At 44.0% G+C, this 72,089-nt stretch overlaps 1 protein-coding gene and 1 long non-coding RNA gene across 2 annotated transcripts; one reads left to right on the top strand and one right to left on the bottom strand.

Annotated features, from left to right (window-relative positions):
* Positions 1-23,368: 23,368 nt before the first annotated feature.
* On the bottom strand, positions 23,369-60,510 carry LOC308578109 (uncharacterized protein; the record flags this gene model as incomplete). Its single annotated transcript, XM_081178378.1, has 9 exons — positions 23,369-23,571; positions 25,669-25,848; positions 34,692-34,793; positions 37,247-37,400; positions 41,897-41,997; positions 42,766-42,906; positions 45,708-45,903; positions 47,576-47,655; positions 60,373-60,510. Coding segments are annotated over 9 exons (1,284 nt in total), but the record flags the coding sequence as incomplete, so codon positions are not given.
* Positions 60,511-63,528: 3,018 nt separating this feature from the next.
* Positions 63,529-69,250, top strand: LOC308578036. Its single transcript, XR_014003827.1, has 4 exons — positions 63,529-63,610; positions 65,284-65,479; positions 68,256-68,396; positions 69,150-69,250. It is a non-coding gene; the product is annotated as an uncharacterized lncRNA (long non-coding RNA).
* The last annotated feature ends 2,839 nt before the right edge of the window (positions 69,251-72,089 follow it).

The following is a 72,089-nucleotide window of genomic DNA, read 5'->3' as shown; positions in this document are numbered from 1 at the left end:
GAGTCCGAGGACAGCGAGGAAGAGGAGGACGGTGGCCCGAGGGATTCCATGAGCCTTTCCAGCGAATCGGGGGATTCCCAGGAGGGGGCGCCTGTAGCCAAGACAAGAGGAGCCCCAGGGGGGACTCATCAGGGGGAAGGAGCAAATAGGGAATCCCGAAGCAGCAGCTGGAGATCGGGACCGGCTTCCCCTCCAGAGCGTAGCGAAGGGGGGGAGGTTCCAGTGTGTCAGGGGAAGCAGCTCCGTCGGCAGGAACAGAGGGGAGGTCAGAACAAGCTATCGTCCCGGAAGGGGAGGGGAGCAGTGAGAGGAGTGATGTAACGATCAGGAGAAAGGTTGGAAGCTGGGCGCGCGCGCCAAGTTCAAATGTGCAAGCGCGAGGGGAAACGGAGAGCCTGGGGGAGGAGCCAGGTCCCAAAGCCCGCAGGAGGGAGGGAGAGCCATCTGGGGATTCAGTGTCAGAGGAATCCAGGAGGGGCGAAACTCCAGCGGGCAGAAAGACCCTGCGGAAAAGGAAAGACAGGAGGAGGTGGAGCAAAGCAAGCATCTTAAACTGGTGCAGGGGAGGGACTGATTCAGAGGGGACTTCAGCGGTCTAGCGTTACGGACGTGGGGCTGCGCGCCTCGGCTGTGAAACGAAAAATGAACTGCAATAAACGTTTCTGTATATAAAGAGAGACTGGCGTTGGTCCTTTGTGAGCTGGGACCTGAGGCAGCCCTGACAGGCGCGAAAATGATCCCGCCCTCCAGGATTCAAACGCATTTATCGAGGCTATGGACGCTTGTTTTAAATCAACGGTAGATGTGGATGTGGCCAGGAGGGAAACGCACGGGCTGCAGCAGGGCAAAGCCATGGTGAGACAATATCACTCCCGCTTTTTTGCGTTGGTAAATGTGCTGGGCTGGGAGAAGGACTCTGATGCCGTGAGGGATCTGTTCTGGGAGGGGCTAAATGGACCCGTGAAAGATGAGCTGGCGAGGGGGGAGAGACCTACCACTACCACAGAAGTCGTCCAGAGAGCGCTGACGATAGGGGTACGCCTGGAAGAACGCCCTTGGGGCAGGGATGAGGGTCGTCTGGCACGCACACCGGCCAAAACACCTCCCTTCATACCCAGAGAAACAGGGCACGCGCACTCCACGCCTCCACTGGGGGAGGGAGAAGAGCCGATGGAGATCGGTGGTGCCAAGGCTCAGACAGCGACCAGAGCCCAAACACCAGGAGCAGTCAAGACGAAGGCTCCTAGAGGGAGCAGGAAGTGTTACATCTGCGACAGTGCACAGCACATGGCCAAAGAGTGTCCCCAGAGGATCCAGAAGCACACTGCAGCCTCAGCAACAGTAAGAGGAGCAGTTCAGCAGGGGGAACAGCTGCAGGGAAACGACGAAGCCTGGCTGGAGGCAGAGGCACTGGGGCCCAGCCAGGCGAGTCAGTGAAGCAGTCCCCAGAGATTTTGCAGCCCACAGACCCCCTCCCACCCAAACCAGTGGTGCAACTCACCGCATCACTTCAGCTGCCAAATGGATTCACCCTGGAAGTCCCTATTACCATTGACTCTGGTAGTAATGCAGACTTTGTGGGGGTGGACTTCATCAGGCGACATCGCATAGCGCTCCTACCAGCCGCGATGCCCCTAAACGTTGTCACGGTCGATGGCAGGGAGCTACTGGGTGGACAGGTGGTATAGCAAACGCCGCCTATGGTACTGCAAATTGGAAATCACTGCGAAGTCATCAGCTTCAATGTCACCCACCTGTCGGACACGCCCATAGTGTTGGGCATGAGTTGGCTGGATAGGCACAGCCCGGCATTAGCATGGTACCAGCGGCAATTGACCTTCTGCTCCTCCTACTGCGCAGAACACTGCATCCGAACCGGCCAGGAAGAGGAGGGACAGGAAGATGAACAGCAGCTACACCTAGGCATGGTGCAGGTGGTGCCCAACAAGTACAAGGCAATTTTGGAGGTCTTCTGCGAGAAGGAAGCGGACAAGATGCCTCCCCACCTGCCCTACGACTGCACGATTGACCTCCTACCGGGGGCGACACTGCCGACTGGAAAACTATATTCCATGTCTGAGGACGAACTGCAAGAACTCAGGGAGTTCATAGATCACAACTTGAATCCAAAGCAGTGGGGGGCAGTCCCCTGTTTTTCGTGAAGAAGAAAGACACGCCCCAACGGAGAATCGTAGTTGATTCCAGGATCATAAATTCCAGGACAAAGCCCACAGCATTCCCCATGCCCAAGATCTACGACCTGCTTGCGACGGTGAGGAAGGGACGGATCTTCACCAAGTTGGATCTACGAGGGGCGTACAACCTTATACGCATGCGGGAGGGCGATGAGTGGAAGACGGCCATGTTTACGCCTTTAGGCACCTATGAATATAGAGTTATGCCGTTTGGTCTGCAAAATGGCTCCCATTGTTTCCAAGCCTTCATGCACCACGTGTTAGTGGGCCTCCTCTACAAGAAGTGCGTATGCTTCCTAGACGACATCCTGATCTTCTCGGAATCGCAGGAGGCTCACGAGGGAGACGTCAAGGAGGTCCTGCAGAGACTACGGGAGCACAGACTTTACGCCAAACTGGAGAAGTGCCAGTTCGACGTGACGGAGGTGGATTTCCTGGGCTACAAGCTGTCCGACAAGGGACTCGCCATGGACAGCGCCAAGGTCCGCTCGGTGTTGGACTGGAAGAGCCCGCGCAATCGGAAGGAGGTCCAGAAGTTCGTCGGCTTCGCCAACTTTTACCGCAAGTTCATCAAGGGGTTCGCGAAGGAGACGGCGGCTATCACGGACACCCTCAGCTCCAAGAAGAAGAAGTTCACCTGGACGGACCAGGCGGAACAGTCTTTTCTGAGACTCAAGCATCTCTTCGCGTCCGAAGAACAGCTGCTACACGTAAACCCCGGCAAACCAATGAGGGTTGAGACTGACGCATCAGACAGAGCGGTGGGGGCGGTCCTGTTGCAGCAAGATCCGCAAGGGAACTGGAGGCCCTGCGCATTCTACTCCAGGAAACTCAGCAAGTCGGAACAGAACTACACCATCTGGGACAGGGAGTTGTTGGCCATTCATGCAGCCTTCAAGGCGTGGCGGCACTTCCTCATCGGAGCCAGACACACTGTGCAGGTCCGCACGGACCATAAGAACCTGGAGTACTGGCGCACGGCGCGGTTCCTGAACCAGAGACACATCCGCTGGGCGGAGTTCTTTGCGGATTTCGACTTCCGGATAGAATACATCCCGGGAGACAACAACGTCATGGCAGATGCACTATCCAGGAAACCGCAGTATCTCGAGGAAGCGGCACTGGTGGCGGCCAAACACATTTTCGCACCGAAAGCGTGGGCATGCGCTTCAGCCACCGTGGACCTGGATGCAGTGCGTCGCGCACTGCAGACGGATGCCTTCGCACAATCCAAGATGGAGGAGCTGCAAAGAGGCACAGCGAAGGACGATGAGTTCCAGATACGCGACGGACTGCTCACCCGCAAAGGAGCTCTCTACGTGCCTGGGGACGACCTCCGAGCTAAAGTCCTGCAGCAGTTACACGACGCGCCCAGTGCTGGGCACTTCGGCAAGGACAAGACGGCGGAATTGGTGGCCAGAGACTTTTGGTGGCCCCAGATGAGGGGAGAAGTCGCGGATTACGTCTCTAGCTGTGACACATGCCAAAGGGCCAAACCAGTGCACAAGAAGCTGGCGGGACTGCTGGAACCGCTACAGACGCCGCTCGAACCGTGGGAGAAAGTGGCCCTGGACTTTGTCACAGATCTGCCCAGCTCGCGAGGCAAAACAGCGGTACTCGTGATCGTAGACCTGTTCACCAAGATGGCGCACTTCATTCCTTGCGCGAAGGTGGCCACAGTGGAACAGACTGCCAAACTGTTCATAGACCACGTGTTCAAAGTTCACGGCTTACCACGGTCCATCCTGTCTGACCGGGGTCGCCAATTCGTCTCGAGCTTCTGGCAGAAGCTGCTGGGCATCCTGAACGTCAAGATCAACTTAGCGTCGGCACGACACCCGCAGACCAACGGACAAGCGGAGTGGGTCAACGCCATCATGCAGCAGTACCTGCGATGCTACGCGAATCAACAGCCCTCGACCTGGGTGGACTACCTACCGCTGGCCAAGTTTGCCTACAACAACACGTAGCACGGGTCTACAGGGGTGACACCGTTCTTCGCCAACAATGGGCGGCATCCCAGAACCTTCCCGGAGTTAGAGACGAAGGGGGAGGGGGAGCCACGGGGAGCAGAGCACTTGGCAGCAGAGTTACAGGAGGTCCACGAGCAACTCCGAAGGACCTTGGAACTAGCAAAACACGCCTACAAAGTGCAGGCAGACAGGCACAGGAGAGTCGGGGAAGACATCCAGGTGGGGGACTGGGTCTGGTTAGCGGCCCAGGCAGTGCCGGCCAGAACGTTAGCTAAGAAGAAGCTCAAACACAAGCAGTTAGGGCCTTACCAAGTCGAGGCACAAATCAACCCAGTGGCCTTCCGGTTGACACTCCCGGAGGGCTCCAGAATGCACCCGGTATTTCATAGGTCAGTCCTCACACCCTACAAGGAACCCCACAGGTTTCAGGCGCCAGGGACCGCACCTCGCCCACTTAGAAAGTCGCCAACGGGGGAGGGGTCACCGAGGGCGGCGCCACTCAATGAGGTCACGGAGATTTTAGACTCAAGATGGGGGAAAGAGGGAGTTGAATATCTCCTCGCCAGGGAAGGTACCCCGGCCAGCGCCAACAGGTGGGTGCCGGACTATGCCTTGGAGGAGCACTACCTCTTCCCGCACAGACAGCAGATTTTCACACCCACACTTTCAACCAGCACGTTCCAGGGGTTCTCATCTGCTGAGGAAACGGCGCCAGACACAAACTCCCCGGAGGGATCACTCTTGGGGTCTGCCACGGACCGCTCTTATTGGTGGGACACTCAACCGAAGGTGGGGTGGAGCAGGGAACTGCTAAGGGGGCCCTGGCACGCAGCATCACCCGAGGTAACAGGGGGAGAGACGGACATGGACGTGTTGGGGGAGGACCTTGGGTTCGAACACGAATGCAGAGAGATGGAAGCAGAGGAGATCGACGTCGGCGAGCCCATTACGGGCTGGCCGGATCCAACTGGTCGGCTGCACGCCAGGGGGAAAGAACTGTATCCCGCACTCACCCCCACAGCACTGGAGCACCCGGAACCCGCCCCAGAAGAGGGGAAGGGGGGAAGGGGGGCTTCGAGGGCGGGATGGATGTCAGGGGCTCAGGAGCAGAGGTACAGGGGAGAGAGGAGATGGAGAGCAAAGGGGAAGGATCTGAGGGCAGCGTAGGGGCAAGGGGGGTCCCAGGGGAGACACACCAGAAACAAGGGGCCAGCGGGGACTCCCAAAGCAGCAGCTGGAGATCAGGACCAGCTTCCCCACCAGAGCATAGTGGGGGGGAAGAGTCCCAGGTGTCAGGGGCAGCGTCTCCTCCAGCAGGGAGAGAAGAAGAGTCGGGACTGACCACGCCTCTGTCGGAGAGTGGGGGAACAGAGGGGATGTCAGGTCCAGCTGGCCTCCCCGAAGGGGGAAGCAGTGACAGGAGCAGTGTAACGGTCAGGAGGAGGGTTGCCGGCTGGGCGCGCACGCCAAGTTCGAATGTACAGGCGCGCGGGACAGCAGAAAACCCGGATGGGGAACCAGGTCCTAAAGCCCGCCGGAGGCAGGGGGAAGACTCAGGGGACTCAGCGTCAGAAGAGTCTAGGAAGGGCGAGACCCCAGCTGACAGGCGGACCCAGAGGAGGAAAGAGCAAAGGAAGAGGTGGAGCAAGGCTAGGGTCTTAAACTGGTGTCTGGAGGGAGGAGACTCAGACGGAGCTTCGGCGGTCTAGAGTCTCAGACGTAGAGCTGCACGCTCCTGATGTGAAAGACAAACTGAACTTCAATAAAGACTTTTGTATATAACAACGGACTGGCGTTGGTCCTTTGTGAGCTGGGACCCTGGGCAGCTCTGACAATAATGAACTAAAAAAGGTATTTAAATATACCTTCCCTAAGAAACCAGAGGCCTTCCTTTTGGGCATTGTTGGCCAGAGGGTGCTAAAGAAGGACAGAATTTTATTTATGTATGCGACAACAGCAGCAAGAATACTCATCGCAAAGTACTGGAAGACAGAAGATTTGCCCACTCTGGAAGAATGGCAGATGCAACTGATTGACTACGTGGAATTGGCAGAAATGACTGGCAGAATGCGAGACCTGGGAGAAGAGACAGTGGAAGAGGACTGGAAAAAATTTAAGGACTATTTGCAAAAGTACTGTAAAATGTATGAATGTTAGAATGATGCAGGATATAAAGACAACATGGCATTAGTAACCTAGTTGAACGAAATATGAAAATAACTGAACTATAAGAACAAAGATGAAATTTGAATAATATTATGTCAAGTTTAAATATCTAAATATTTGATAACAAAGGGTAAAATTGGAGACATAATAGCTGAAATGTTTAATTTAAAACAAATTGCTGAACATGATTTGGTAAATGGGAACACAGGAAAGGGAGAGGCGAGGGGGGTCAAGAAAGAGGGTTATGGAAGTTTGGTTTAACTATGTTGTATGTTTTATGTCTGTATTTTTGTATCGTATTGTTTTTTGTTTTGTGTGATTTCGTTTTTTTTTGTCTTTTACTGTGAAAATTTAATAAAATATCTTTTAAAAAAACATAAAAAACAAACAAAAACACCAATTTGAAATAAGCCCAATCAGAGCTTTATCATCTTCTTTTTATGTAGATGGAACCCAAAATACCTTTTTCCATTGGTTTGGGGTGATTCTGGCGCACACCCAAATAACACCATGCGAATTGAAAAAAGCCCAATCAAAGCTTATATGTCCTCTCTCTATGCATATGGAAGCGAAAAGATGGTGTTGTGTTATTTTGGTCTCATTACACACACTTTGCGATTTCTGTGTCAATGTGCATTAAAAGCAAAAAACACGAAATGAAGTAAACGCAATCCAAAATTCTTTTTTCTATGTAGTTGGAAAACAAAACAACCTGTTTGGCTTTGTTTAGGCTTATTGCACCGCTTTGCTATTTGTGGGTGAATGAACACCGAAAGAGCAATCGAAGCTTATTTGTCCTTTTACTATTGAGATGGAACCAAAACACCTATTCTTGATTTGGGCTGGTAACAAACATGTCACCTGCGATTTTTGGTTGAATGTGCATTCTAACCCCAAAAACACCAATTTGAAAAAAGCCCAATCAGAGCTTTATCATCTTTGAATCATAGAATCATAGAATCATAGAATAGACAACTCATGGTGGAATAGACAACTCATGCTGGTAGCTTCGAGAACACTGTCCCACCATCTCGTCCTCCGTTGTCCCCTTCTCCTTGTGCCCTCCATCTTTCCCAACACCAGGGTCTTTTCCAGGAAATCCAGGAAATGCTGGGTGAGATCCCATGGACAGTAATACTAAAAGGAAAGGGAGTTCATGATGGCTGGGAGTTTGTTAAGAGGGAGATAGTAAAAGCACAACGTCAGGCAATACCAATGAGATGGAAACATGGAAGGTGACCTAAAGAAGCCAGGGTGGCTATCTAAATAACTTTTAACTGAGTTAAGATTAAAAAAGGATGTGTACAAAAAATGGAAAAGGGGGGAAACCACCAAAGAGGAATTCAAACAAATAGCCAGCACGTGTAGACACAAAGTCAGAAAAGCTAAAGCACAGAATGAACTCAGGCTTGCTAGAGAGGTTAAAAGCAACAAAAAAGGCTTTTATGGGTATGTTCGTAGCAAAAGGAAGAACAAAGAAACAGTGGGGTCACTCAGAGGAGAAGATGGTGACACAGAAAGGGCTGAACTCCTCAATGCCTTCTTTGCCTCAGTCTTCTCCGATAAAGAAAACAATGCCCGACCTGAAGAATTTGGAGCAAATGATTCAGCAAAGGAAACACAGCCCAGAATAACTAAGGAGATAGTACAAGAATACTTGGCTAGTTTAGATGTATTCAAGTCTCCAGGGCCAGATGAACTTCATCCAAGAGTATTAAAAGAACTGGCAGATGCGATCTCAGAACCACTGGCAGTCATCTTTGAGAATTCCTGGAGAACAGGCGAAGTCCCGGCAGACTGGTGGAGGGCAAATGTTGTCCCTATTTTCAAAAAGGGGAAACGAGAGGATCCAAATAATTACAGCCCAGTCAGTCTGACATCAATACCAGGGAAGATTATGGAGCAGATCATTAAGCAAACAGTCTGTGAGCACCTAGAAAGGAAGGCTGTGATCACCAATAGTCAGCATGGATTTCTGAAAAATAAGTCATGTCAGACTAACCTGATCTCGTTTTTTGACAGAATTACAAACCTGGTAGATGAAGGGAACGCAGTGGATGTAGCCTACCTTGATTTCAGCAAGGCATTTGACAAGGTGCCCCATGATATTCTTATAAAGAAGCTGGTAAAATGCGGTCTTGACTATGCTACCACTCAGTGGATTTTTAACTGGCTGACTGACCGAACCCAAAGGGTGCTCATCAATGCTTCCTCTTCATCCTGGAGAAGAGTGACTAGTGGGGTGCCACAGGGTTCTGTCTTGGGCCCGGTCTTATTCAACATCTTTATCAACAACTTGGATGATGGATTCAAGGGCATCCTGATCAAATTTGCAGATGACACCAAACTGGGAGGGGTGGCTAACACCCCAGAGGACAGGATCACACTTCAAAACGACCTTGACAGATTAGAGAACTGGGCAAAAACAAACAAAATGAATTTTAACAGGGAGAAATGTAAAGTATTGCACTTGGGGGAAAAAAATGAGAGGCACAAATACAAGATGGGTGACACCTGGCTTGAGAGCAGTACATGTGAAAAGGATCTAGGAGTCTTGGTTGACCACAAACTTGACATGAGCCAACAGTGTGACGCGGCAGCTAAAAAAGCCAATGCAATTCTGGGCTTCATCAATAGGAGTATAGCATCTAGATCAAGGGAAGTAATAGTGCCACTGTATTCTGCTCTGGTCAGACCTCACCTGGAGTACTGTGTCCAGTTCTGGGCACCACAGTACAAGAAGGACACTGACAAACTGGAACGTGTCCAGAGGAGGGCAACCAAAATGGTCAAAGGCCTGGAAACGATGCCTTATGAGGAACGGCTAAGGGAGCTGGGCATGTTTAGCTTGGAGAAGAGGAGGTTAAGGGGTTATATGATAGCCATGTTCAAATATAGAAAAGGATGTCATATAGAGGAGAGAGAAAGGTTGTTTTCTGCTGCTCCAGAGAAGCGGACACGGAGCAATGGATCCAAACTACAAGAAAGAAGATTCCACCTAAACATTAGGAAGAACTTCCTGACAGTGAGAGCTGTTCGACAGTGGAATTTGCTGCCAGGGAGTGTGGTGGAGTCTCCTACTTTGGAGGTCTTTAAGCAGAGGCTTGACAACCATATGTCAGGAGTGCTCTGATGGTGTTTCCTGCTTGGCAGGGGGTTGGACTCGATGGCCCTTGTGGTCTCTTCCAACTCTATGATTCTATGATTCTCTTCTCATGAGGTGGCCAAAGTCTTGGAGCCTCAGCTTCAGGATGTGTCCTTCCAGTGAGCACTCTGGGCTGATTTCCTTCAGAATGGATAGGTTTGATCTTCTTGCAGTCCATGGGACTCTCAAGAGTCTCCTCCAGCATCATAATTCAAAAGCATCAATTCTTCGGCGATCAGCCTTCTTTATGGTCCAGCTCTCACTTCCATACATCACTACTGGGAAAACATAGCTTTTACTATACTGACCTTGCTGGCAAGGTGGTGTCTCTGCTTTTTAAGATGCTGTCTAGGTTTGTCGTGAGATGATTACCCCTCCTTTATTGCCTGTTCCGGGTTGCCCAACCACTACCCCAGAGTCCTCTCTTGGCAGATCAAGAGGAGCAGGTGACGGCAAAGGCGGCCGGGTTTTGAGCTGGGGCAGTCAGAATAAGGTCCACTCTCGATTCAAAACCCTCAAATGTATTTGATATCATTGATTTTTCATTTCTATTCCTTGCAGATCATCTCGTTGTTTTACTGCTACAACCAAGGGCTGATGCAAATTAAGAGGATAATGATGATGATGATAATAATAATAATAATAATAATAATAATAATAATAATAATAATTGTTAGGGTGTGAAACCTAAGACGCTGGCAAGTTAGCAATGTCATGTGACTTTAAGTAGTCAAGCTCGTTAAGTTGTTAAGTTGTTAAGTTGCTCAGTATATAAAGAGTGTTTGTTTTCTCTGTGTTTGGGGCGTGAAGCAAAAATGTCCGAAAGCTCCGGAGGTGTTTCTGTTATCTTTCTGCAATAAACCTGTCTTTGGAAAGACAGGCTTCCCTGTGTCGTTATTTCTTTGCTGCTGAGACTCTGAAGCCTGTACTGCAACAAGAATCTCTGCACTGGACTTAATTAATACTCTGCAAAAAGAGAGCTGTTGCTGGTGGCGCAGCGGAAGCGTTTACTGGACCAGTACAGAAACTCTCTTAGGTTATGGACTCCTTCTACGTTTCTACAGCTGTATTGTGTGCAGAGAAAGTGAAAGCAGCTTTTGGATGAGAGAAGACCGGCTTGGTCGTAAATCCAGCTCTTAAAGGAACTGAGAGGCTGGAGGCGTCTGAAAAGTGAGTAAGACAAATCCCAAGGGGAAAGAGAAACAAGGGCACACAGAGGGAGTAGCAGCAGATCCCAAGAATGGCAGCAGAAAATTTCCAGGTTCCCTTTACAAAGTTGAACTCTGCTAATTACGTGCAGTGGTCTAAGAGGGCTCAAGTCTGGTTGGAAGCCAAAGAAGTGTGGGCTGACTATGTCCAGAGGCGAAAGCCGTTTGTGGCTGTTGCAGCAGATGCCACAGCAGAGCAACAGGCTGCTGCACATGCTCAGAACAGGGAACATGATAAAATGGACACTAAAGCTAGATGCATGTTGATGGTATCGATAGACGATTCCCAATTACCTCATGTGGAAAATTTAAGGTCTGCATTTGAAATTTGGGAAGCTCTTAGGCGAATTCACCATAGAGCCACGCCCGGAGAGAAGGTGAACATTATACGTGCTTTGTATGAGTTGAAATTGAAGCCAGGGGATAGTGTGGTTGAACACACGTCACAGATGACTGAGTATTTCAACCAACTGTCATCTTTAGGTGTGAATTTTCCTGAAAATATTAAAGTTTATACTCTGCTTAGCAGCCTGCATGCAGGGTTTGAAAACTTAGTACTAACTTTACAAGTTTTGCCAGAGGACCAGCTGAATATGAATTATGTGACTGGTAGATTGTGTGAACAAGAATATCAACATCATCGAAAACGTATTGATAATTCAAATACCCCAAGGGTTGGATGTTCAGATAATTCCCAGCGTGGGGAAAATAGCAGGCAGAGCTGTAAGGAAGCCTCACAAGTGTCTGCTATGGCCAGCAAGTCATGTTTTCGATGTGGTAGCAGGTTTCATTTGATAGCAAAGTGTCCAGAAAAGCAACAGGAATTTCAACAGTCCAAGGCCAGTTTCCGGAGTTACAGAGGAAGACGACGTGAGAACTACAAGAATCAACGATCCAGAGGGGGAGCAGGTGTTGATAAGGGACTATCTGCAATGGCAGCACAACAGAGTCCTAAAAGGAGCCAACAAACCTTGAAGTGGATAATTGACAGTGGAGCAAGTCACAGTTTAGTTCCAGCGACATCTAGTGGCCGCTTGATGAACTGCAAGACATTGCCAGTTGCAAAAACCGTGACTATAGCAGACAATAGTAAACGAGAAATGAACCTTAAAGGCACAATTTATGTTAACTGTTTGCAAACTAACCTTCCTGTTTTTGTTCTTCCAGGAATGAAGAATGGACTTTTGAGTGTGTCATGCCTGGTAAAAAGTGGTTTTAAGGTTGAGTTTGAAAATGATGTGTGCATCATTACGAAACAGGGAAAGGAGCTAGTTAAAATTCCCTGTGAGGATGGGCTTTTTGTTTTGGATGAAGAGCAGTTAGCAGCAGGTAGATGTTCAACAGGTGAAGCGCAAGCTAAGTGTGTAAATAAGGCTCCTCATACAGGTTGTGCACATCTACTACACAGAAGGTTAGCTCATATATGCTTTAAGTATGTAAGCAAGATGCCAGATTTAGCTGAGGAGTGTAACATTAAACCCTGTCCAAATTTTCTGGATTGTTGTGCTTGTAAACATGCTAAGGTTAAGACATGTAACTATCCTAGATCTGATAGAGTAAGCAAGAAACCCTTTGAACTTGTGCACACAGACGTGTGTGGCCCTATGCCAGTCAAATCGCTTGGAGGTGCGAGATTTATGCAAATTTTGGTGGATGACTTTTCAAGGGCTAGTTGGGTTTTCTTTCTGAAAGAAAAATCACAAGCAGCTTCCATCCTGATGGATTGGATTGAAGAAGTTGAATGTAAATTTGACACCAGGGTACGTAAAATACAATCAGATCGTGGTGGGGAATTTGTGAACCACACGCTGGAGACGTGGTTAAAAAGGAAAGGTATAGTTCATAGACTTACCAATCCCTATTCACCACAGGAGAATGCAGTTGCCGAAAGAAAATTTCGAACATTACAGGAAGCCATTACTGCTTTGCTGTTTGATTCTGGACTTCCACAGCGTTTTTGGGCTGAGGCTGCACTGTATGCGAATTATACTTTTAACAGAGTGTACAATAGCACAGTAGGCAACACTCCTTACTTCATGCTATTTGGGAAAAAACCAAAAATTGATCATCTAAGAGTTTTTGGATGTCGTGCTTATGTGCTGGTGCCTAGGGCACAACGTAGGAAAGGCGATCCTAGGTCTAAAGAAATGATTTTCTGTGGTTATCAAGCAAACACAAAAGGTTGGAGATTTGTAAATGTAGAAGGCAATCAAACGAAAATCACAATCAGCAGAAGTGCAGAATTTTGTGAACAGGATGGTTGGAATAAAATTCATGGAAATCCTGACATACTATTTGATGTGGTGAACAGTAGCAATGAAACTCAGGCCCCAGGGCAGGTATTAGTTCCAGAACAGACTAAGGAATTTGAGTCTGAGGACAAGGGTGAGAAATCGCCTAGTTCACCCAAGTCTGTAAAGTCAGAATCTTCTAGCTCTAAAAGTTCACCTGTACAGCAAGAGAGACGTGTAAAGTCAGAATCAGAAAGTTCTTCAACTACTAGTGACAAACAGGTGACGACTAGTGATTCTGGGTCAGAGGGGGAAACTGAAGGAACATCGCAGGAACTGTTAAGGCGTTCTAAGCGTACCAACAAAGGTAAACCTCCTGAAAGGTACCAAGCTATTAGTGTTTGGGCTGGTTTGGCAAATTGCGAACCTGAAAGTTTTGAGGAGGTTGAGCAATTACCCCAGGAGGAGGCCAGTAGGTGGCGTGAGGCCATGCAAAAGGAGTTGAATTCTATGAAAGAACTGGGTGTGTTTTCCATCACCAAACTGCCAGAAGGTGCCAAGGCAGTAAGTTGTAGGTGGGTGTACAGGATAAAGACAACAGCGATGGGGAAACCAGAGTACAAAGCAAGACTTGTAGCTCGAGGCTTTACGCAAAGAAAGGGGTTACATTATTCCGAAGTCTATGCACCCACTTCAAGGAGTGAAACCCTACGGGCACTATTAGCAGTTGCTGCTCAGAAAGGGTTCAAAGTGAATCAATTTGATGTCTCTACAGCTTATCTTCATTCAGACTTGGCTGAAGAGCTCTATATGGAGCTACCGCCAGGATTGAAAGTTGGTAAATCAAATCAGGTATGGAAACTACATAAATCTATTTATGGACTCAAGCAATCTGCTCATAATTGGAATGAGTGTTTGAATGACGTTTTGGTAGGCATTGGTTTTAGCAGGAGCAAGGCTGACAATTGCTTATATTTCAGAAATTCAGGAGATGCTAAAGAATCTTTGCTTGTCTATGTAGATGACCTGATTTATACTTCAAAGACACAAGAACAAGTAAAAAAAACTAGCCAAAGAGTTAAATAAACACTTCAAAGTTAAGAATCTTGGTGATGTGAAGGTCTATCTTGGTGTTCAGATAGATAGGACCAAAAATGGCAGTTTTCTACTGAATCAAAAAGGCAAGATATTGCAAATGTTGAAAAAGTTTAACATGACTGAGTGTGCAGGTGTTAAAACACCAATGGAAATGGGTTTTGTAAAAGACAATGAGTTCAAGGATAGTGCTGAATTCAAGCGTGCTGAAATTTTTCAGTCAGCACTGGGAAGCTTACTTCATCTTTCGCAATGGAGTAGACCAGATATTGCTTACGCTGTTAACTTACTCAGCAGAGAAGCTTCAAAACCTAGTGTAAATGCATGGAAAGGAATTCAAAGAGTGTTAAGATATTTACAATACACCAAAGATTTTTGTCTTGAATTATCTTCGGAAGGACAAGCACAGATTACTTGTTGGGCAGATAGTGATTGGGCAAATTTAAAAGATAGAAAATCAGTGTCTGGCTGTGTAATAAAATTTGGTAACTCTCTGATTGGGTGGAGATCCAAGAAACAGAATCTGATTGCTTTGTCGTCAACAGAAGCTGAGTTCTGTGCCTTATCTGAGTTATGTAGAGATCTAGAATTTTACAAATGCTTGGCACAAGAGATGTATGAAAAGGCCATCACTCCAATCACTGTATGGGGTGATAATCAACCGTGTCTTAAGTTAGCACAAAATGGGCAGTTTAAAGGTCGTACAAAACATTTGGATATCCGCTTTCAAAATGTTTGTCAAACGGTAAAAGCAGGAATTGTTAAATTAAATTACTGTCCCAGTCATGAAAATCAAGCTGATGGTTTTACAAAACCGCTTGGGTTTCAGCGGCATGAAAACTTTTGTGAAGAAATGGGTCTGAAGTAATTTTGTTTTTTGTATTGCCAGCGAGAGGGGGTGTTAGGGTGTGAAACCTAAGACGCTGGCAAGTTAGCAATGTCATGTGACTTTAAGTAGTCAAGCTCGTTAAGTTGTTAAGTTGTTAAGTTGCTCAGTATATAAAGAGTGTTTGTTTTCTCTGTGTTTGGGGCGTGAAGCAAAAATGTCCGAAAGCTCCGGAGGTGTTTCTGTTATCTTTCTGCAATAAACCTGTCTTTGGAAAGACAGGCTTCCCTGTGTCGTTATTTCTTTGCTGCTGAGACTCTGAAGCCTGTACTGCAACAAGAATCTCTGCACTGGACTTAATTAATACTCTGCAAAAAGAGAGCTGTTGCTGGTGGCGCAGCGGAAGCGTTTACTGGACCAGTACAGAAACTCTCTTAATAACAACAACAACAACAACAACAACAACAACAACAACAACAACAACAACTTTTATTTGTATCCTGCCCTCCCCGTCCGAAACCGGGCTCAGGGAGGCTAACACCAAATATGTAACACTGGTATAAAATCAAGCAATAACGAAATTACCTCCTGAAAACAAGCCAGGATCAAATTCAAATCCAATTAGATGGCTTTCCGCAGGATTAGGGTTGGGAACAGTAAACGCTCATCAGGCCCAACTCTTATATGGGCCTGTGAGAACACTGGGAGGCCTCTTTCATACTAGTCCTTACACAAAAAGAGAAGGGCAGTCAGGTTGAACCAAAGGCCCGGCGGAACAACTCCATCTTACAGGCCCTGCAGAAAGATGTCAGATCCCACAGGGTCCTGATCTCTTTTTTTTTATATATAATTTTTTTATTGGTTTTACAGAATTTTTTAAAGACAAACAAACACCTAAAAAGACATACAAACACGTATAATTTCATAACATTTTTTCATAAACCTCTTTTCCGGGACTCCCCCATATCCCCCCTTTCTGCATCCCAATGTCCATAATTTTTTAGCAACTTCTAAATATTCCTTTCCAACCTCTGTCGTCTTAATCTTTTCTATAATCTGGTCTTATATCACTGTATCCCTTTTTTCCTGAAAACCTCAACATTCTAGCATTCATCAAGTTTATAATAGTCCTTAAGATAGCTTTTAAATTTTCTCCATTCTTCTTCCGCCGTCTCTTTTCCCTGATCACGGATTCTGCCTGTCATCTCAGCCAATGTCATATAGTCCATCACCTTCATCTGCCATTCTTCCAGAGTGGGTAGATCTTGTGTCTTCCAATACTTTGCGATGAGTATTCTTGCTGCTGTTGTAGCATACATAAAGAAAGTTCTATCCCTCTTTGACACCAATTGGCCGACAATGCCCAAGAGAAAGGCCTCTGGTTTTTTAGGGAAAGTACATTTAAGTACCTTTTTCATTTCATTATAAATCATTTCCCAGAAGGCCTTAATCTTCGGGCATGTCCACCAAAGGTGATAGAAGGTACCTTCAGTCTCTTTACATTTCCAACACTTATTATCAGGCAAATGATAAATTTTTGCCAGCTTGACTGGGGTCATGTACCACCTGTAAACCATTTTCATAATGTTTTCCTTTAAGGATATGAGTTTCTTCACTGCTTTAGCTTCCACTGGAGACACCCATCTGGGGGTTTTGTTTTCCAACAGATCTTTATATCTTATCCAAACATTAAACAATGCTTTTCTGACAATATGATTTTTAAAGGCCCTATGCAGCTTAATTTTATCATACCATAGATATGCGTGCCAACCAAATGCATTATTAAAACCTTCCAAATCCAAAATGTCTGTGTTCTCGAGGAGCATCCACTCTTTCAGCCAGCAAAACGCTGCTGCCTCATAGTACAATTTTAAGTCCGGCAGGGCAAAACCCCCTCTTTCTTTAGCATCTGTCAATATTTTAAATTTGATTCTGGGCTTTTTGCCCTGCCAGACAAATTTCGAGATATCTTTCTGCCACCTCTTAAAACATTCCATCTTGTCAAGAATCTGCAAGGTTTGAAACAAGAATAACATTCTAGGCAATACATTCATCTTAATCACTGCAATTCGGCCTAACATTGACAATTTCAAATTTGACCATATTTCTAGATCTTTTTTAATTTCTGACCAACATTTTTCATAGTTATCCTTATACAAATTCAAATTTTTAGATGTCAAATAAACCCCTAGGTATTTCACCTTCTTGACCACCGTCAACCCTGTCTCCTCTTGGAATTTCTCCTTCTCCATATCTGTTAAATTTTTTCCTAAAACTTTAGTTTTTTGTTTATTCAACTTAAATCCGGCTACCTGGCCAAACTGATGGATTATTTCTAGCACCTTTTTCGTACTAGTGTTTGGCTCTTGCAAAGTCAATACTAGGTCATCTGCAAATGCTCTTAACTTGTAATGTTTAGCTCCGACCTGTACACCTTTGACCTGCTGGTCATTTCTAATCATATTCAGCAACACCTCCAGAACCAAAATAAAAAGCAATGGGGAAATTGGGCACCCCTGTCGTGTTCCTTTTTCTATCTTAAGTTCCTCAGTTATTACATTATTTACAATCAACTTAGCTTTTTGTTCAGAATATATTGCACCCATACCATTCTCAAAACCTTGGCCTACCCCCATCCCATGAAGATTCTTTGTCATAAAACTCCAAGAAATATTGTCAAAGGCTTTCTCCGCGTCCACAAAAATCAATACTGCTTTAGTATTTATATTCACCTCTAACTTTTCCAAAATGTCTATTATATTCCTTACATTGTCTGCTAGGTGTCTTTTTGGGAGAAAGCCTGCTTGGTTCTTATGAATATTTTCCATCAACACTTTTTTAAATCTTTTTGCCAAAATGTCTGCAAAAATTTTGTAATCCACATTAAGTAGTGATATTGGGCGGTAGTTCTTCAATTGAGTCTTTTCAGTCTCTGTCTTTGGTATGAGTGAAATATACGCTTCTTTCCACGATTCAGGTGCCTTTTTTCCCTCTAGAATCTCATTACAGACTTCTTTTAATGGTTGAATCAACCACTCCTTCAAAGATTTGTAGTATCTGGAAGTCAGTCCATCTGGTCCTGGAGATTTGCCCAGTTGCATATTCTGAATGGCAGCCTCTATCTCTTGTTCTGTTATTCTCTGATTCAGATCCATCTTACTTTGATGAGAGATTTTTTGTAATCCATATTTGTCAAGGAATTTATCTATATCTTCTTCATTTTGCGGTCCTTGAGTCCCTTTTTTAAAGTAGCTCAAAAAGCAATTTCTAATTTCATTAGGTTTAGATATGTTCTTTCCATCCACTTCTAGGCTTGTAACTGTATTTAATTTCTGCCTTTTCTTCAATTGCCATGCCAGGAGTTTGCCACATTTATCTGCCGATTCAAATGTCTTTTGTTTCATTTGCTTTATCTTCCATTCAATCTCTTGGTTCATCAATTCCATATATTGTGCTTGATATAACTTAATCTCTCTTAAAATCTCCTGGGACTTTGGTTTTACTCTTAATTTTTTCTCTCCTTCCTTTATCTTTTCCAAAATCTTTTCCTTTTTCTCATTCTGTTTCTTCCTCTTTATTGAGTTTTGTTGAATCAAAAAACCTCGCATCACAGCTTTGCTTGCGTCCCAGATCACTCTTTTTTCCACATCGGCCCTTAAATTTATTTCAAAATAGTCCTTTAAAGTTTTTTGGGCCTTCATGAGGATCTCCTTATCTCGAAAGAGGGTGTCATTCATTCTCCATCTAAATTGACCAGTTGTTGTAAGTTTCATTTCCATCTTCACAGCGTTATGGTCGGAGCAAGTTTTTGGGCAGATTTCTACCTTCTTAATCTTTGGAGCCATCCCACTAGTAATCCAGATTTGGTCGATTCTGGTCCAGGTCGTCATTGCTTGGGAGAAAAAGGTTCCCTCTCTCTCAAGAGGGTTCCTTGTTCTCCATATGTCTATTAAGTCCATATTTTCCGTCATTTCAAAAAAAGTCTTAGGAAGTCTCCCTTCCTTGGTAACTGTCAGTCTTTGTGCCTTGTCCATGTTAGTGCAGACCACACCGTTCATGTCTCCCATAATTATCATATTATAATCCGGGGACTTCCGGGTTGGCGCGATCGGGAAATGGCGGATTCCCTCCGAGCTCCGGAGGGAATCGGCTCAGCGGTGGATGGGTCTTTGCCGTGCCGGCGACACGGGGACCCTTAAAAACCGCAGGCGCGGAAGCCTGCAGACTGAAGACTCGGCGGGTGCCTTAAGCGCCCCCCCTGATTCGCAATGAGCCTTTTTAAAGGCTACGGAGGGGATACAGGGGACGGCGTGGCACTGAGAGTCGACCGCTACCGCCGCTGAGCGAAGCCGCGAGCCATAACTGGAGAGCGCTGACTTCCTTCCTTGAAATTCGGACTGAAAAAAGAACCCGTGAGTAATTTGGAACTGAACTTTAAAACTTTTACCTTTTGAATTTGAGACGACCGGGGGGTGTGCTAAAAGGAAGTCCCCACACCCCCCCTTGCAGACGATCCAGAGCAACGAAATAAGAACTAAGCTGGAGTGCCTACCCTGTAAAGGGTGAGTTTTAAAAAGACAGTAACTTCCAAGATTTAGAAAGGTAAATTTGAGCAGGAGAGTGGAGTGTTGGAAGAGTCTTTGTTTTGTGGTAAACAACCCTCCCTCCCGGGCCCGGGAGCGACCTGCTTTGGAGCCTGTATAGAGGAGCAGAATTTGACAGCTGTCAAAAGCTGTCAAATGGACTATTAATAGTGAAAAAAATTGCTGTTTAAGACCTCTCCGGATTAAAAGGAGTTACAATTGAACTAAAATTTTGAGAAACAAAGAAACAATAATAGGACAGAGGATTGTTGGAGAAAAGGTTACTCAGTAACCAGATTCCCTCTAGGGGGAATTCTGTGGAATTACAATGGCTGTGGGTGGAAAGATACTGAGAGAAATCGAAAGAATGTTCTCACTGGTGGGAACCCTACAGGAGCAGACTACAGCTATGAGTAAACAATTGACGACCTTGGATTTGGAAACAAGTAGTTCTGCTGAAAGTAGTGAGGGCCTGAGTGAGAAAGAACCCACAGCTGAATTTGAAACAATAAACAAAGAAGAGGAGAAGACAAAACAAGAAAGAGAACAAGTTATCTGGGAAAGTACTAACCAGAAGCCGACATCTGGAGAACACAAGCAAGGAGACTATTGGATTAAATCCACTCTAAGCCTACGAAAGATACAGAAGATGAAAGTGGAGGCCCTGGGACTTTATGGAATTCAGGAGCTCGAAATAAAGAAGTACAATTGGGGCCTCCACATAGACTTTGATTTTGACTATCAGCAAGACTTAGGCCTTGTGGAAATTCCTCAGCAGTTGCTTTTAAATATGGGAAGAGACTATGGACTGATTGGATTGATTGTTAAGGAAATCTTTCGAGACTCGATGATAGACAAAAAGGACTACCAACAAAACCGGCGGAGAGGGACTAAAAGAGAATTGAGAGCCTCGGATATCCGGAATCCAGGCTAAAAACTGTTATTTTGGACATGTCTCGGGAAAGGACGCAAAGCGGGGAGGGGAGGGAGGGAAGTATCAAATTTAAACAACACTCAAGACCAGGGGGTTTAGTATTAAGAAAATTATGTAAGAAAAAATGAGAAATCGAGGGAAGAGAATTGGGGTCCAACTTAGGGAAAATTTATTTTTGTTTTTTATAAAAGGACTAATATTAAGATGGAAGAAATGCCAACTTGCTGACATAAGTTTGGGAATAGGGATGCAGGGGAGGGGGTGGGGGGAAGTCAAGGACTAGGGTTAGAAAATAAGATTTTCGGGAACTATTCATGTTCGTTGTTTTTTATGTTTGTTTTGGTGTCTTGTTTGTGTTTATATAAAATGTGAAAACCCAATAAAAATATTTTTTTAAAAAAAATTATCATATTATAATCCAGATAGTCCGTCAAAGTTTCATGAAGTTTCTTGAAGAATTCAGCTTTACCTTCATTTGGTGCATAAATTCCAACTATCAAAAATTTTTCTCCTTGTACTTGTATCTCAACTGCCAAATATCTCCCTTGTTCATCTTTAAACATCATTTTTGGAGCCCATTTCTCTTTTACATAGATCACAACTCCTCTTTTTTTGACTTTGTCTGATGAGATAAATTCTTGTCCTAGTCTTTTGTTTATAAGTAATCTCCTGTGAGCTCTGGTTATATGGGTTTCTTGTAGGCATATCAAATCCAGTTGTTCTCTGTTCAGAATATGAAAAACTTGTCGTCTCCTCAAAGGCATATTGAGCCCATTACAATTCCAACTAAGGAATTGCAGAGCCATCTTGTTATTTTTCTGACACTCCTCCAACAGCTCCAAGTTGTTGCTCTTCCTCTGATGGTGGTGGAATGTGTCCAAACGAAAGATTCAAAATGTCTATTGCTCTCCTCTGTTCTGCAATTGGGTCCACAGTTCCCTTCTGTAGGTCCTCTCGGTTTCTTTCCAAAAATTTCTCTTTGTCTTGTATAGTCTTTATTTTCACCTTCTTCCCCTTGTAATCGAAAGACAATCCCTGTGGAAATTCCCACCTAAAGAGGATGGTATTCTTCTTTAACAAAAAAACCAGATCCTTATAGAAGGTTCTCAGATCCAAGATATATTTTGGGATGTCTTTAAAAATCTGTACAGCTGAATTTCCAATTTGCAAGGCCTTTCCAAAATGTAGTCTTAATATTTTGTCTCTTTCTTCCTTGGATCTAAGGGTAATCAAACAATCCCTCGGGGTCTTTCTGTTCTGTTTTTTACCCAGTCTAAACGCTGTTGTGATTTTAAATTCGTCTTCCTCCAAATCTTCCCAGCAGTCAGCAAACTCTTGTGTTAAAAACTCCATGAGATTGTCACCTTCGTTCTCTGGAATTAATCTCAATTTCAAATTTCTCTCTTTTCTCTGTAATTCCCACAAAGCCAGAGTTGCGTCATGCTCGTGCACCTTTTTGGCAATCGGTTCTAAGTTCTCTTGAGTCTCTCCAGCAATAGCTCTAGCTTCTTCCGCAATTTTACGTGTTGCAGAATTTTCCTGGACCAATTTGTTTATAGATTCTGTGTTCAGATCTAATCTTGCTGATAACTCTGTTAATTTTTGTGTATTTTCTGAGCTCTGCTTTGTTAGAGTCTCCAGGGATTGGTTTATCTTAAGTAAAGCTTGTGTCACAGCATCCATGGAGACAGCTGTCACTTTTTCTTGTCCTGTTATTCCTGTAGGTCCTGTAGGGGTTGCGCCTGTAATCGAGCCTCTCTTCTTTTGTTGCTGTTGCTGTTGCTGGTGCTGTTGTTGTTGTCTAGTCTTAGCTCTTGTGGCTATCTCTTCTAGTGGACCACTCATGTCCCAAGGTCGTTTCCCACGGGAACCGTTTCCGGATGGAAAATTCCACTGTCTTGAGCTATATCGGCCTTTACTTTACCCTCTAGGGGGAGCAAATCAAAATGTCCAGATACAGAGACAAAGAAAATGTCCAAATACAAAAAGAAAGAAAGAAAGTTTAAAACAAGTATATCAGGAGGCTTGTAAATATAAATTGCAGCAGTTTTCCAGTAGATACTGTCTCAGCCTACTCTGGTATACTGTAGCAAAAGAATCCAGGAACTTTGTATCACAATGTAACCTTCACAGGGAAAAGTCAGTTCAGTGCCCTATTGTCTTATTTAGCAGTCCGTTTCAGGTTATTGAGGCAGCAGAAATTTTTTTCTTTTAAATAGATCATGCAGTTACTAATGTCTCTTTTGCCTCCCCTCTGCCCTGCTAGCTAGAGGGGAGATCTAAAGTCCAAATGTCAGATTTAATTAATCAAAGGCAATGTCTCTTGCGGATGCAGCTTTAAAGTTTCGTTGCTTTCACTTTCATGCAGTCGGGGGAAGGCAGACTTCCTTAATTTTCACCTCCCCGTTTTCAGCCAAATTTCCAGACTTTAGTTTCAAATAGACGTTCAGTCTTACTCACGGGTTTTTTCAGTCCGAAATTTACAGGAAGGAATCGGCGCTCTCCGCTAATAGCGACGCGGCTTCACCCTGCGGGCTGGGTAGCGATTCTCAGCACCGCGCTCCCCCGATGTCGTTCCGGAGCCTTTAAAAAGGCTCTTTCTGCGGTAAAGGGGGGGCGCTCCTGGTGCCCACCGAATCTCCTCGTTCACAGGCTTCCGCGCCTGTGATTTTAGGGGTCCCCCGCTTGCCGTAGCGGGTCAGACCCGAACTCGCAGAGCAGTCCTCCTCCGGAGCTCGGAAAGAGGACCGCCATTAGCGCTGGCGCCGACCGGAAGTCACCCAGGGTCCTGATCTCTTGTGGCAGAGAGTTCCACCAGGCCGGGGCCAAGGCTGAAAAGGCCCTGGCCCTGGTCGAGGCCAGCCTAATCTCCCTGAAGCCCAGGACCTCTAACATTTTTTTATTTGCAGACTGTTAGATCCTCCGTGGAGAGGCGGTCCTAGGCTGTATTCATTCGTTTGGCCCAACGTGGGGCTCGTACCCATGACCCCAAGATTCAGAGTCTCAGCGCTCTGCCGCCTGAGCTACTCACACAGCTGCCCTCTTGTGCACCTCACCTCAAATTTGTCCGAATTGTGCATGCCTGGGATTGACTGCATGAGATGGGAGGTGGGGTGGTTCCCAAAGTCAGAGCTCAGGTAGCCAACGCGGAGCCGGCCCTCACTGCCTTTCAGGTCCTTGGGGTGCTCGTAAGGCGGCTTGTGGAGCACGTTGATCTAGCAAGGGGATTCAAGAAAGCCGGGTTACGGAAATGACATGGGGGTGGGGGACATGAGGCCACATCTTTGAAGTTGTTCCAATGTTACAAATATACATACCTTTGACTTGACAGCCCAAGAAAGACATGCAGAAAATCTATGCTTTAACCGACTCTCCTCATTCCGCCATTTGAACGAATTTGGGCTCCACCTCCCTCCATGAGCCAAGAAGCAGGAAGTCATGTAGGCAGCAGGAACAGGGCATCCCGCCAGAATTCCCCAAGCCTGAGAGCACATACACGGCACCCCACCGAGGGAGGGACCAAGGGGGCAACCATAGACATCTGCCAAGGCAGTTTAGCAAGGCAGGTGTTCTGAATGCCCATCTCCAGACAAGTCCAGTGGGAAAGGAAGTGTCAAGAGTTTTATTGTTCTTTCAGTGATGGAGATTTAAGGGGTCTGATAAAGGGACCTCATAGTGAATGCATAACCCTTGTATACCCCTCCTCATTTGTGATGTGCTAGTGATGTAGTGATGATGTATCAACGATGCTGCTTGAAGTGTATTCTGGGGGGAAGAAGGAAGTTATAAAAGTTGACATTGCCCCATGCTCGGGGTTCTTACTCCTGGGCAGACCTGTGGTGCAACAGTAAGAATCATGGTCTACTGACCACTGTTTTGCTCCAAATTACCGGGCTGGGACTTCCTCCTTTTACTGACAGCATGGACCCATGGGGGACAAGTGCCCCGGTGAGCTAGGCTGTCAAGGAGTCACTCACCCTGGAATTTTTTCGCTTAACAGCCATTGGCGCCAATACAGAGCAGGCTTCCTAAACCTTGGCCCTCCAGCTGTTTTCAAACTACAGTGCCCATCATCCCTGACCACTAGACCTGCTAGCTAGGGACCATGGAGCTGTAGGCCAAAAGCATCAGGAGGGCCAAGGTTGAGGAAGCCTGATAGAGAGCTCTACCTCTCTTTCAAATCAGAGCCGGCAAAGGCGGTGGAGTTCCTGCGCGGGTGCCTCGAGGCGGTTGGAGGGTGGATGGCAGCTAACTGGTTGAGGTTGAATCCTGACAAGACTGAAGTTCTGTGGTGTGTGGGTGGGTGGGGGGGACTCCCTGGTCCTGAACGGGGCAACTGTGCCCCTGAAGGACCAGCTGCACAGTCTGGGGGTCATTTTGGACCCATGGAGGCACAGGTCTGTTCTGTGTCCAGGGCAGCTCTATCTGGGATGCAGGATAAGACCCTCCCTGCCCACGGACTCTCTTGCCAGAGTGGCGCATGCTCTTGTTATCTCCAGCTTGGACGACTGCAATGCGCTCTATGTGGGGCTACCTTACTGCAATTAATCCAGAATGTGGTAGCCAGACTGGGGGCTGTGAACAGCCGCAGAGACCACATAACACCAGTCTTGAAAGACCTGCATTGACTCCCAGTACGTTTCCGGGCACAATTCAAAGTGTTGGTGCTGACCTTGAAAGCCCTAAACAGCCCAGCAGATGAAACTTTCCTCTGGTTGTCAATATTAAGAGGATGCCAGCAAGATCAAGCCTTTCTGTAAAATAAAGGATTTAAATCCAGTCTGACTGAGACCACATACCACCGGTCCCAAGAGATCTGCTTTGGCTCCCAGTACGTTTCCAAGCACAATTCATAGTGTCGGTGCTGACCTTGAAAGCCCTCAATGGCCTCGGCCCAGTAGACCTGAAGGAGCATCTCCACCCCGGACACCGGGGTCCCTCTCCCGAGGGCCTTCTGGCGCTTCCCTCCCTGCAAGAAGCCAAGTTACAGGGAAGCAGGCAGAGGGCCTTCTCGTGGTGACGGCCGCCCTGTGGAACGCCCTTCCATCAGATGTCAAAGAAATAAGCAATTATCTCACTTTTAAAAGACATCTGAAGGCAGCCCTGTTTAGGGAAGTTTTTAAATATTTAATGCTGTCTTGTGTTTTTAATATTTGGTTGGCAGCCACCCAGAGTGGCTGAGGATACCCAGACAGATGGGCAGGGTAGAAATAATAAATTATTATATATTATTATATATCCAAAGCCAACATGAAAGCATTCAAACTCTGACGGAACGGAGCGGCGCACACCTCTTCACAGCATAGACCCACCTTGTCCAGGCAAAGGTTCCCATGTCTCTCGGCAATAGCCTTTCGGAAGCCGTGAGACAGTGGATACAGCATGCTGTGATGGGGGTGCACCGAAGGGAGCCGGTTCTTCTCCAGCTGGTCAGCCACAATACTGACAAGCTTCTTCATTCTCTCGTCGTAATCGGTCCAATCACAGACGATCTGAAAGGGGGCAAAGAAAACCAGGGTTCTAGATTCAGGTAGGTAGCCGTATTGGTCTGATGAAGTCAAAATATATATAAAAATTGTCCAGTAGTGCCTTAGAGACCAACAAAGTTTGTTCTTGGTATAAGCCAGGCACCCCAAGCCTTCGGCCCTCCAGATGTTTTAGACTACAATTCCCATCATCCCCGACCACTGGTCCTGTTAGCTAGGGATCATGGGAGTTGTAGGCCAAAACATTGGGGGGGGGCGCAGGTTGGGGATGCCTGATATAAGCTTTTGTGTGCATGCACACTTCTTCAGATACACTGAAGCGGAAGTCCCCAGACCCTGATATACAGAGGGAGAAGTCCCCAGACCCTGCTATATAAGAGTAAGGAGAAGCCCCCAGACCCTGATATATAGTGGGAGGGTGAGTTGGGGTTTTTCTCCGAAGGGTAGTATGTGATAGGAATTTTATGGTTTTAGATATATAGTAATGTTCATAACTGCACATACATAGATCAGTACAAGAAGGCCGACCTGGAACCATTTTGATTCCTAAACTGACCAAATCCTTTCTCTGCAAGGTTAAAAATGGAAAAGCCTCCCCATTGTCTCTTCCTTTAATCTGTGTTTGAATAAGGTGTGAGCCTGTGACCTGGCCCAGGAAATAAGTATTTTAGCATTACAAAGGAATGGCCAGGCTCCCCAGAAAATCCAATCAAGTAACCTGCTAGACAGGAGATAAACAAGGAGAAGAGAAAAACAACATTTAAATTTCTGTGATGTAGGTGGGATGTATCTGAGGGGTGGTCTTAGGTTACACCCCTTCTGTGATGTATGCATAATGTTTCTGGGGGTGGTCCTGATCTAGAGAAGGGGAATTTCAAAAGTCTTTATAAGGCCTCGCAGGCCATTGTTCTGGGTCCTCTTCCTCTCCTGCGTGTGAGGGGGGTACCCTGTTGCAACAGATCAATAAAGATCAAGCTTACTAGCTGCTTTGCTTCTCAATATTCTCTGGTTGGCCTCTGTTATTTTCTCCTACCAATAGGGAACCTATGTAAGGACTCTATATGGGCTCTTGGATACCCCATAAGGGAAAAGGGCATATTTTTATTTACAACAGATGGCGACCACGCACGAAGGGACTTTTGGTTACCCGGATTCTGGAAACGAGGAAGGACTGGTTATCCAGCGCGCACCAGGCAGTTTGCCAGGAGGAATAACCAGTCTTCCATCGGTCCCAGGGTCTGGCAATAACTGGAGTTTCAGCGGGGCTAACCAGAGGAAGCAAATCTTGATCAGGCCGGCCTTAAAAAAACCAGTCAAGAGATCCCGGGATCACCAGGACAGCGCTTGCGAAGTGAGTATGAGTAGGAAAAATGGGTAGTGGGGTGGGATTCTGCAAACCACAGCAAACCTATACTTCTCAAATCCTTACTTCTTTCCTCACTTTAACTCTTGAAAAATTGCCTTCTCCTCCTTTCTGTCCCCTCGATCTCAACACCAGCCTTAGCCCTTCGGAGTATGCCCAGGCAAGGGTTGTGTGTGACTTCTTTCACTTAATTCTTTATGCCGACCTATTCCTTCGGAGTTTTGCCCAGAAAGGTCGTGCAATTTCTTCTGCACTGAAAACTATAATTCCCAAGACTATAACTCCCAGCGCAGCCGCACCTCTGCCATGGCGATCTTTGTTAGAAATGACCTGTGAACAGAGAACGCAAGGGCGCTGAATTCCTTTCCATCTTTCATATTCCAGAGTCTCAATCTGGCATTGCAAGTGTGCAAGCGTTCAGTAGGGACTCTGAGTTAGATTGTAAAAGGCAGGGAGGTTGCTGTGAGTTGTAGAATAGAGATTTGTCCAGGTATCCCCAGGTTTTTTCCCTTGGATCCCCAAGTTTTCCCCTCGGAGATTTGTCCAGGTATCCCCAAGTTTTCCCTTGGATCCCCAAGTTTTCCCCTCGGAGATTTGTCCAGGTTTCCCCAAGTTTTCCCCTCGGATCCCCAGGTTTTCCCCTCGGAGATTTGTCCAGGTATCCCCAGGTTTTTTCCCTTGGATCCCCAAGTTTTCCCCTCGGAGATTTGTCCAGGTATCCCCAAGTTTTCCCCTCGGATCCCCAGGTTTTTCCCCTCGGAGATTTGTCCAGGTATCCCCAGGTTTTTTCCCTTGGATCCCCAAGTTTTCCCCTCGGAGATTTGTCCAGGTTTCCCCAAGTTTTCCCCTCGGATCCCCAGGTTTTCCCCCTCGGAGATTTGTCCAGGTATCCCCAGGTTTTTCCCATCGGAGATTTGTCCAGGTATCCCCAAGTTTTTTTGTCCAGGTTTCCCCTTTTCCGGACCCTTCGGAGTTTTGCCCAGGTCCAAAACCCTTTTAATTGAAAATGGGTGCACCTCAGTCAAAAGAAAAATAGTCCCCAGACCCCTGGCGTGAAAGAAGCCCAGTTGGTGCTTACTTCCCGCCTGGACTCTGACAGTCCCCTTCAATTTGTGTTTAAGAAACGTTTTTCCTGTGTTTAAATTGTACTTAGGTAACATCCAGCAGCTGCTTATCTTAAATGTGCCATCTAAAATAAGAATGCAAGCTTGCTCCAAATTCTAAATCTAAGGAAGCCATGTTGAACCTTATCAGTCTTAAAAACAAGACAAAATGGAGAATGGAGTGTGCAAATGTTTATTTGAGAGAGGCTCTAAAAGAGTTTTCCTCCCAAGTGGTAAAATCCTGTATACGTGCTACTTGTGTTCTGAAAGGAGGATTACCCCACCTCCTTTCTCTAGTTTCAGTGGGGAGGGTGATTTTAAGTCTAATGGTAAATGTTGTGTTGTAACTTTTGAGTTTGTGAGTACATCTGTGTTCCAGTCTAAGTTAACCTAATGTTTCTAGTTAACCTAATGTTTCTGCTGCAAAAGCCTAGTTGAGCCAACTGCTCTCTCAAGCTAAAATGCAGTGTATGTATTTCATTAAGCATATGCCTATGAAAGTATGGTGTTCCTTCTAAGAAAAATATCTGAGTCCAGTTTTAACTTTGATCTGGTTGGACAGAAGAGTTATTGTAAGGCTCCTGATATCAGTCTCAATAAGATGTCCTGGCCTTTTTTCTTAGAAAATGCCCCCCCCCCCTTGTTTCATTCTCTCTTTCAGGTTTTTTCCTTCTCCTTCTTATTCTGTGCCAGGTGTTGTAAATAAAAATATGCCCTTTTCCCTTATGGGGTATCCAAGAGCCCATATAGAGTCCTTACATAGGTTCCCTATTGGTAGGAGAAAATAACAGAGGCCAACCAGAGAATATTGAGAAGCAAAGCAGCTAGTAAGCTTGATCTTTATTGATCTGTTGCAACAGGGTACTCCCCTCACACGCAGGAGAGGAAGAGGACCCAGAACAATGGCCTGCGAGGCCTTATAAAGACTTTTGAAATTCCCCTTCTCTAGATCAGGACCACCCCCAGAAACATTATGCATACATCACAGAAGGGGTGTAACCTAAGACCACCCCTCAGATACATCCCACCTACATCACAGAAATTTAAATGTTGTTTTTCTCTTCTCCTTGTTTATCTCCTGTCTAGCAGGTTACTTGATTGGATTTTCTGGGGAGCCTGGCCATTCCTTTGTAATGCTAAAATACTTATTTCCTGGGCCAGGTCACAGGCTCACACCTTATTCAAACACAGATTAAAGGAAGAGACAATGGGGAGGCTTTTCCATTTTTAACCTTGCAGAGAAAGGATTTGGTCAGTTTAGGAATCAAAATGGTTCCTGTGCTGATCTATGTATGTGCAGTTATGAACATTACTATATATCTAAAACCATAAAATTCCTATCACACAGGTAAATTTACTCCCGAGTAAGCTTCCTTTAAAGGAAACTGCAAAGGGGGGGGCATAGATTAGGCTTACTATTCCTCTGCAAGTTCAGGAAAAATTGTCACTTTTGTATTCCTTTTAAATCAAATCTATGGTTGTTTTAACTATGCTTTATAAGAGATCCTCTCCCTATCTTAGGAAAAATGTTCACTTCAGTCTTTAAAGATAATTTATCTAGGAACTTTCACTCTTTAGTCTAAGGAAGTAAACACTCACTCAAACTAGCTTCAAGATCTGCTAAAAGGGTTGGGTACTTTTATTTTCCTCTTCCATAGTACATGATAGGCGCATGGCTTGTGGTCTCTTCCCCAGTTGTGTCTGTGTACATAAGTATGTGTGTGTCTCTCTGGTAGTACAAATCTTGCTATGAACCCTGTATTTTAGGGTTGGACTAGATGACCCCAGGTCCCTTTCAACTTTCCCAATTTGTGGCTGATGAGTTGAAATCCAGCCCAGATTTGCTCTTTGTTTTTAAAGGTGAGAGGTGAATGTGTGTGTTTCTGGTAGTACAAATCTTGCTATGAACCCTGTATTTTAGGGTTGGATAGACCCCAGGTCCCTTTCAACTTTCCCAATTTGTAACTGATGTGTTGAAATTCAGCCCAGATTTGCTCGTGATGTTTGAAGCAGAACTGGTGATATCAGGCATTTAAGTGATTAGTGTTTATCATTTTGTCTATTATTTACAAAAATCAGACTTAAAAGTCTACTCAAAGTTTAAGCACATAAAAATTCATATAGTTAAGTAGAATTAGCCTTGACCATGACTGAGAATGTTAAAAAAATAAAATAAAATAATCCTATGAATTCTAACTCTCTGGCCATTTTTACTCATAAATAAGAGAGCGGTTGATTGTTCCGCGAATGGCCAGAGGGATATTAGCCCTTTCCTGTACATAAAGGAAGCACTCCTTTGCTTGGGCTGAATGGTGAATACTTGAATTGCTGAGTTTCTCTTTTTTGTTTTAAAATCTAACCATATTTTTAAAATCTACTCCTTACCTTTCCCTTCCTTATTCTAATTGAGCCAAAAGATGCAACATTTTCAATGGTATAAAAGGTTTGCTGAGGCATGAACTCTGCACATGCACAGAGGCTAGATCAGCTTAAAAAAAAAAAAAGAGAGAGAGAGAGAGAGAGATTGGAGGGGGGAGAGAGAAGGTTTGGAGAGCAGTGTGCTGCAGGGAGAAACCTTTCCAAATAGCCATTGAGGGAAATCACCCTTAATGTGTTTTGCTCCAGGGGCTACTTAATACAAAAGAGTTAAGTACTGGACATGTCAAATTCTTTTCACAGGTAATATCAAAGCACTCCCACTGTGAGTTCCTCTCTTGAGTAGATTTTATAACAGTGTGTGTGTGTGTGTGTGTGTGTGTGTGTGTGTGTGTGTATGCCTATGCATTTTAGGAACAGCATTTCCTGACAGACCTCTCACATGAAATAATTTTCCCTTTCAACAGGTGTGTATATGCCTATGCATTTTAGGAACAGCATTTCCTGACAGACCTCTCACATGAAATAATTTTCCCTTTCAACAGAGTGTCCTTTCTTTTCTCCCACAGCACAAATGATAATGAGGGGATGCAAACAGTGATTTAAATACTCTATAAAAAGTAATTGCATTTGTTTTTCTTTTTGTCTTTCTTCCCTTAAAGCCAAACAGCAACTTTCTTTCTGTTCTGTGAAACAAGTCTGAATCCCTGCTGTATTAGTAACTTCCATCTCTTTGTGCCTTTGACACTTTAAGTTACAAATAATCTGTTTTCATTTATTTAATCAGTTTCTCCATGATGTCTATGAAGTTAATCGAAGCACAACCAAACATTGTTTGAGCATTTCTTACTAATTCTGTCATTTTGGCTAGTGCAAGGTACCTGCACAACTTTAAATTGCCATTCATTTTTATTGGTATTAACTCATTTCCCAATATTCCGCTATTAACATTACAGCTGATGTCACATCAAGAAACACTTTTATTTTCATTTGTGATGTTAGAATGCCAAAACAGATTACTTCAGGTTACTTCAGGTTGCTTATTAATTGTGTGTCTTAGCATTTATTTATTTTTGGTTCCTCATAGGTCATTTGTGTGTGTGTGTGTTTTACTTTGGGGACATGTTCATCACATGTTGAAAGTCAGTTTCATGAAGTCCTTTTATTGGATAGCACATGGTGAATTTTAAGTTTTCCCCATTGTTTTCCCTTTTTCCCCCAGTCCAGTAGTAATCTGTGTGGTTTTGATAATATCTTTGTACTATTTAATAATAGTTATTTTCTGAATCTGATGTCTTTGTGTCAAGTCCATTTTCATCTAACTGGTAATCTAATTTTTTGCTTTCTTTTTATTTTTTAACCTTTGTATTTTTTACAGTTCTCTTTCTATACATGTGGAGTAATTTTTATTTTATAATATGAAAAGAACAACAACAACAAAAATTAAGTGAAGGAAAGCAAACAAACTTAGCAGATAATAACAGTAATTATGTGGAAATGTGATAATAATATTGAATTAAATAAAATGCTTAATGTGCTAAGATTTTTATTTATCTGCAGCTTCCCACGGAAAACTCAAGGACATCCCTTTTGCCTTTTCCCCCTTCCTTGTCTAACTGTGTTTAAGTCTCCCCAAAACCCTGCCCCCTTACAGGATATCACTTCTACAGATGTGCAATGATGAAAAGCAGCAACAACCCCTCAACTCACAAGACCTGCAACACCAGAGTTTTCAAAGTGCCCACAGTTATCTCTTTCAAAGGCTATAGACTGAGGGGGGAGTGGGGCTGACAAAGGGGGGAGGGGTTGAACTGACAAAGGGGGGAGGAGTTGAATTGCAAGGACATTTTTTCACTTGAACCTCAAGCCTCTGCTCCAGGATTCAAAAGATACATACGTAAAAGATCACAATTGTGTCAAGATATGCAACAGATATTGAATTATTTTGTTTTGTATTATGTCTTATTATGTAAGAATGTTGAAATGTGTCTGACAGTGTAATTTCCACAAAGGGGGGAATATTGTGTGTAACTGTTTTTATGTTTAATGTCTTATTGCTTACACACCAATGGAGAATTCTCATGCATTTTATACTTTCTAATAGCTCACACTATTGTGTAGTCCAATGTTTAGATATCCACAATTCGTTGTCCCACCTGGCACTATGCCGACCTTCCCTACCCATTTTAAAAAATGTGCTAAACCAAGGAGAAGCTTCTAAGAAACATGAGGGTGGATATGCTTTGGTTTAGCAGGAATGATTTCTTATAGACTTAAATTGACTTATTTGGACAACTGCCCTTGTTAAGAATGGTTTTCTTTAACAGATTGGTTTGAAGAGTTGAGAACCATGGGGCAAGATAAATTCAAATTGGACTCAGTTTGAATTGGGCAAGTGTATCCAGGCTGCAATTAGCTTTTGGTCCTTTAAGTGCAAGTGAGCAACTTCCCATTGTGCGAGTGCGAGACCACAGCCTATAATAAAATCCCATAGCTAAAGGCCAAGGCGAAGACCTCTCCCTCACGAGATGCCCAAAACCTGTGCCAGCTATGGTGAATGCCAGGCGACATGGTTAAATGAAAGCCCTGAGGGGATTCAACAGAAGGGATGTGTTGCTGTAGCACTATGTCAGTGTGAGACCACAGAAGAGCTACCTTGACACCTGAGAAAACAAAAATGGCGGGGGGGGGGGAAGCAAACTGCACTTTTCAGTCATTAGTGGACCTTACCTTCCTGCTAGGTGTAAAGCATAGAACACTATTGAGTAAATGGTCTCTCCCAAGGTGTTAAAATGCCACAAGTAATTTAGTAGCAAAACGCAACATGTGTTATTTTTATGATATATTTATACAAACACATCCATTTACAACATCCGATGTTATTATTTGTGGGGCAAAAATTTTTAAGAAAAATTCTAGCCCCAAAGGGGGGAATATTGTGATAGGAATTTTATGGTTTTAGATATATAGTAATGTTCATAACTGCACATACATAGATCAGTACAAGAAGGCCGACCTGGAACCATTTTGATTCCTAAACTGACCAAATCCTTTCTCTGCAAGGTTAAAAATGGAAAAGCCTCCCCATTGTCTCTTCCTTTAATCTGTGTTTGAATAAGGTGTGAGCCTGTGACCTGGCCCAGGAAATAAGTATTTTAGCATTACAAAGGAATGGCCAGGCTCCCCAGAAAATCCAATCAAGTAACCTGCTAGACAGGAGATAAACAAGGAGAAGAGAAAAACAACATTTAAATTTCTGTGATGTAGGTGGGATGTATCTGAGGGGTGGTCTTAGGTTACACCCCTTCTGTGATGTATGCATAATGTTTCTGGGGGTGGTCCTGATCTAGAGAAGGGGAATTTCAAAAGTCTTTATAAGGCCTCGCAGGCCATTGTTCTGGGTCCTCTTCCTCTCCTGCGTGTGAGGGGGGTACCCTGTTGCAACAGATCAATAAAGATCAAGCTTACTAGCTGCTTTGCTTCTCAATATTCTCTGGTTGGCCTCTGTTATTTTCTCCTACCAATAGGGAACCTATGTAAGGACTCTATATGGGCTCTTGGATACCCCATAAGGGAAAAGGGCATATTTTTATTTACAACAAGTAGGAGTCAATGGGTATGGTCCACCTGCTGGCAACTGTGAATGACTGAAAAAACAAGGGATGGTACGCAGATGACCTGAAATAGTTTTAGGATATGTAATGAGACACAGTCGTCCACAGGTTGACCATACCGATTGAGTCCTACTACCGTTCAGAGAAATACCCCGCCCCACCCTCCCTCTAAATATCAGGGTGTGGGGACTTCCGCTTCAGTGTATCTGAATAAGTCTGCCTGCACATGAAAGCTTAGACACAGAACAAACTGAGTTGGTCTCTAAAGTGACATTGGACAATTCCTGAATTAGGTGACGCTTTTACCATTACCGTGGTACCTTGGGACTCAAACGCCTCGGTTCCCAAATGCCGGAAACCCTGGGAGTGTTGGCCCTTAAAACTCTGCCTCACCTGCAAACAGTGCGCCAGGTTGCAGTAAGCGTCAGGAAAATCCGGCTTCAGTTTCAAGGCGGTGCAATACGAAGCAATTGCCTCTGGGATGTTTCCGGAATCCTAGAAAGGGAGGGATATTTCAGCAATTGCCACTAGCTTTTTTTCTCAACCATCAAAACCAAAGATGAAGAACAGACAGAAGGCACGATGATCCACACCTGGTAGACTTATAAAGTAACATTCAACAATCATTGGAATAGAACAGGGGTCGGCAAACTTTTTCAGCAGGGGGCCGTCCACTGTCCCTTAGACCTTGTGGGGGCCAGACTAGATTTTGGGGAGGGGGGAAAAGGAACGCATTCCTATGTCCCACAAATAACCCAGAGGTGCATTTTAAATAAAAGGACACATTATACTCGTGTCAAAACATGCCGACTCCCGGCTAGATTGAGAAGGCCATGGGGCCGTAGTTTGCCTCCCCATGCTATAGAATAATATTGAGTATCAGCATGTAAAAATTCAATAGAAACCTACTCTTAACAATTACAATAAATTGTAATTAATCGTACAATAAATGAATATTACAATGAATGATTATTGTAATTGATCATAGAATAAATGTTACAATAAATGGTTATAAAACAATGGCAAGTCACAGTGTCTACAATAGCCGCAGCGAGAATCTTAACAGACAAAGGATGGAAAAGAGAATCCCATCCCTACTAAGTTGGCGTAGCTAGCAAAAAGGCTAAAATACGCAGAATTAGCAAGATTATAATACAGGCAGAATTACGAGAGGTTTTGGAAGAAACATTTCATAGAGAACAGGACACTTGCAGAGTACAGTGGTACCTCTGGATGTGAATGGGATCCGTTCCGGAGCCCCGTTCGCATCCTGAAGCGAATGCAACCCGCATCTGCACGTCGCAATTCGCCGCTTCTGCGCATGACATCATTTTGAGGGTCTGTGCATGCGGCGAAACCCGCAAGTAACGTGCTCCGTTACTTCTGGGTCACTGCGGAGCGCAACCCAAAAATATTCATCCTGAAGCATATTTAACCCGAGATAGGACTGTATTGTCTAAATTTACAGGGGTGCCCAAATTTTCCCAAAGAGGGCCAGATTTGACATGAGGGCGGGGCAAATTTGTTGAGCTGTTTTAGGATTTAACCCCAAGGTTGTTGAGCTCTTTTTAGGATTGAAGTTGTTGAGCATTTGGGGGGGGGGGTTGCCCCAGTAAGTAAACCAGGTTACGCTCCCCGGCCACACGCTGGACATGTGTGGTCTAAAAAAAAATGTTGGGAAAATTTAAATTCTTTGGCAGGTGTGGATTGACAAAGGACAGCAGGAAATATGACAAAACCAATGCATTTTGAGATCTAGGAGAGACGAGCAAAAGGGCGCCATCGGAAATGTGACGTAGGGGTGATTGGAAGTCACAATGAGATTTTTGGGTGTGGAACTCCACCATACTTTCCGTCTATATAAGCCACCCTCTATTTGGGGGGGCTCAAATTTAAGAAAATGAGCCATTCACCCACCCAATCACCCGTATAAGACCTCCCCCCCCCATTTTTATTTCAAAGTAAAAATAGCAATTTTTTCATTTTCCTTTTAAAAAAATTATTTACAAACAAACACATAGACACAAAACAAAATTCGTATTACCCTACCACCCAAAATTTCAGACATTAAAACCACCCTCGTGGCTTCCCTCCACCGCCCCTCACCCTCCTATATAATATTTCACATTGCCATTTTTATTTCCCCCCTATTTATTTATTTATTTTTGATTTCATTTTACATGCTAGTTGCCGTACATTTTCAACACTATACATTACATATATGGATTCCCCACATCTAACCCTATACACAACTCAGCATTTACCCAAATACCCACGTGACTTCCTTCACTCACATTCACATTGCAATTTTTATCTAAATTTATATTTCTTAACTCTTTTAACTTACTATTTATTATTATTATAAACCAGATTTACAAACATTAAACCAAACATATCAACATGTTAGTTTTTGAGCAGTACTTGAACACATAATCTTCAAACCATTTCCATTATATTTTTATTTTCCAGTTTGATTGGTACCTTATTACTGCACTTGACCTTGCCAGTTCTATAAATTCAATTAGTTTCTTTATCCAGTCATCCTTTGTGGGTATATATTTCCTGTTCCAGTTTTGTGCAAGGAGTAGCCTTGCTGCAGCTGTCGCGTATAAGAATAATATCTTCCCATCTTGTGGTATTTCTTTACCTCTTATACTCAGTAAATATGCCTCTGGTTTTCCCCTCTAAATTAATTCTGATCATCTTTTTTATTTCCTCATGAATTTTTTAACGTTTCTGTAGCCCCACCATAAACGTATCGGCGTGCCCTCTGCCTCCTCAGACTTCCAGCATAAATTCCAATTCTCCCCTTTTTCTTTTTGTGCCCCATCTCGGTTTGGGACGGCTTTTGCCAGTTGTTTTCCTTTTGTAAAAACTAAGATTCCCCTGCTGCCCCCCCCCCAGTTTTTTTTTTAAAAAAATAGATTTAGCAGAGACACAAAGCTTACCTTATGGATGGAAGCGAGGTTGCTGTGGGCATCGGCAAACGCAGGATTTATCTGGATTGCTCTTGTGTAGCATTGCAGAGCTCCCTGGACGTCTTGCATTTCCTTCAAGGTGTTCCCCATGTTGGAATAGGCGTCTGCAAAAGTGGGGCTGATTCTGACATGGAGGGGGAGAGAAAAAGTGCCATTTTGGTACAAAAATACTCTGAAGTTACGCTGGAAATGTAAGGGTCAAGAAGGCTCTTTCTATCCTATACGGTGGTCTTTAGGGCAGTTCATTAAAAAAACTTTTTTAAAAAATGCCTTCTCCAAAGCCTTCACAAAATAGGAAAACGTCCAAGAAAACAGCTATTTTCATGGAGGGTTGAGATATTAACTGATATGCACAAAATTTCAGATATAGCTATATAATCCCTAGTGTAGTAAGATAAGACCTTGGGAGCAGGCATCTTCAAAAAAGTGTTTTTTATGAACCACCCTAGTGGTCATGTGAGACAGTGAGACCTTGGTTCTCAAATGTTTTTTATACAGGTTTCTTTATACAGAAGGTTTTTTATACAGAAAGGTTCAGCATTGTGGCATCCTCTTCATACGGACAAGCAGCACTTTCCTTTTGGGAAATTCCATGCTCCTCAATTCTGGCAATTATTAATCACTCTCAATTCCACCCTAATAATTGCCACCTGCCCGGATTTTAACTTGTCTGAATTAATTTTTATTTGAATTACTTGATGTCTGCTTTTAGGCTCGTTGTGTTGTTTTTATGATGTTAGCTGCTCTGAGCCCAGCCTTGGCCGGCGAGGGTGGGATACAAACAAAAACAAATTATTATTATTATTATTATTACTACTACTCAAACGCTTTGGTTCCCAAATGCCGAAAACCCAGAAAAAGTGTTCCAGTTTCCAGGCGTTTTTCGGAAGCCAAACATCAAATTTGGCTGTCAGCTATTCTTTCTGGGGCGCCTGCACCAATCAAACAGACTTCGGGAACAGATTAAGTTTGGTGCTTTGGTTTTTGCAATTTATGTGGTGTTTTTGTTTCGGAGGCTTTTTTGGTTCATTTGTTTTTGCGACTGTGCGGATCCCAGTTTAGTTACTGATTGATTGATTGATTGATTGATTGTGTGATTGCAGAAACGGATAGAAGCCCCGGTCCCCATCCGAACAATGACTATCATCAGTGCAGGTGAGGAAAAAAAATAATTTTCATTTTTATCATTTACAAGACTGTTGTATTTATTTTAGAGTACAGTACATGGATGACTGCTTTCATTTTAGGGATCAGTGGTCTCGTTAGATAGTAAAATTCATGTTAAATGGCTGTTTTAGGGATTGTTTTTCAAAGTCTGGTACGGATTAATCCGTTTTGCATGACTTTCTATGGGAAAGTGCACCTTGGTTTTGGAACACATTCAGTTTGAGAACCAAGGTACCACTGTATAATTAACTGGGGGGGGGGGAGAGAACATTTGTGTAAAAACCAGAAGCCTTTCTAATAGGTTTAACGGGTGAAGAAATACCAAGAGACCTAAAAAGACAGTGTATTCTATTTATGCCAGAATGTTCTTAGCCCGGATGTGGAAGGAAGAGAAGGTCCCAACAAAAGAAGAGTGGATTATCAAAATGACTGTGAAGATCAGACATCAAGATGATAGGAAATTTAAGCAAAGAAAAAAGTTAAAAGGACAAAATGGGGAAAATAATGAAGATGAAATGTGAAAAAGCATGGTGCAAAAACCTTAAGGATATAACCATCGTTAGTTCAAAGATGGCAAAATTAAGGGAGAATGAGATAGGCAGGAGAAGTAAATATTTAAAAAACCAGAAGAGGGAAGCTGGGGGAGATTGGGATTCATCTATGCTGTCTGCAAGAATGATGTTTGTGTTGAATATAAAATGCTAAAACTTAATAAAAACTATTTATATATATAAAAAAATTAAACAAGAATGGGAAAAATTTATTGAATACCTTAAAGATACATATTTAGAAATAATAATAATAATAATAATAATAATAATAATAATAATAATAATAATAATAATAATAATAATAATAATAATTGTATCCCGCCCTCCCTGGCCGAAACCGGTCTTAGGGCAGCTAACATCAAATATATAACATTAGTATAAAATCAAACAATAATTAAATTACCTCCTAAAAACAAATCGGGATCAAATTAAAATCGAATTAGATGGTTTTCCACAGGCAGGATTGATATAACATTGATGAAGCCAAAGTAGCAAATAAGGAAATGGAATAGAACGAATCATTGTAATTACATGCAAGAAAAGATGGCAAAATATGGAAACGGGGGGTGGGGGGTGGGGGAGAGTCCAAGGGGTTTGTATAATCCCAGTATTGTATATATTGAAAATGTTTGGAGTGTATGGAAATAAAATGATAAAATAAAAAAACTGAATAATAATAATAATAATAATAATAATAATAATAATAATAATAATAATAATAATAATAATAAAATTATTTATATCCTGCCCTCCCCAGCCGAAGCCGGGCTCAGGGCGGCTAACAACAATCAAAATAGTCCAACATTTTAAAACATTCATTATAAAATTAATTAAATCAAATTAAAATCAAATTAATGGCAACCATCAAGCAAAATTCTGTGCAGGTTGCCAGAGGAGGGAGTCAGTCTGCGCCCTGACCAAAGGCCTGGTGGAACAGCTCTGTCTTGCAGGCCCTACGGAAGGATGTCAGGTCCCACAGGGCCCTAGTCTCTTGTGACAGAGCGTTCCACCAGATTGGAGCCGCAGCCGAGAAGGCCCTGGCTCTAGTTGAGGCCAACCTAACCTCTCTGTGACCTGGGATCTTTAGGGTGTTTTTATTTGCAGACCGTAAATTTCTCTGTGGGACATACCAGGAGAGGCAGTCCCATAGGTACGAGGGTCCTAGGCCGTATAGGGCTTTAAAGGTTAAAACCAGCACCTTAAACCTGATCCTGTACTCCACCGGGAGCCAGTGCAGCTGGTACAGCACCGGATGGATATGATCTCGCAGCAAAGACCCCGTAAGGAGTCTCGCCGCAGCATTCTGCACCCGCTGGAGTTTCTGGGTCAGTCTCAAGGGCAGCCCCACGTAGAGCGAGTTACAATAATCCAGTCTGGAGGTGACCGTCGCGTGGATCACAGTGGCTAGGTCAGGGTGAGAGAGATAAGGAGCCAACTGCTTAGCTTGGCGGAGATGAAAAAATGCCGCCTTTGTTATAGCTGTAATCTGCGCCTCCATGGAAAGGGAGGTGTCGAAGATTACACCCAAACTCTTAACGGACGATGCTGGCACTAATTGCACCCATGCAAGAGATGGGAGTTGCCCCCTCAATCCCATATCGCTCCGTCCCAGCCAGAGGACCTCTGTCTTCGAAGGATTTAACTTCAACCGGCTCCCACGTAACCATCCAGCCACAGCTTCCAGACATCTGGTCAGTGTATCTGGGGCCGAGTAAGGATGGCCATCCATCAACAGATAGAGTTGGGTGTCATCGGCATACTGATGGCAACCCAGCCAAAAACTCCGGACAAGCTGGGCGAGGGGGCGCATAAAGATGTTAAAAAGCATCGGGGAGAGTATCGCACTCTGAGGCACTCCACACACCAAGGAGTGGCGCGATGACAATTCCCCCCCCAAGCGCCACCCTCTGTCCCCGACCGGAGAGAAACGAGCGCAGCCATTGAAGGACTGTGCCCTGGATCCCCACGTCGGCAAGGCGGTGGTCCAGAAGTTCGTGATCGACCATGTCGAAGGCTGCTGACAGGTCTAGAAGAATCAGCAGCCCCGACCCGCCTCGATCCAGCTGCCTGCGGAGATCATCTGTTAGGGCGACCAGAGCCGTCTCGGTCCCATGACCAGCGCGGAAGCCGGACTGGAATGGATCGAGAGCAGATGTTTCATCCAGAAACCTACCAAGCTGTTCAGCAACCGCTCTCTCAATCACCTTACCCAGGAATGGAAGATTTGAAACCGGGCGGTAATTGGATAGATCTAAAGGATCTAATGATGTTTTCTTTAAGAGCAGACACACCACTGCCTCCTTCAGTTCCCCTGGGAATATCCCAGTGCCAAGGGACAAATTGATGATATCCCCCAGGGGGGCCCGCACCTCGTCTGGGCACGCTCTAATCAGCCAGGACGGGCACGGGTCAAGAGGACAGGTGGTGGGCTTTCCAGCTCGGAGGAGTCTGTCCACATCGGCTGGGGATATCCGGTCAAAGTGGTCCAATACTGGACCCGAGGACAGTCGAGGGGCCTCCAGTTCCTTTATTGTATCCAAATTGGCAGGGAGGTCATGGCGGAGCAACAGGACCTTCTCCGCAAAAAAGCTCGCAAATGCCTCGCAGCTGTGTGTCGAATTGTTATTTAAATTTGGCTGTCCTTCAAGGGACAAAAAATAAAATAAAAATAAAAATAAAAAATAAAAAAACCTAAAAGAAAAAGAGAAAGTGCTTTATCCACAAGAGGAGAGCTTTCCCACAGGCACCAGACCAGCGCATGAGGAGTAATAATAATTATTAACAACAGCAACAATAATTTATTATTTATACCCAGCCACTCTGGGCAGCTTCCAGCAAAAGATTAAAATACAGTAAGGAGGAGCTCTTTCAATCTATTTTCCCCATGGCTTTGGAAGCTCACCTGATGGCCTCCTTGTAGTGCATGAGGGCCTCCTGGAGCTTCCCCTGCTGTTGCAAAACACTGGCTAAATTTGAATGCGCAGCTGCAAACTCCGGGAAGACCTGCGGGGAAGAAGCTCACTCTTAGTTTCCCTGAGAAGCATTCTAAAGAGACGGAGGCTGCTCTTTGAGGCTCAAAGGTTGTGGGCGTGAAATAAATCCTCATTTGGATTGACTTGCAAAAATTAAGGAGGAGGAGGAACCTATGGACTGCCTTTTTAGCATGCATTGGAAATACTGTTGGGAGATCAGACTGTCAAATGACCAATGCCATATTTTAAAGAGCCCCTCTTTGATGCTCAAATGTGGCAGGGGCTGGCTGCAAAATAAATCACCGTTTGGAATGATTTGTGGTAATGATAATAATAATAATAATAATAATAATAATAATAATAATAATAATAATAATAATGGGCCTATGAACTGCCTTTTTCGTACGCATAGGAAATACTGTTAGAAAATAAGACTGTCAGGGGATCAAGCTCAGCCGACACAGAGAACAGCATGTGCCCAGCTTTTATTTCAATTTCTGTACCGTTCCTTAACACCTTGCATTGTTCTTCTGATGAAAAAGCAGATTTTTGGTCATTCCAGGAGGCCTAGGAATATAAAAAGGGGGACAGACCCTCTTCCTTCCAAAAGGGACTTATCGGACCATGCTTTGTCGAGCCTCAAAATGCTACTTCACTTTCACTTCTTCACCATTATTTCCGTTATTGATCAAGAAAAATTTGATCGGCGATTTTTAAAAAGACCCAGACTAGGAGTCCAGGGTACGCATGCCTAACCCTTATATGTCAATTTAATTGTTGTAATTCTCCACGCACGTACCTCAAGAGCTTTCCGGTAGAGGCGGACAGCCTCCTCGATATTCCCTTGTTCTCGCTTGATGTTCGCCAGGTTATTAAGAGAATCCGCGTGAGTCGGACATAAACGGAGAGCTGTATTGTAGCATTCCTCGGCTTCGGCAACCTTCGAAACACAAAACAGAGTTTTTACACGAATATTAGTATGTCTTTCACAGGAGCCCAAAAGGCTGCTCTGTGATGTGATGGCTGGATTGAGGTTTGATACGGCCCCTCAGCTCCTGACGGTAACTTGGTATTAGAGCGGTTCATAAAAAACTCTTTTTTTGAAAATGCCTGCTCCAAAGTTCTTCTCTTACCAACAGTAGAGATTATATAGCTATATCTGGAATGGCATGCATATCAGTTAATATCTTTTATATATATATGCCAGCTGTCCTTTGTCAACAACCAATTGTTGCTGTTTTTTATATTGAATATATGCTATATGGTAACTGTTGCACCTCATAGGTAACTCAAGCCTTCTGCACGTCACAAAAGATGTATTTTATCAAAGTCATTGTTGAACTGAAATACAATTAAGAAGTATATTAATAGTGAAATGCAATTAAGAAGAAGCATATTAACAGTAAAACCCCACAATTGTTGAGCCTTTTTTAAGGATTTGACCCCAGAGGTGCTGACCTTTTTTTAGGATTAAAGTTCTTGAGCTTTTTGGGGGGAAGTTTTGCCCTAGTAAATAAACCGCCACGAGGGCCGGATTAAATCGACCAGAGGGCCAGATTAGGCCCCTGAACTGGACTTTGGACATGCCTGGTCTAAAAGAACATTGGGAAAATTTAAATTCTTTGGCAGGATAGCAGGAAATATGACAAAACCAATGCATTTTGAGATCTAGGAGAGATGGGTGGAAGGCCCCCAAAGTGGACTTTGGACATGCTTGGTTTAGGGGAACATAAATACAAGAGCAGACTAATCCGATTCAAACTCTCTTTCCCGCACACTTACCGTCTTTTGCAAGATGTATTTAAGGAAGACAGTAAGGGAAATGGTTTTGGTCATACTAAATCAAAATTAAGAGACAGAGTTGCTAGATAGTAAAAGAAAATCATTGCCAAAAACGTATAAGAATGGCATACAAAGGATGAAGAAGTTAAGTCGGTTATGATTAAATGGGCTCAAGATTTTGGTCATAACATTGAATTAGATAAGTGGGAAAGATTATGGGCAAAAACAATTTATTGAATGTACAGCACTAATTAAAAATTTAATGAAGGTGACGTATAGGTGGTATTTGACGCCGACTAAACTTGCTAAAATATATATAACTCAAGATAAGGCACGCTAGAAATGCAAGGAGAAGGAAGGGAATTTCGTCCATAGGTGGTGGATGTGCACTAAAGTCAAAGTCTACTGGGATATGATTTACAAAGAATTGAAAAAGATCTTTAAATATACTGTTATTAAAAAAACCAGAGGCTAATTTTTGAAAGTGATTTACAAATGCTAAAGTAAATTGTTTTAAGTAGAGTAAGAAGGTAAATAGGGCGATATATGTTCAGGTAGGCAGCTGTGGTGGTCTAACACAGTTGAAATATATAAAAAATATATAAATTGTCCAGTAGCACATTGCAGACCAACTCAGTTTGGTCTTGGTAGAAGCTTTTGTATCTGAAGAATTGGACCTGCATACAAAAAATTATACCAAGAAGAAGCCAAGTTTAGCAAGCCCTGTTTAGGGAAGCTTTTAATGTTTGACGGACTATTGTATTTTAATATTTTGTCGCCAAGAGTGGCTGGGGAAACCCAGCCAGATAGGCGGGGTATAAATTTTTTTTTATTATTATTATTATTATTATTATTATTATTATTATTATTATTATTATTATTATTATTATTATCATCATCATCAGGTGCTACTGGACAATTTTTAAAGGGTGATATAGAAATGCTAAGAGGATCGTGACTGCTTAAGAAAGCCAGGGAGTGGGAGCGGGGGAAGGGGGAGGGGAGTCGACGCTTGGTATGAGCAAAGTTGTATGTGACGATATGACAAAGGAAAAAATAAAAGAGGACTTCTTCTAGGTTCTGTACCCCAAATCCCCCCCCCAAAGAGCCCAATTTCGAGGTCACCATCATCCGGAAGGCTTTTTTCAGCAAACCCTCTGACATACAGAAAGCAAAAGGGACCGGTTTCATTTTCTTTTTTTAATTTTTATTTTATTTATAACATAGTCCACAACAACTCATACATACAAACAGACCCACCACCATTGACTAATTATCAAAATTAAACTCCTATCCCCTTACACAAAGAAAACATAACATAAAAATAAAAGACTTTATTCTGTTAAATGGCCGCCTTATTTACCTCTTGTATACTATTTCTTTTGTATGGGATTATTACAATTTTTCCTAATTATGACTTAAACCACAAAGTCTCCTGTAGAAATTAATTGAAACAAGTCCAAGTGTATATTTTGGGGCACTGTTTGGTAAAGTATTCTCTGCATTTTCCCCATTCCTTTTGGAATTCTTGTCTGGGTTGTGCCCTAATTGTCTCTGTTAATCTGGCCAATTCAGCATGGGGTAAAAGCCTAAGAAAAAGCTAAACAACTTCAATCCTAAAAAAAGTTCAACAATTTAAACCCTAAGAAAAGAGCTCAACAACTTCAATCCTTAAAAAAAGTAAACAACTTTGGTCGGCCCTTATGGCCCTTCACTTCATCAAATCTGGCCCTCTTTGAAAAAAGTTTGGACACCACTGCCTAATAGGAAAGTTTCTGTATTTTTTTTTCACAGGCCCACCAGAAATGTATAAGTGTCCCTTCTTCTTTACTGCACCTCCAGCACAGTTTTTTTGTTTTATACATTTTAGCTATTTTGGCAGGTGTTAAGTACCATCTATAAAACATCTTTTATATAGATGTTCCCCCCACCCCAAGGCAAAAGGGACCAGTTTCTTACGCTGCCTTTCTCTTTCAGCGCGTTGGCCAGGTTGCAGTAGGCGTCAGGGAAGTGGGGCTGGAGCTCAATGGCCCTCTTGTAGGTATCGATTGCCAGATCGATCAGCCCCTGTTCGTAATACACACATGCCAGGTTGCCGTGGACAACAGCGTGGTTGGGACTCAGGCTCAGGGCCCGTAGGTAGGCTGCAACGGCTCTGAAATGAGATCAAGGACTGGTTCAGTTTCATTGTCACCAGGGTGGATAAAAATCTGTTTTTTAAAAAATAAAATGCTTTGGGAGGACGATTAAGAGGATCGAGGCGGGCCGGGACTGCTGATTCTTTTAGATTTGTTAGCGGCCTTCGACATGGTCGATCACAAACTTTTGGACCACCGCCTTGCCAACGTGGGGATTCAGGGCACAGTCAGACAATGGCTGTGCTCCTTTATCTCAAGTCGGGGACAGAGGGTGGCGCTAGGGAGGGAGTTGTCGCTGCGGCACTCCTTGTTGTGTGGAGTGCCGCAGGGCACAATCCTTTCCCAGATGCTTTTCAATATCTTTATGCGCCCCCTTGCCCAGATTGTCCGGAGTTTAGGGCTGAGTTGTCGTCAATATGCTGATGACACCCAACTTTATCTGTCAATGGACTCGGCCCCAGACACACTGACCAGATGCTTGGAAGCCGTGGCTGGGTGGCTGCGTGGGAGCCAGTTGAAGTTAAATCCTTCGAAGACAGAGGTCCTCTGGCTGGGTCAGGACAACATGGGGTTGGGGGGCCAACTCCCATCTCTTGTGGGGGCGCAATTAGTGCCAGAGCCTTCTGTCAAGAGCTTGGGTGTAACCTTCGATGCCTCTCTTTCCATGGAGGCACAGGTTGCAGCCACAGCAAAGGTGGCATTTTTCCACCTCCGCCGTATTAAGGAATTGGTTCCTTACCTTTCTCGCCCTGATCTGGCCAGTGATCCATGCGATGGTCACCTCCAGGCTTGATTATTTTAACTCGCTCTATGCTTAGACTCACTCTGACACCCTATATGGGATTTGGTATATAAATTTTCCCGTGGCTTTTTTGCTGGCCCATGTAGCACCAGCATGGATAGCTGGCTTGGGTGAATAGCTGATGTTTCCTCCCTTTGTAGTCTTGATGAGGCTGCATTTTAAGCTGTATTTTAATTAACTGGGGTTTTTTTCTATTCTATTTTATTGTAATTTATATTTGGTGTTAGCCGCCCTGAGCCAGGCCCTGGCCAGTGAGAGCGGGGTAGAAATAAATAAATAAATAAATAATTCGGGGAAGAATTATTTGTTTTAAGTTTTTCATGTGTGCGAAAACTCAGTCCAAGTTTTTCTTGGGGGAAAAATGTTTCAGCACATCAGTTAAGCAACATGGATACATATGCTACCATTTTACTGTTTTAGTGAAATAAATTGCTTAAATTGTTATGAAGGAAATGTTTCTTTTCTCCTTCCAATCAAGTACAGCAGAAAAGTTGTTCAAATAAAAAGTGTTCACTTATTAAAACTCACCATCATTTCGTCACAATCGGGCTGTATATAGCAGAACCAAATCATTTTGATATAACTGTAGAAAAGACTCTGAAGTTAGGATTCCAAAAAGGAAACCTGCCTCCGTTTGTCAATATTAAGAGGATGCCAGCAAGGCTGAACCTTGCGGTAAAAGGGGGATTTAAATCAAGTCTTATGGATTTGGGATTTAAATCAGTTTGCTTTAAATAAAATCAACCCTCTAGGCAACAATGGGAGTTAGTTTGGGTATGGGTGCAACCACTAAACTGAGAATATAAGACGTAATGTGATTATACGCAAAACCAATAAAAAACATTTATATAAAAAAGAGAATATAAGCTCTATGCCTATTTGCTTACCTGTCAAATATACGCGCCTCCTTCAAGACGTTCCCCAGATTAATGTAAGCATCCAGGAAGTTGGGGTCCAGGGTCACCGCCTGAAAATATTTAAGATAATAGATTTTTGTTACTAATACAGTCATACCTCAGGTTGAAGTAGCTGCGGGTTAAGCATTTTCGGGTTGTGCTCCGTGGCGACCTAGAAGTAACAGAGCCCGTTACTTCCGGGTTCTGCAGCTTGCGCACGTGCAGACACTCAAAATGATGCCACACGCATCTACGGAAGCAGCAAATTGTGACCCGAGCATGTTCGCTTCAGGATGCGAACGGGGCCCCGGAACGGATCCCGTTCGCATCCAGAGGTACCACTGTATAACAGCATGGTTACTTTTAAATAAGTGGGTCAACTTTGACCTAGGCTGCCTCCTACCTACCTTCCTACCTTATCGATCTACCGACTTTATCTTATTATCTATCTACTTGCCTACCTATCTTATCTATCTATCTATCTATCTATCTACCTACCCTATCTATCAAATCTATCTACCTACCTACCATCTAATCCAGGTGTGGCCCAACTTGGCCCTCCAACCCCCATCATCCCTACCTAACAGGACCAGTGGTCAGGGACAATGTGAGTTGTAGTCCCAAAACAGCTGGAGGGCCAGGTTTGGCCATGCCTGAATCTATCTACCTACTCAATCAATCAATCTAACTAATCTATCTATCCATCTACCAACCTTTCTTATATATGTATCTATCTAATCTACCTACCTAATCTATCTAATCTAATCTAATCTAATCTAATCTAATCTAATCTAACTATCTATCATCTATCTAATCTATCTATGCAAGGAATATCAACTGTACGAGAAATGGTACCAACTAATGTACTAACAGGACACCGGAGGCCCATTGCAGCTGAAAAAATGCCTCCAGTTTTAATATAAAAAAGAATGGGAAACGTTTATTGCATATTGACAAAAGCAGTGCACACAGGTTAATACATTAGCAGGATTAATTTTTTTAAAAAAACCCACCTGTAATGGTTAAATTTAAAGTAGAATCATAGAATCATACAGCTGGAATAGACCACAAGGGCCATCGAGTCCAACCCCCTGCCAAGCAGGAAACACCATCAGAGCACTCCTGACATATGGTTGTCAAGCCTCTGCTTAAAGACCTCCAAAGTAGGAGACTCCACCACACTCCTTGGCAGCAAATTCCACTGTCAAACAGCTCTTACTGTCAGGAAGTTCTTCCTAATGTTTAGGTGGAATCTTCTTTCTTGTAGTTTGGATCCATTGCTCCGTGTCCGCTTCTCTGGAGCAGCAGAAAACAACCTTTCTCCCTCCTCTATGTGACATACTTTTCTATATTTGAACATGGCTATCATATCACCCCTTAACCTCCTCTTCTCCAGGCTAAACATGCCCAGCTCCCTTAGCCGTTCCTCATAAGGCATCGTTTCCAGGCCTTTGACCATTTTGGTTGCCCTCCTCTGGAGTAAGGACAGTCCCCGGATTTACAAATCAGTCCCCATACAAAATCCATTTAAGTTGAAAAGTATCCCCGGACTCATTGAAAAAAAATCTGATAACCTTAAATTAGTGATGATGATTTTATTGAAGAAGAAGAGTTTGGATTTGATATCCCGCCTTTCACTCCCTTTAAGGAATCTCAAAGCGGCTAACATTCTCCTTTCCCTTCCTTCCCCACAACAAACACTCTGTGAGGTGAGTGGGGCTGAGAGACGTCAGAGAAGTGTGACTGGCCCAAGGTCACCCAGCAGCTGCATGTGGAGGAGTGGAGACGCGAACCCGGTTCCCCAGATTATGAGTCTACCGCTCTTAACCACTACACCACACTGGCTCTCCAGTGATGATAATGAATGATGATAATACAAAGGAACCAGGGGAGGCAAGTCAAATAATCCCATAATGTGGGATTAACATTGATTGTGTATACAGTTGTTTTTTAAAAAAATATTATTTAATTTAATGATTTGGTTTTTTGTGAAAACTAAAAAAATATTATACAGTGGTAGCTTGGGTTAAGTACTTAATTCGTTCCGGAGGTCTGTTCTTAACCTGAAATTGTTCTTTTTTTAAATAATAATAATAATTTTTATTAAATTTTCCTATTTACAAATTCGCCATCCCAAACAGTATTCACAAATTTCAACTTTTTGGACTTCCACAAGCTTTTCCACCAATCCATATTTTCTATTTTTATGCATTCTCTAAATTTATATTGCCATTTAATATTATCCTTTCAGTTCTATTTCTTTTTTACAATACATCTTTAACTTTCACAAAGCCTCTTTAAATCCCACTAGCGTTGTCTGTTCGTCACATATGCTTTTCCGATAATCTGTAAACTTTCCCGAGTCCTCGATGAACTTGTGATCCCATTGATATCTAATCTTCCCAGTCAGTTTATCCAGTTCTGCATAGTCCATAAGTTTCATTCTCCACTCTTCAAGGGTCGGTAGCTCCTCTTGTTTCCATTTTTGGGCCATTAATATTCTTGCCGCTGTTACTGCGTATTGGAAAAGTTTGTAATCCTTTCTATTTATCTCTCTTCCAGTTATTCCTAACAAAAAGGCTTCTGGTTTCCTTACAAATGTGTATTTAAGCATCTTCTTCAACTCATTATATATCATTTCCCAGAAACCCTTTACCTTCTTACATTCCCACCACATATGGAAAAAAGATCCTTCTTTTTCTTTACATTTCCAACACTTATTACATGTTTTGAACATTTTTGCTAACTTAACCGGTGTTATGTACCATCTATATACCATTTTCATAATATTTTCCTTTTTCCATTTTCATAATATTTTTCCCAGTCAGCCAATTGTATATTATAACCAAAGTCTCTGGCCCAATGTATCATAACCGACTTTACCTCCTCGTCCATCGTTTGCCAATCCAACAACATTTTATACATTTTTGACAATATCTTATAATCATTGTTTATCATCTCTATTTGAAATTTCGATTCTTTTTCCGTATATCCACTCTTTTAAATCCTTTTTAAACATTTCATTTACCTGAAAATAATGCAACCAATCAAACACATGTTCTTTTACTTGTTCATATGGCTTCATTTTCCATTTCCCCCCTTCTTTAATTATTAGCTCTCCGTAAGTGATCCAATTCCCTCTCATATTGATTTTCTTTACACTCATAACCTCTAATGGAGACAACCAGTGTGGAACTTTGGGTTCTAATATATTTTTACACCTATCCCATATTTCTATTATGGAGCTCCTGAAAATGTGATTCTCAAAACCCTTGTGACTTTTCTTCTTCTCCAACCACAAATACACGTGCCACCCAAATCTATTATCAAATCCTTCTAACTCTAACAGTTTATTGTTTTTTAATTTTATCCATTCCCTTAACCAGCAGAGACAAGACGCTTCATAATATAATTTCAAATCTGGCAGCGCAAAGCCTCCTCTTTCCTTTGCATCTGTCAATAACTTACATTGTATTCTTGGCTTTTTGCCCTGCCAGATATATCTTGAATTTGCCACTCTTTGAAAGTCGTTGTCCCCCTAATTATAGGAATCATTTGGAACAAAAATAACATCTTTGGAAGCACACTCATTTTGATCGTTGAGATTCTACCCCAAAAAGAAAGTTTCATCCTTCCCCAAACTTACAAAACTTTTTTGATTCTGTTCCACACCGGTATATAGTTGTTTTGAAATAAATCAATATTTCTTGGAGTTAACCATATTCCCAGATATTTTACCTTCTTCGCCACTTCAATCCCTGATTCTCGTTGCATTACTTCTATTGCACTTTGGTCCATATTCTTAATCATTACTTTGGTTTTTTTCTTATTTAATTGTGGGAGCCAGGAAGTCATGGAAAAGGCTTGTAGTGCCACCTGGTGCCTTGCTGACCTCGGTGACCAGCACTCTGAGCTTACAATGTATTAGAATGTATTGACCCTATAAGGAGTTAGGTTCCCCCCTCTGGGCACTGTAACCCTATATGGTTTGTGGGTGGGTTAAAGCTTGACCGGATGAGGTAACGTGAGACATTGGAATGCAGCCATGCGGCTGGAGAGAACAAAGGATAATAAAATCGGAGGAGAGAGAGGAAGGAGCTTTTTTGCCCTCCGTCCATGGAGACATTTGCCTTTGTGTGTGTTTTTTCTTTGCCTTGCACCCCAAAATGACGGCTGGTTTCCGTCAACTGGTTCCCACAAGTGGTGCCCTCTCTGAGGCAGAATAAAAGGATACGGCTGAGGTTTTTAAAAGGGAAAAAAGAAGCAACTGGAAGCAAACAGTCTGAGGCAGACTAAGAGGATTTTAAAAGAAACTGAGAGGATTTTTGATCCAAGCAGTGGTTATCATCGACTCACTACGTCCGGCAAGGATTGCAAAGCGCTCTACATCTTTAAAAAAGATCCCGGTGAGTTCGATCCCTTCTATTATATTGATTTTTGAAAAATGGGCAGCTCTTTGACTACTCCCCAACAGAAATTTTTAAAAGACTTAAAATTTCTCCTCTCCTCCAACAAACTGGAAGTTCCCGAGGGTGATTTGATACAGCTCATTCTGGCCATTGATGAACATTCTCCCTGGGACTTGGGTGTAATTGCAAATGGGACTTGGGAACTGAAACTTTGGGACAAGATTGGTGAACATTTTCATGAGCTCCCCAGCATCAGTACTCGGATTTTAAATGCATGGTGCAAGGTTCATTACGCTATGGGCTCTTTATCACCAAAAAATATCTCCCTGGCTGCATTGCCATCACAACCTCCAGCTTCTTTAATCCAGTCTGCTGTGTTAGAGTTTGTTCCAATCCTTGCCCTGCCAGCAGCTCCAGAACCCAAGCCTCCAGATTATAGTTCCTCACTAGAGGACCCAATCCTGCAAAAATATCGTGGTCTGGCTGGAAATGACCCTGCTCTTTCAGCAGCAGAACCAGCTACCCCCTTTCAGCGTGCAGCCCTTGCCTGTTCCTTATCTCAGGATACCATGGCATTCCCTGTTATTGTGCCCCCTGCTGGTGCTCCAGCAGGAACTCAAGCCCAGCACCAACCTTTTGACTTTAAAATCTTGAAAGAGCTCCAATTGTCAGTCAGGACAAATGGACTGCAAGCACCATTCACACAGGCTCTTTTGGAAGCCACATTAGCCCAGCTGTTGGTTCCAGATGACATCAAGCTTTTGGCACGTACAGTTTTACCTCCATCAGCTGGTGTATTATTTGCTCATGAATGGGAAATCGCCTGTCATGGTTATGCTCCTGCCTTACTGCAACAAGCAAGAGGGAATAATCCTAATATTACCCTCGCAGATGTGATGGATGCTATGATGGGCCGTGGGCCCTTTGCTCAGGCTTCAGTACAAGCCACACTGCTGCAGATTTTATTGAGGGATACTGCTCTTGCTGCTCAACAAGCAATGAGAAAAATCCCAGAACCCACCAGTATTCAATCAAGGTGGGGTTCAATCAGGCAAGAGGCAAGAGAATCATATTCTTCCTTTATGGACAGGCTGATTACAGCAGTGAGTAGACAAATTGAAAATCCTGAAGCCAAACAAATAATTATCAAACAATTGGCCTTTGAATATGCCAAAGAGGATTGTAAGGTTGCGTTAAGACCGATAATACACAATCCTGCCACAGACACAGCAGCCATGCTTCGCATTTGTCAGTCTGGTGATACAGCCACCCACAAGATTCATCTGCTAGCAGCAGCGCTCAATGAAAACCAGCCTGTAGCCACCGATACAACGTTTCCAGCGTGGCAAACCAGGATCACCGATACCTCAGTGTGGGTAGAACGGTGGCCTCCACCAAAAGAAAAATCCGCAGCAATGGCACCATCCTGTTTCTGAACAGCTTATCTCTGAACAATTGACTTTCGGCCACATTGAACCATCTTCATCCCACTGGCTCCAGCAGACAAGGAACAGTTTGCTTTTACATTGCCAGTATATCACGATTCGCAACGTTATCAGTGGATTGTCCTCAAGGCATGCGGAACTCCCCTACACTTTGTCAACATTTTGTGGGTGAAGCATTGAAACCTTTCCACATGCGCCACCTAGAGGTGCTGCACACGAGCTGCACCTGGCCGTATTTGCTACATCGTTGCCAACAGGAATTTTATATGCTCAGGCGGAACAAGAAGAAGACTATCTGCATTATAGAATGGTTACATCTACCACATACCCCACCGAAGAACATTTATTCAGTAATTGAATCCACATCAGACATTGTTATCAAAGGACGTTCACGTGCAAATTGCTTTAGCTGATTTTATAGGTGTCATCATTTTTAACCCTCCAAAGGATGACCGTTTGACATTTCTGACACAGGTCACCTATGTTTGGCTACCCCCTTGTCTCTCACACCTCTCCCCTCTGCACTAACCCTCTTCATGGATAGAACAAGAAGTAGGGGGGTGGTGACATGGGAGGAGGGAGGAAAATGGAAATGTTTATATACCCCTCCACAGTCTTCTGCCCAGTGAGCTGAGCTAGCAGCTGTGATTCTTGCCTTTCAATCCTTTCCTACTCAACCTTTCAATCTTATTGTGGATACTCAGTATGTATATCGCCTTTTTGCTAGTTTACCAATATCTTATATAACTCCTTCCTTGGATTCTGACTTGTTTTCCTTGTTTCTTGGCCTGCAGGCCTTACTTCAGCACAGAGAGTTATCTTATTATGTTGCACATCTTCGCTCCCACACATCACACCCAGGGTATTTAGCAGAGGGCAATGCAAGAGCAGATGTGGCTCTGAGGGACATTTCTACCTTTTCTCTCTTTTCTGACCCTATACTAGGTCATAACACCTTTCACCTTCCTGCGAAAGCATTGGCAAAGCATTTTTCTATTCCTTTGGCCCAAGCAAGGGATATAGTTTCCCAATGTGCTTCTTGTTCTAAATCTCAGCTGGCCATTCCTTTTGATGCTGTCAATCCTAGGGGCACGTCTGCATTGGCGTGTTGGCAGATGGATGTCACACACACACCTGTGTTGGCTCCACTCTCCAAGGTTCACCTCACGGTGGACACCCACTCTGGATTCATATGGGCTACGCCCATGAGGGGGGAAACAGCTCGGCATGTCATTCAGCACACTATCCGCTGTTTCTCAGTCATGGGTAAACCTGCGCGTATCAAAACTGATAATGGTCCAGCATATATTTCTAAAACATTTTCGGAATTTTGTATGTTGTGGAATGTGAAATTAACTCATGGCATACCCTTTAACTCCACAGGTCAAGCTATAGTGGAAAGAGCACACCTGACGTTCAAAACACTATTGCTTAAACAGCTTGGCGGCCGAAGCATACCAACGGCAGATATCCCTTCGGCTGTTCACCAAGTTCTTTTTGTACTTAACCATCTTTTATATCCACATAATAGGACCCATACTCCCGCGGAATTGCATTTTAGGAAGGAGGAGGCACTCCCCCGCCCCTTGGTGGTGTACCGACGCTTGCCTGATCCCGCGTGGCATGGACCTGTTCCGCTGATCACGTGGGGACGAGGGTACGCGGCAGTGGACGTCGAGGACAAGCCTTTGTGGGTTCCAGCTCGATGCGTGCGGCCATGGCGAGTCCCTTCAACTACAGAAGTGCCTTCCTAACCATTTGCCTTGCCATCTTTTGCTGCATCATTATACAAGGATGAGAAGCAGACGACACAATCCAGTTGCAGCCACCATATTTCACCTTATCGGCTGGCAAGCAGCTGTCGCCTGAATCCTACTCTGGCTGGCAGTATCCACGGCTCAGCCACTCTCGAACTATAAGAACAGCATTGTTGAATAAGACTTTTAGGGGAGAAAATTATCATAAGATATGGAGGAATAATATTTTTGTACAAGATATGATTAAGTTTACCAGTTTATTGCATGCTTCTAAATGTTGGTTATGTATGCACATGCCGCCCTTTGCCAGTCATTCAGGCATAATGCTTCATGGCGTGCCTGTCAATGGATCTTTTCAATTTACTGATATTATATCCCCTAAGCAAACTTTTTGGCCTCCAGTACAATTGACCCTCCATGAGCCTGCCCCCATTTGTTTTCAAATTAAAGAGGGGAAAGAATCATGGGGCATATATCCAAACTGTCAATATACATTGAAATTCATGTTTAATAGCTCTTGTTCTCTTACAGGAACATACAGTGACCAATCTCAGTGCTTTAGAAGCGATACCAGTGCATGGCTAAAAACTAGGAAAGAAACCTACCATGCAAATTGGAGTCTGAATTCTTCTATCCCTGGCTTAGCAAATGCCACAGATGAGCAATTTCATATCAGTTCCTTATTTACTGAAGCCTTTAATTGGTCCCAACAGAGTAGTAATATCAGCTATTTACTCCAAAGAGAGTTATGGTTGCTTTGTGGCGAAAAAGCATACAAAACCATTCCTCGAAACCTCACAGGCACATGTACATTGGGTCTCGTGGTTCCGTTGTTGTATAAGGTTGATAAGTTACCATCTTCTCTTAGACTACGAAATCGTCGGGAGGTAAATTCACCCATAAATCAATATATCGGTACCCAGGTCTCTCGGGCCTTGCTGCCCTCGGTGGGTGCAGCAATGAACTATAGGGACCTCCATCGGCTAGCAAATTGGACTGAAGGATTATTCAATGATACCATAAAAGCTTTGAAGGAACTCAACCAGGAGGTGTCTGCAATGAGAGAAGTGGTTTTACAGAATCGTTATACTTTGAATGTGATTTTAGCTTCAAAAGGAGGAGTTTGTGCGCTTGTTCATTCTCACTGTTGCATGTTTATTCCTGATAATAATGTCAGCATATCTGCGACAATCGACCATATGGAAACCATGGTAGCCCACAATCCGTTTGCCCCCCCTCCTTCCGTTGATCCATGGGCATGGTTATATTCTTGGCTTCCGGATGGAAGTTGGCTTCGACATTTATTGATTTTAGTGATCATTATAGTAGTTATTTGCATTATTTTGTGTTGCTGTATACAATGTATTCCTTCTTTAATTTCTGTATGTACTGCATGGTTCTCCAGTCCGCGGCCCGCTTCCGGTCTCACAAGAGTCGCCTATCGCGCTCGATATAACCGTATTGGTACTGACATATATGACTCTGATTAAATAAATAAAGAAAGAGGGCATGTGGGAGCCAGGAAGTCATGGAAAAGGCTTGTAGTGCCACCTGGTGCCTTGCTGACCTCGGTGACCAGCACTCTGAGCTTACAATGTATTAGAATGTATTGACCCTATAAGGAGTTAGGTTCTCCCCTCTGGGCACTGTAACCCTATATGGTTTGTGGGTGGGTTAAAGCTTGACCGGATGAGGTAACGTGAGACATTGGAATGCTGCCATGCGGCTGGAGAGAACAAAGGATAATAAAATCGGAGGAGAGAGAGGAAGGAGCTTTTTTGCCCTCCGTCCATGGAGACATTTGCCTTTGTGTGTGTTTTTTCTTTGCCTTGCACCCCAAAATGACGGCTGGTTTCCGTCAACTGGTTCCCACATTTAATATAAACCCGGCCACCTTGCCAAATTCCATCTCCACATTTAAACTCTTTAAAGGATCTTCTATCGTTATTACCAGGTCATCAGCAAAGGCTTTAACTTTATATTCGTTTTGACCTACTGTCACCCCTTTTATTAATTCATTTCGTCTAATTGCACTCAAGAGGACTTCCAGAACCATTATGAATAACAGTGGCGAGAGAGGACAACCCTGTCTTATACCCTTCCATATCTTCACTTCTTCTGTTATTACATTATTCACAATCAATTTAGCTCTTTGCTCTGTATAAATCGCCCTTATTCCATTATAGAAATCGTTCCCCACTTCCATAAATTCTAAATTTTTTAACACAAATTCCCATGATATACAGTGGTGCCTCGCAAGACGAATGCCTCGCAAGACGGAAAACCCGCTAGACGAAAGGGTTTTCCGTTTTGGAGGCGCTTCGCAAAACGAATTTCCCTATGGGCTTCCTTCGCAAGACGAAAGCCCATAGGGAAATCTCCGGGACAGCGGGGAAGCGCAGCACGTCTTCCCCACTGTCCTCGGACCTCCTCCGAAGGCTGGCGGTGGTGTGGAGACCTCCTCCCGCCGCCAGCCTTTGGAAGGCTGCTCTGAAGCCTGGCGGTGGGGTGGAGAAACCTCCTCCCGCCGCCAGGCTTCGGAAGGATGCTCCGAAGCCTGGCGGCGGGAGGAGGTCTCTCTGCCCCACCGCCAGCCTTCAGAAGGCTGCTCCGAAGCCTGGCGGCGGGAGAAGGTCTCTCCGCCCCACCGCCAGCCTTCAGAAGGCTGCTCCGAAGCCTGGCGGTGGGGCGGAGAGACCTCCTCCCGCCGCCAGGCTTCGGAAGGCTCTCCGAAGGCTGGCGGTGGGGCGGAGAGACCTTCTCCCCGCGCCAGCCTTCGGGTGGCTGTCCTGAAGACTTGCGGTGGGAGGAGGGTTTTCCTTCCCACCGCCAACATTCAGAATGCTGTTCTGAATGTTGGCGGTGGGGAGGAAAAACCCTCCTCCCACCGCAAGCCCCGGGAACAGAGGAGAAGCGCTGCGCCCCTTCCCCTCTGTTCCCGTATCTGTCCTGAAGGCTTGCGGTGGGGAGAAAAGCCCTTCTCCGCACCGCCAGCCTTGAAAGCGGTTTCCATAGGAACGCATTAATTGATTTTCAATGCATTCCTATGGGAAACGGTGCTTCGCAAGACGAAAAACTCGCAAGAAGAAAAAACTTGCGGAATGAATTAATTTCGTCTTGCGAGGCACCACTGTATTATCAAATGCCTTCTCCGCATCTACAAACATTAGTATAACTTGTTTCTCATTCCTAGCAGACAGATATTACAAAACATTTATTATATTTCTCACATTATGTTTCATCTGCCTGCCTGGAAGAAACCCTGCTTGATCATCGTGAATAAATTCTCTCAATACCTTTTTTAATCTTTTTGCTAATATTCCAGCAAAAATCTTATAGTCTGTGTTTAACAATGAGATCGTGTGTTAAATCAGAATCTTGCTTGGGAATAAGTATGATGAAGGCTTCTTTCCAAGTTTCCAGAATATCTTTTTCCTTCAAAATATTATTCATAACTTCTTTCAGTGGTACCGTCAGGGTGTGCCTCAATTCTTTGTAATAACTGGCTGTAAATCCATCTGGTCCTGGAGCCTTTCCTTTTTTCAATTCTTTTATGACCTCTATTATTTCCTCATTCTCAATTGGGGCATTCAGTCTGTCTTTCTTTTCTGTCGGGATCTTTTGCACCTTTTTTTCTTTTAAATATCTTTCTATTCTCTTCAAATTGTTCTTTTCTCTGTTGCTGTACAAATGATTATAAAAGTCCAAGAATCCTTTTCTAATGCCTTTCGGGTTCTCAATCTCTTCTCCATCCACAATAATTTTGTTGATTATGTTTTGTTCCTTTCTTTTCTTAATTTGCCACGCGAGCCATTTACCTGACTTATTGGCATTGTCCATAAAATATTCCATCAACTTCTTTTGCGCCTCTTGTATGATTTTTTGATCACCCAAGAGGTAATCGTTAATTCTCCATCTAAATGATCTTTCTTCATAACCTTTAATTTCCAATTTTATTGGACTGTGGTCTGAAATTACTCTTGGCTGAATTTCAATTTGCCGAATTCTTGGAGTTAGTTCATTCGAGACCCAAATTTGATCTATTCTTGACATTGACTGATTTGGTTCCGAATAAAATGTAAACTGTTTCTCCAGTGGATGTCTAAGTCTCCAAACATCAATTAGATTACAGTTTTTCGTCATTGAAAAGAAAGTCTTGGGTAGTTTTCCTTCTTTGCTAACCTGAAATTGTTCTTAACCTGAACTTTAGCTAATGGGGCCTCCTGCTACCATTGAGCCGCCAGAGCACGATTTCTGTTCTCATCCTGAAGCAAAGTTCTTAACCTGAAGCACGATTTCTGGGTTAGCGGAGTGTATAACCTGAAGTCTATGTAAAACGAGGTACCACTGTATATATTTAAAAATTGCATCCAATTTTGACAGTGTTATTACAAACCACTTCATTCAGCCCTGCAACATCTTGCGAAGCAGCGATATACTAATATGCATCTGTTATTATGTGACATTGGTCAAGGCTTTCTGGGAAATAATATATGATGAATTTAAAGAAAATGTTTGAAAATACATTTGTCAAAAAAGCCAGAAGCCTTCTCACTAGGTATAAGACTTCTTATGTCTGCAACGACGGCAGCAAGAATGCAACTAGCCCAATGGGGCTTAAATTGGATTGTTATGAATGAAAAAAATTAGTAAAAAAATATTTCAAAAGAGAATGCTACTTGCCCAATTAATGGGGCTTAGATCAGGTTATTCATGAAAGAAATGATAAAAAAATATTTAAAAGAAGAGAGAATGCTACTAGCCCAATTAATGTGGCTTATATTTGATTGTTATTAATAAAAAAATTAATAAAAAATAATTTAAAAAGAGAATGTCACTAGCCCAATTAATGGGGCTCATATGGGATTGTTATTAATGAAAAAATTAATGAAAAAATAATTTACAAAGAGAATGCCACTTGCCCAATTAATAGGGCTTAAATCAGATTGCTATGAATGAAAATAATAAATTCTTTAAAAGAAGAAGAGAGAACGCTACTAACCCAATTAATGGGGCTTCTAATGGATTGTGATTAATGAAAAATTAATAAAACATTATTTAACAGAAGAAGAGAGAACGCTACTAGCCCAATTAATGGGGCTTATATTGGATTGTTATCATTATCATTATTTTTCCAGGCCTTCCCATCTAGAGCCCAGAAACTCTGTAACAGTTACCTTCTCAAAGTGATGAATCGCCAGCCAGATTTCCCCTTGCGCATTGAACACACAGCCGAGGTTACTCCATGCCACAGCAAAGTTGGGTTGGGTCTCGATGGCTTTCAGGTAGCAGGCCTTGGGAGGGTCGAGAGGTAGGTAGGTACAGGGGGAAGGGGGTATTTGCACAAAAGAAAAGCAAGAGAAAAGTCCCAGTTAGCAGAGGCTTGACAACCATATGTCAGGAGTGCTCTGATGGTGTTTCCTGCTTGGCAGAGGGTTGGACTCGATGGCCCTTGTGGTCTATTCCAGCTGTATGATTCTATGATTCTACTTTAAATTTAACCATTACAGGTGGGGTTTTTTAAAAAAATTAATCCTGCTAATGTATTAACCTGTGTGCACTGCTTTTGTCAATATGCAATAAACGTTTCCCATTCTTTTTTATATTAAAACTGGAGGCATTTTTTCAGCTGCAATGGGCCTCCGGTGTCCTGTTAGTACCATTAGTTGGTACCATTTCTCGTACAGTTGATATTCCTTGCATAGATAGATTAGATCAGTGTTTCCCAACCGGTGTTCCGCGGCACACTAGTGTGCCGCGAGAGATTGCCTGGTGTGCCGTGGGAGGGAGGCGGGCGAGTCGGGCGGCGAGAGGCGGGGCGGCGGCGGCGAGGATCCGCGTCGAGCCGGGGGCGGCTCCGCGGTGGTGGTGCCGAGGTTTCTCTCTCCATTCTCCCCTCACACACACACATAGGAAATAACACAGGATCAGCTGACAGGACCCGGCCAATGGGGCGGCGGTGGGGCAGCGCGCGCAAAAGGGAGGAGCGCGAGACAGCGGACAAGGAGGTGGCCGGCATGTCCGGGCAGCAGCAGCAACAGCAGCAGCAACTCCCGGCGACTGCTCCTCAAGCCCCGGGCAACCCTACTCCCTCACCGGCCTCGGCCGCCCTCCTGCTCCACCGCCGCCGCCTCCCCCGCCGCCGCCGGCTACCTCGGCCCCGCCGCCGCTCCCTCCTCCGCCCGCTATCGCCGCCACCACCACAACAGCCGCCGCCGCCTCAGCTGGGCCCATGCCTGCCGGGAGCGGCGGCGGCAGCAGCAGCAGCAGCAGCAGCAGCGCCCCGGCGCCCTTCCCTCACGGCGGCGACCCGGCCCTGCAGTGGCGTGGCGTGGGGGGTGCAGGGGGGGCCGGCCGCACTGGGCGCAACATCTGCGGGGGGCGCACTCGCAGCTCTCTGCCCCTCCCGAGGTACTATTTCTGGGTTAGCGGAGTCTGTAACCTGAAGCGTATGTAACCCGAGGTACCACTGTACTTCCAAGTCAGCGTGCAAGGGATTGCAGGACCGGCGGACTTGGCGGTGGGGGTGGTTGCTGGAGCCTTGTCTGTCCTTTCAGCCCCGCACCCACCGCAGACCCCTTCCTATGCCACTGGTAGCTAGGCGAGGCGGGGGGCACTGGGCGCCACACCTCGGTGCCTGCAGCGTGCCTGAGCCATGCGTCTGCGGGCGAACTGCCCGCAAGCTCCGCTCTGGCCTCTGCCCACCGCCTCAGCCTCCCTACAGCTGAGGGGGAGGCTGCAGCGAGGCTCCACGCAGCGCGCCCTGCCATGGCTCGCCCCCATGGCACTCGCCCCTGGCTGCAGGACGCGCGCGCCGCCCCGGGCCCCTGAGCGGCTAGCTGCGCCGCTGCGCTGAGCGCAAGGAATACGTCCTCTCCGAGTTCGGCGTCCTCTTCGTGGGCAGCGCGAACCGCATCTCCAGCTTCGGGTGGAACTTTGGCCAGGTAGGGGGAAGCCTTTGGGCGGGGGGGGGGGCTGGAGACCGGGGTGGGGAGGGGTTAGGAGAGACGCTACCGGCCCCGTCCAGAAATGCCCAGAGCAACTGGAGCTCAGCTACACGCACACATGCGCCCTCCAAATCCCGTTTCCCACCCCTTTCTCAAAAGAAGAGAGAAAAAATGGGTCCTGGGTGTGAAACCAAAGGACCTTTCCAGCTCCTCCTCAATTCCAGGTGTGGATGGCAATGCCTCGTGTCTCCTCCCCCGCGACCAGAGCACACTTCCTAGGCTGGTTGGACGGTCCCTGGGGGTCTTCGGGTTGCCACATTTTGAAGAGCAAAAAACAGGACACATTTGTCGACTTCTGCTTTTAGCTATGGATCAGTGGCCTAGCGTGGGGGGTGCAGGGGGGGCCGGCCACACCGGGCGCAACATCTGGGGGTTAGTGTTAGGGGGCGCAAATCCACGGGTTAGGGGGCGCAAATTACTTGCATTGTCCCGGGTGCTGACAACCCACGCTACGCCACTGCGGCCCTGAACGAGCAGGAGAAGGAGCTCAAGTGACGCTGCGCGCTGACGTCACGGGGCTGTAATGGTGGTGTGCCTCGAGATTTTTTTCATCAAACAAGTGTGCCTTTGCCCAAAAAAGGTTGGGAAACACTGGATTAGATAGATGATAGATAGTTAGATTAGATTAGATTAGATTAGATAGATAGATTAGGTAGGTAGATTAGATAGATACATATATAAGAAAGGTTGGTAGATGGATAGATAGATTAGTTAGATTGATTGATTGAGTAGGTAGATAGATTCAGGCATGGCCAAACCTGGCCCTCCAGCTGTTTTGGGACTACAACTCACATTGTCCCTGACCACTGGTCCTGTTAGGTAGGGATGATGGGGGTTGGAGGGCCAAGTTGGGCCACACCTGGATTAGATGGTAGGTAGGTAGATAGATTTGATAGATAGGGTAGGTAGATAGATAGATAGATAGATAGATAAGATAGGTAGGCAAGTAGATAGATAATAAGATAAAGTCGGTAGATCGATAAGGTAGGAAGGTAGGTAGGAGGCAGCCTAGGTCAAAGTTGACCCACTTATTTAAAAGTAACCATGCTGTTATACAGTGGTACCTCTGGATGCGAACGGGATCCGTTCCGGGGCCCCGTTCGCATCCTGAAGTGAACATGCTCGGGTCACAATTTGCTGCTTCCGTAGATGCGTGTGGCATCATTTTGAGTGTCTGCACGTGCGCAAGCTGCAGAACCCGGAAGTAACGGGCTCTGTTACTTCTAGGTCGCCACGGAGCACAACCCGAAAATGCTTAACCCGCAGCTACTTCAACCTGAGGTATGACTGTATTAGTAACAAAAATCTATTATCTTAAATATTTTCAGGCGGTGACCCTGGACCCCAACTTCCTGGATGCTTACATTAATCTGGGGAACGTCTTGAAGGAGGCGCGTATATTTGACAGGTAAGCAAATAGGCATAGAGCTTATATTCTCTTTTTTATATAAATGTTTTTTATTGGTTTTGCGTATAATCACATTACGTCTTATATTCTCAGTTTAGTGGTTGCACCCATACCCAAACTAACTCCCATTGTTGCCTAGAGGGTTGATTTTATTTAAAGCAAATTGATTTAAATCCCAAATCCATAAGACTTGATTTAAATCCCCCTTTTACCGGAAGGTTCAGCCTTGCTGGCATCCTCTTAATATTGACAAACGGAGGCAGGTTTCCTTTTTGGAATCCTAACTTCAGAGTCTTTTCTACAGTTATATCAAAATGATTTGGTTCTGCTATATACAGCCCGATTGTGACGAAATGATGGTGAGTTTTAATAAGTGAACACTTTTTATTTGAACAACTTTTCTGCTGCACTTGATTGGAAGGAGAAAAGAAACATTTCCTTCATAACAATTTAAGCAATTTATTTCACTAAAACAGTAACATGGTAGCATATGTATCCATGTTGCTTAACTGATGTGCTGAAACATTTTTTCCCCAAGAAAAACTTGGACTGAGTTTTCGCACACATGAAAAACTTAAAACAAATAATTCTTCCCCGAATTATTTATTTATTTATTTATTTCTACCCCGCTCTCACTGGCCAGGGCCGGGCTCAGGGCGGCTAACACCAAATATAAATTACAATAAAATAGAATAGAAAAAAACCCCAGTTAATTAAAATACAGCTTAAAATGCAGCCTCATCAAGACTACAAAGGGAGGAAACATCAGCTATTCACCCAAGCCAGCTATCCATGCTGGTGCTACATGGGCCAGCAAAAAAAGCCACGGGAAAATTTATATACCAAATCCCATATAGGGTGTCAGAGTGAGTCTAAGCATAGAGCGAGTTAAAATAATCAAGCCTGGAGGTGACCATCGCATGGATCACTGGCCAGATCAGGGCGAGAAAGGTAAGGAACCAATTCCTTAATACGGCGGAGGTGGAAAAATGCCACCTTTGCTGTGGCTGCAACCTGTGCCTCCATGGAAAGAGAGGCATCGAAGGTTACACCCAAGCTCTTGACAGAAGGCTCTGGCACTAATTGCGCCCCCACAAGAGATGGGAGTTGGCCCCCCAACCCCATGTTGTCCTGACCCAGCCAGAGGACCTCTGTCTTCGAAGGATTTAACTTCAACTGGCTCCCACGCAGCCACCCAGCCACGGCTTCCAAGCATCTGGTCAGTGTGTCTGGGGCCGAGTCCATTGACAGATAAAGTTGGGTGTCATCAGCATATTGACGACAACTCAGCCCTAAACTCCGGACAATCTGGGCAAGGGGGCGCATAAAGATATTGAAAAGCATCTGGGAAAGGATTGTGCCCTGCGGCACTCCACACAACAAGGAGTGCCGCAGCGACAACTCCCTCCCTAGCGCCACCCTCTGTCCCCGACCTGAGATAAAGGAGCACAGCCATTGTCTGACTGTGCCCTGAATCCCCACGTTGGCAAGGCGGTGGTCCAAAAGTTTGTGATCGACCATGTCGAAGGCCGCTAACAAATCTAAAAGAATCAGCAGTCCCGGCCCGCCTCGATCCTCTTAATCGTCCTCCCAAAGCATTTTATTTTTTAAAAAACAGATTTTTATCCACCCTGGTGACAATGAAACTGAACCAGTCCTTGATCTCATTTCAGAGCCGTTGCAGCCTACCTACGGGCCCTGAGCCTGAGTCCCAACCACGCTGTTGTCCACGGCAACCTGGCATGTGTGTATTACGAACAGGGGCTGATCGATCTGGCAATCGATACCTACAAGAGGGCCATTGAGCTCCAGCCCCACTTCCCTGACGCCTACTGCAACCTGGCCAACGCGCTGAAAGAGAAAGGCAGCGTAAGAAACTGGTCCCTTTTGCCTTGGGGTGGGGGGAACATCTATATAAAAGATGTTTTATAGATGGTACTTAACACCTGCCAAAATAGCTAAAATGTATAAAACAAAAAAACTGTGCTGGAGGTGCAGTAAAGAAGAAGGGACACTTATACATTTCTGGTGGGCCTGTGAAAAAAAAATACAGAAACTTTCCTATTAGGCAGTGGTGTCCAAACTTTTTTCAAAGAGGGCCAGATTTGATGAAGTGAAGGGCCATAAGGGCCGACCAAAGTTGTTTACTTTTTTTAAGGATTGAAGTTGTTGAGCTCTTTTCTTAGGGTTTAAATTGTTGAACTTTTTTTAGGATTGAAGTTGTTTAGCTTTTTCTTAGGCTTTTACCCCATGCTGAATTGGCCAGATTAACAGAGACAATTAGGGCACAACCCAGACAAGAATTCCAAAAGGAATGGGGAAAATGCAGAGAATACTTTACCAAACAGTGCCCCAAAATATACACTTGGACTTGTTTCAATTAATTTCTACAGGAGACTTTGTGGTTTAAGTCATAATTAGGAAAAATTGTAATAATCCCATACAAAAGAAATAGTATACAAGAGGTAAATAAGGCGGCCATTTAACAGAATAAAGTCTTTTATTTTTATGTTATGTTTTCTTTGTGTAAGGGGATAGGAGTTTAATTTTGATAATTAGTCAATGGTGGTGGGTCTGTTTGTATGTATGAGTTGTTGTGGACTATGTTATAAATAAAATAAAAATTAAAAAAAGAAAATGAAACCGGTCCCTTTTGCTTTCTGTATGTCAGAGGGTTTGCTGAAAAAAGCCTTCCGGATGATGGTGACCTCGAAATTGGGCTCTTTGGGGGGGGATTTGGGGTACAGAACCTAGAAGAAGTCCTCTTTTATTTTTTCCTTTGTCATATCGTCACATACAACTTTGCTCATACCAAGCGTCGACTCCCCTCCCCCTTCCCCCGCTCCCACTCCCTGGCTTTCTTAAGCAGTCACGATCCTCTTAGCATTTCTATATCACCCTTTAAAAATTGTCCAGTAGCACCTGATGATGATGATAATAATAATAATAATAATAATAATAATAATAATAATAATAATAAAATGTATACCCCGCCTATCTGGCTGGGTTTCCCCAGCCACTCTTGGCGACAAAATATTAAAATACAATAGTCCGTCAAACATTAAAAGCTTCCCTAAACAGGGCTTGCTAAACTTGGCTTCTTCTTGGTATAATTTTTTGTATGCAGGTCCAATTCTTCAGATACAAAAGCTTCTACCAAGACCAAACTGAGTTGGTCTGCAATGTGCTACTGGACAATTTATATATTTTTTATATATTTCAACTGTGTTAGACCACCACAGCTGCCTACCTGAACATATATCGCCCTATTTACCTTCTTACTCTACTTAAAACAATTTACTTTAGCATTTGTAAATCACTTTCAAAAATTAGCCTCTGGTTTTTTTAATAACAGTATATTTAAAGATCTTTTTCAATTCTTTGTAAATCATATCCCAGTAGACTTTGACTTTAGTGCACATCCACCACCTATGGACGAAATTCCCTTCCTTCTCCTTGCATTTCTAGCGTGCCTTATCTTGAGTTATATATATTTTAGCAAGTTTAGTCGGCGTCAAATACCACCTATACGTCACCTTCATTAAATTTTTAATTAGTGCTGTACATTCAATAAATTGTTTTTGCCCATAATCTTTCCCACTTATCTAATTCAATGTTATGACCAAAATCTTGAGCCCATTTAATCATAACCGACTTAACTTCTTCATCCTTTGTATGCCATTCTTATACGTTTTTGGCAATGATTTTCTTTTACTATCTAGCAACTCTGTCTCTTAATTTTGATTTAGTATGACCAAAACCATTTCCCTTACTGTCTTCCTTAAATACATCTTGCAAAAGACGGTAAGTGTGCGGGAAAGAGAGTTTGAATCGGATTAGTCTGCTCTTGTATTTATGTTCCCCTAAACCAAGCATGTCCAAAGTCCACTTTGGGGGCCTTCCACCCATCTCTCCTAGATCTCAAAATGCATTGGTTTTGTCATATTTCCTGCTATCCTGCCAAAGAATTTAAATTTTCCCAATGTTCTTTTAGACCAGGCATGTCCAAAGTCCAGTTCAGGGGCCTAATCTGGCCCTCTGGTCGATTTAATCCGGCCCTCGTGGCGGTTTATTTACTAGGGCAAAACTTCCCCCCAAAAAGCTCAAGAACTTTAATCCTAAAAAAGGTCAGCACCTCTGGGGTCAAATCCTTAAAAAAGGCTCAACAATTGTGGGGTTTTACTGTTAATATGCTTCTTCTTAATTGCATTTCACTATTAATATACTTCTTAATTGTATTTCAGTTCAACAATGACTTTGATAAAATACATCTTTTGTGACGTGCAGAAGGCTTGAGTTACCTATGAGGTGCAACAGTTACCATATAGCATATATTCAATATAAAAAACAGCAACAATTGGTTGTTGACAAAGGACAGCTGGCATATATATATAAAAGATATTAACTGATATGCATGCCATTCCAGATATAGCTATATAATCTCTACTGTTGGTAAGAGAAGAACTTTGGAGCAGGCATTTTCAAAAAAAGAGTTTTTTATGAACCGCTCTAATACCAAGTTACCGTCAGGAGCTGAGGGGCCGTATCAAACCTCAATCCAGCCATCACATCACAGAGCAGCCTTTTGGGCTCCTGTGAAAGACATACTAATATTCGTGTAAAAACTCTGTTTTGTGTTTTGAAGGTTGCCGAAGCCGAGGAATGCTACAATACAGCTCTCCGTTTATGTCCGACTCATGCGGATTCTCTTAATAACCTGGCGAACATCAAGCGAGAACAAGGGAATATCGAGGAGGCTGTCCGCCTCTACCGGAAAGCTCTTGAGGTACGTGCGTGGAGAATTACAACAATTAAATTGACATATAAGGGTTAGGCATGCGTACCCTGGACTCCTAGTCTGGGTCTTTTTAAAAATCGCCGATCAAATTTTTCTTGATCAATAACGGAAATAATGGTGAAGAAGTGAAAGTGAAGTAGCATTTTGAGGCTCGACAAAGCATGGTCCGATAAGTCCCTTTTGGAAGGAAGAGGGTCTGTCCCCCTTTTTATATTCCTAGGCCTCCTGGAATGACCAAAAATCTGCTTTTTCATCAGAAGAACAATGCAAGGTGTTAAGGAACGGTACAGAAATTGAAATAAAAGCTGGGCACATGCTGTTCTCTGTGTCGGCTGAGCTTGATCCCCTGACAGTCTTATTTTCTAACAGTATTTCCTATGCGTACGAAAAAGGCAGTTCATAGGCCCATTATTATTATTATTATTATTATTATTATTATTATTATCATTACCACAAATCATTCCAAACGGTGATTTATTTTGCAGCCAGCCCCTGCCACATTTGAGCATCAAAGAGGGGCTCTTTAAAATATGGCATTGGTCATTTGACAGTCTGATCTCCCAACAGTATTTCCTATGCATGCTAAAAAGGCAGTCCATAGGTTCCTCCTCCTCCTTAATTTTTGCAAGTCAATCCAAATGAGGATTTATTTCTCGCCCACAAATTTTGAGCCTCAAAGAGCAGCCTCCGTCTCTTTAGAATGCTTCTCAGGGAAACTAAGAGTGAGCTTCTTCCCCGCAGGTCTTCCCGGAGTTTGCAGCTGCGCATTCAAATTTAGCCAGTGTTTTGCAACAGCAGGGGAAGCTCCAGGAGGCCCTCATGCACTACAAGGAGGCCATCAGGTGAGCTTCCAAAGCCATGGGGAAAATAGATTGAAAGAGCTCCTCCTTACTGTATTTTAATCTTTTGCTGGAAGCCGCCCAGAGTGGCTGGGTATAAATAATAAATTATTGTTGCTGTTGTTAATAATTATTATTACTCCTCATGCGCTGGTCTGGTGCCTGTGGGAAAGCTCTCCTCTTGTGGATAAAGCACTTTCTCTTTTTCTTTTAGGTTTTTTTATTTTTTATTTTTATTTTTATTTTATTTTTTGTCCCTTGAAGGACAGCCAAATTTAAATAACAATTCGACACACAGCTGCGAGGCATTTGCGAGCTTTTTTGCGGAGAAGGTCCTGTTGCTCCGCCATGACCTCCCTGCCAATTTGGATACAATAAAGGAACTGGAGGCCCCTCGACTGTCCTCGGGTCCAGTATTGGACCACTTTGACCGGATATCCCCAGCCGATGTGGACAGACTCCTCCGAGCTGGAAAGCCCACCACCTGTCCTCTTGACCCGTGCCCGTCCTGGCTGATTAGAGCGTGCCCAGACGAGGTGCGGGCCCCCCTGGGGGATATCATCAATTTGTCCCTTGGCACTGGGATATTCCCAGGGGAACTGAAGGAGGCAGTGGTGTGTCTGCTCTTAAAGAAAACATCATTAGATCCTTTAGATCTATCCAATTACCGCCCGGTTTCAAATCTTCCATTCCTGGGTAAGGTGATTGAGAGAGCGGTTGCTGAACAGCTTGGTAGGTTTCTGGATGAAACATCTGCTCTCGATCCATTCCAGTCCGGCTTCCGCGCTGGTCATGGGACCGAGACGGCTCTGGTCGCCCTAACAGATGATCTCCGCAGGCAGCTGGATCGAGGCGGGTCAGGGCTGCTGATTCTTCTAGACCTGTCAGCAGCCTTCGACATGGTCGATCACGAACTTCTGGACCACCGCCTTGCCGACGTGGGGATCCAGGGCACAGTCCTTCAATGGCTGCGCTCGTTTCTCTCCGGTCGGGGACAGAGGGTGGCGCTTGGGGGGGGAATTGTCATCGCGCCACTCCTTGGTGTGTGGAGTGCCTCAGAGTGCGATACTCTCCCCGATGCTTTTTAACATCTTTATGCGCCCCCTCGCCCAGCTTGTCCGGAGTTTTTGGCTGGGTTGCCATCAGTATGCCGATGACACCCAACTCTATCTGTTGATGGATGGCCATCCTTACTCGGCCCCAGATACACTGACCAGATGTCTGGAAGCTGTGGCTGGATGGTTACGTGGGAGCCGGTTGAAGTTAAATCCTTCGAAGACAGAGGTCCTCTGGCTGGGACGGAGCGATATGGGATTGAGGGGGCAACTCCCATCTCTTGCGGGGGTGCAATTAGTGCCAGCATCGTCCGTTAAGAGTTTGGGTGTAATCTTCGACACCTCCCTTTCCATGGAGGCGCAGATTACAGCTATAACAAAGGCGGCATTTTTTCATCTCCGCCAAGCTAAGCAGTTGGCTCCTTATCTCTCTCACCCTGACCTAGCCACTGTGATCCACGCGACGGTCACCTCCAGACTGGATTATTGTAACTCGCTCTACGTGGGGCTGCCCTTGAGACTGACCCAGAAACTCCAGCGGGTGCAGAATGCCGCGGCGAGACTCCTTACGGGGTCTTTGCTGCGAGATCATATCCATCCGGTGCTGTACCAGCTGCACTGGCTCCCGGTGGAGTACAGGATCAGGTTTAAGGTGCTGGTTTTAACCTTTAAAGCCCTATACGGCCTAGGACCCTCGTACCTATGGGACTGCCTCTCCTGGTATGTCCCACAGAGAAATTTACGGTCTGCAAATAAAAACACCCTAAAGATCCCAGGTCACAGAGAGGTTAGGTTGGCCTCAACTAGAGCCAGGGCCTTCTCGGCTGCGGCTCCAATCTGGTGGAACGCTCTGTCACAAGAGACTAGGGCCCTGTGGGACCTGACATCCTTCCGTAGGGCCTGCAAGACAGAGCTGTTCCACCAGGCCTTTGGTCAGGGCGCAGACTGACTCCCTCCTCTGGCAACCTGCACAGAATTTTGCTTGATGGTTGCCATTAATTTGATTTTAATTTGATTTAATTAATTTTATAATGAATGTTTTAAAATGTTGGACTATTTTGATTGTTGTTAGCCGCCCTGAGCCCGGCTTCGGCTGGGGAGGGCAGGATATAAATAATTTTATTATTATTATTATTATTATTATTATTATTATTATTATTATTATTATTATTATTATTATTATTCAGTTTTTTATTTTATCATTTTATTTCCATACACTCCAAACATTTTCAATATATACAATACTGGGATTATACAAACCCCTTGGACTCTCCCCCACCCCCCACCCCCCGTTTCCATATTTTGCCATCTTTTCTTGCATGTAATTACAATGATTCGTTCTATTCCATTTCCTTATTTGCTACTTTGGCTTCATCAATGTTATATCAATCCTGCCTGTGGAAAACCATCTAATTCGATTTTAATTTGATCCCGATTTGTTTTTAGGAGGTAATTTAATTATTGTTTGATTTTATACTAATGTTATATATTTGATGTTAGCTGCCCTAAGACCGGTTTCGGCCAGGGAGGGCGGGATACAATTATTATTATTATTATTATTATTATTATTATTATTATTATTATTATTATTATTATTATTATTTCTAAATATGTATCTTTAAGGTATTCAATAAATTTTTCCCATTCTTGTTTAATTTTTTTATATATATAAATAGTTTTTATTAAGTTTTAGCATTTTATATTCAACACAAACATCATTCTTGCAGACAGCATAGATGAATCCCAATCTCCCCCAGCTTCCCTCTTCTGGTTTTTTAAATATTTAC

Source organism: Podarcis bocagei (assembly GCF_964188305.1).
Source record: "Podarcis bocagei genome assembly, chromosome: W".
Classification (NCBI taxonomy): Eukaryota; Metazoa; Chordata; class Lepidosauria; order Squamata; family Lacertidae; genus Podarcis; species Podarcis bocagei.
Note: the sequence above shows the minus strand (reverse complement) of the source record. Positions and strands in the feature narration are given on the sequence as shown.